The 61,007-nt window shown below is 31.5% G+C and overlaps 2 protein-coding genes across 2 annotated transcripts; both read left to right on the top strand.

The window, feature by feature from the left end:
* Positions 1 to 29,367: 29,367 nt before the first annotated feature.
* LOC111619324 (V-type proton ATPase 16 kDa proteolipid subunit-like) lies at positions 29,368 to 45,708 on the top strand. The gene is made up of 2 exons (XM_023361028.1): positions 29,368 to 29,597; positions 44,500 to 45,708. Exons 1-2 carry the CDS (start codon positions 29,516 to 29,518, stop codon positions 44,718 to 44,720), a joined length of 303 nt encoding a protein of 100 aa, XP_023216796.1. The 5' UTR covers positions 29,368 to 29,515; the 3' UTR covers positions 44,721 to 45,708.
* On the top strand, positions 44,834 to 50,259 carry LOC111619323. Its single transcript, XM_023361027.1, has 2 exons — positions 44,834 to 44,897; positions 49,820 to 50,259. Exons 1-2 carry the CDS (start codon positions 44,834 to 44,836, stop codon positions 50,257 to 50,259), a joined length of 504 nt encoding a protein of 167 aa, XP_023216795.1.
* The last annotated feature ends 10,748 nt before the right edge of the window (positions 50,260 to 61,007 follow it).

Below are 61,007 nucleotides of genomic sequence, written 5' to 3'. Positions count from 1 at the left end.
TATATATATATATATAAAACTCGTCCTACACTCAAAATTAAGCATTTTTGTGATTTTATAATAGTTAAAAATATAAAAGGTTTTTTAAAACAAATTATAATAACAGATGGCGCGAGCAAAATTTTAAATGTTGCCGAGAAAGTTGAGCAACTCGTTGCTGGTTTTTTAAAATTATAAATTATTTTATCGTTAAGAAATATTTAAATAATTTTCTGTAAAGGAATTTTAGGTAATTTGTTTCCAATTTATGTTTTTAAATATTTAAATTTTCGAACTGTAAAACATTTTTCTGCTTGAGAAAAACTTGAATTTATCATTTATTTTCATCCGCATCTTTCTTTTCATTGTAGGATAAAGGATTTTTTTTCTCTCTTTAGTGAGAATTAACTTGGTAATATCTTACCATAAAACTGAATAAAAGATATTATTTACTTCTATAAAAATAAATATATATATAAAATTAGAATAAACTATTGAATTTCAAAATATCAAGCTGTAAAAAAAAGGTACATAAACACTTTTAACATGCAAAAAATATAGTTAATTCTTTGTTGTTACGGTTCAACTAACTGTAATTATTTTTTTAATTAATTTTTTTCTAGTTTAAACCTATTAAAAACTACACAAAAAGTTCGAAAAATAACAAATTGTTGCTTTAAATTTTAAATTCGCCCCAACAAATTGTTAATTAAATATATGCAAACAAACAATTAAAAGTTTTGTTTGCATATGATTACTATCAGGCTAGAAAGGCCACAAGAGTCACGAATGTAAGTCCATTACAATGGTCATATAAAAAAGTAGCCATTTTTGTCCTCTTCTATTTGCTTCTATACATATTATTAGTGTAATATTTATGTATAGATTTTGGTATACTATAGTGTAGTATTGTTTCTTTATATATTTCTCATACATACATATATATAAGACATGTGTACGTATGTGTATATATAGTTGCACATACACCTACGGTCCATATACCGATCCACTCTGCTATATCTAGATGTGTAGCATACACAAATATGTATATAAAGTCTTTAGTATATAGCATTAAACGATAATGTATAAAGTTTAATACCTTATTTTATTCATACATTTTAATGTTTTACGCTTGTAATTAGTCTGGACCTCATCATTGTTATCCCAATCTCTCTATGTACATTTAGGAAAATATAAATGNCGTGAAGAGGAGGAGGAGGAAAAATAGAATTGTTCCTTGATTTTTTCAGCATCTTCTAAATTTCAGGCCCTATATTTAATTGTGTAATATAAAATAGTAATGAATATTATATTTAGTGTATAAAAATATCAAAAATTAATAATTTTTCATGAAATTCGAAGATATATTTCACCAATCTTTGTACATTTTAAATGTTAGGAAAATGCATTACAAATTTGTTCGCTTACAGTTCGATTATTTTCAGTTCGTTCTGTACTTTTCAAATGAAATTCCTATTCAACACGTCGTCGAAAACAATTTCCCTGACGTCACGATTAACTCCCGAGACAATTTCGAAAGATCAATACTGGTCAGCAACTTGTAGGGGCGATCACATCAAAACATCTGTTACTTTCACCCACGCTCGATTGTACAGTTGTGTCAACACCTTCCATAAAAACAAAGTGTCATAAAAAAGTAATAAGAATCGCACTTAAATATGTTCCTCACGTTTATAATTCCTAGAATTACTAAATTAACCTTTCCGTTAATTCATTATAATTTTCCCAAAAATTTCAAGTGAAATTACACGTATAAATACGCGTAAATTTTTTTTGTTAATTATTAAATTATACATTATTAATTTAATTATTTGAAAAATTTGTAAACCCGCCCTAATATAAAAAATTTTATTAAAATAAATCTTAAAAACTAAACCAAATTAAGCTTTTTTTGTTTACTTTTTTTTTCATATAACAGAGGGAAAGTATGGAGTAAACAGAGGAAAAGTATGAAGAGAACAGAGGAAAAGTATGACTTTCCCCTCAAAATATTACATTTTTGGACTCGGGCATCTTGAAACGTTGAGAAATTCAAAAAATTCGGGGGTAATTTCTGTATGGATGTCAGTGTGTGCGTAAGGGCATATCCCCTTACGCACACACTGACATCCATACAGTTCACCCTGTTTGAAGCTTTTGTTCACCCTGTTTGAAGCTTAATAACTCTTGTGCTTTATGTTAAAATTTCCTGAAATTTAGCAGGGATGTTTGTTTATTAGTGGTATTGATGCTATTAAATTTTGGTGGATAAAGGTTTAGGGGTTGGAGAGATAAAGGGGTTCGTGTGTACCTCCAGTAAGGTGGGATTTAATGACGATTTTACTCGTTATTAGTATTTACAGTATTTTNGATTACGATGGAAAGAGCCAAGAGAGCCATTTTATCATGATATAAATCTCTGAGGGACACAAATTTTATTATTATTCATTGGCATATTTAACAGTAGAACAAAATGAAGATTTTATCTCATTCATTAATCATCTGTATCTTATCTCTATTATAAAAACATATTCAGATATTTCTTAGGGTATATATAGGGTATCAGGCACTCTTAAAGATAATTTTTAGGAGTGCCATTAGTGGCAAGTAAATTAAACTATTCAACACTGGTAGTTGGTACTGGTTTGTATTTACCAAACGTGCTGGCTGAGTGGAATTTTCTGACTGTTCTTCGTGTATCTTATCCAACACCTGAATAGGAACCAATTTCTCGTAAAAAGTCCATTCTCTTGCTAGATCACACATAAATCACATATATGTCGTGGACATTTAAGAAAACTTGACTTAAATGGCCACGAAAGATAATTTATATGTACTAATATTAATTAAATAATTTTTAATTAGTATTAATACATATAAATTATTTTTCGCTTCATCTAACTCGTATGCTGGTATGTATATGAATGTGTATGCAAGGCTGTACTTGTGTGTACCAGTGTGCCTGTGAGTGTTCCATCAACTGCAACCCTCCGTAAAGAGGATGCCATGAGAATGAATGAGAATTGTTATTGTTATATAATTATTTTGAATTTTTCCGTTCCTCGAACTCTTGCGCCTCCAAGCTCGGGCCTAGTGGGCCTAATTTTAAATCCGCACTGTACGCAACACTTGGGATCTGCCAATGGTGGCCACATTTTATGTGAAATTGATTCCTGTTTAAGTATTAGACATCTGAAAATATTAATGATCTGCAAGAGGAGGTACTCCCAACAGAACTTTCTATGGCAAATTGGTCCGTATTTCGGAGTTAGACACGTGTAGATAACCAGAAAAACACGGCCTATCCCTACATCAAGCACGAATTCACTATCAACTACTACTGTTCAATGATTTTTAATCACACAGCCACTAGTAGGAATACTATTATTATTATTTGAAGATTTCTAAAAAGTTGCGCTCTAAATTAATGAATATTTTGCATTATAAAATACTTTTGTTAAATTTATTATTATTATTATTCTAAAACTATTGATATTTACTACTACAATCTTTATTTGTGACCACAAATATATATATATATATATACTGTATATCTGTGGATAAGAATAATTCTAAACTGATTGGTTAACTGACTTTTGGGCCACCACATATTTTGATCACACTTAAAGGGTGCTTTAAGTGGGATCAAAATATTTTTAATCAGTTTAGTAGGTAATTCAGTAACATTTAAATTATGAAACACAACACATGTAATGTTTAACTAAAAAAATAACCAAAGGTCAAGAATGATAAATTGTGTTTACATCCGGCTGTAACGAACTTCATTAGGTGAGAAATGAGATATTTTTCCCATTAGAGAAATATCTCACTCAACAAAGTCTTAACAAAGTGTAAATTTCATTAATTTTTCAGTAGAAGAATAATATAATATATGAGCAACCTGTTGAATATAACTTTTAATAAATCAAGAAAATTCTTGAGTTATAAAAAGTTAATTATTTTCATTTAAAATTTATTTATTAATGACGTTAATTTAATTAAGTTAAATTAAAAATTTTTTTTATTTATTAGTCAACGAAGAAATTTAATTGTTAATAAAGAAATTTATTTATTTATTTATTTATTACAGATCTTATGACTATAACTAATTAGCCTTCTTTATGACTATAAAGTCATAAGAAAGGCTTATTTTTTTCTGTATAAAATTCAAATCTACATTATAACTGTCACTAAAAATTAACTTTATTAATAATCTAGATGAAGTTTACTTTTAAAAAAATTAAATTTTTTCTTTTCATTTTCTGATTTTTCACGTCTTTTATTGAAAATTATCCAACTTTTTCATGTATTTAATGCTCCTATTTGAGATAAAATTGCTTAGAATTGTCGTGTTCAACTAAAAGAACACAATTTGACTTTGTTTACTTAAATATAATTTAGTTATTCCACTATAGAGGGATCTACTGTATTGAAATAAGCTAACACACACCAATAGATACTAATATTAATTGAAATACAGTAGATGCCAACACAAACACGGACGCATACAGACAAATACTCATGCATACGTACAAAAAATTCCCTGATGTGTACTGTATGTGTGCGTATATTACACCGAACATACATACATACTACATATGAAGAAATTTTTTTCTTTTTGTTCGCTTTTTTGGGTGGGTTCAAAAGGTCTCAAAGCGTAGTGATTTGCCAAACACGAGGAGAGTCAAATTTGACACGATTACAATACTTTCCCGTGTTATGTTACAACAGGTGTAAACATAAATTACATCGTTCTCTTTCCTATTTTCTTAACTAATGGTGATTAAGATGATAACACTATCCTTGGCAAAACTTCTTTAATAACTTAATTATAGATTACGATGGAAAGAGCCAAGAGAGCCATTTTATCATGATATAAATCTCTGAGGGACACAAATTTTATTATTATTCATTGGCATATTTAACAGTAGAACAAAATGAAGATTTTATCTCATTCATTAATCATCTGTATCTTATCTCTATTATAAAAACATATTCAGATATTTCTTAGGGTATATATAGGGTATCAGGCACTCTTAAAGATAATTTTTAGGAGTGCCATTAGTGGCAAGTAAATTAAACTATTCAACACTGGTAGTTGGTACTGGTTTGTATTTACCAAACGTGCTGGCTGAGTGGAATTTTCTGACTGTTCTTCGTGTATCTTATCCAACACCTGAATAGGAACCAATTTCTCGTAAAAAGTCCATTCTCTTGCTAGATCACACATAAATCACATATATGTCGTGGACATTTAAGAAAACTTGACTTAAATGGCCACGAAAGATAATTTATATGTACTAATATTAATTAAATAATTTTTAATTAGTATTAATACATATAAATTATTTTTCGCTTCATCTAACTCGTATGCTGGTATGTATATGAATGTGTATGCAAGGCTGTACTTGTGTGTACCAGTGTGCCTGTGAGTGTTCCATCAACTGCAACCCTCCGTAAAGAGGATGCCATGAGAATGAATGAGAATTGTTATTGTTATATAATTATTTTGAATTTTTCCGTTCCTCGAACTCTTGCGCCTCCAAGCTCGGGCCTAGTGGGCCTAATTTTAAATCCGCACTGTACGCAACACTTGGGATCTGCCAATGGTGGCCACATTTTATGTGAAATTGATTCCTGTTTAAGTATTAGACATCTGAAAATATTAATGATCTGCAAGAGGAGGTACTCCCAACAGAACTTTCTATGGCAAATTGGTCCGTATTTCGGAGTTAGACACGTGTAGATAACCAGAAAAACACGGCCTATCCCTACATCAAGCACGAATTCACTATCAACTACTACTGTTCAATGATTTTTAATCACACAGCCACTAGTAGGAATACTATTATTATTATTTGAAGATTTCTAAAAAGTTGCGCTCTAAATTAATGAATATTTTGCATTATAAAATACTTTTGTTAAATTTATTATTATTATTAATTTGTGATAAATACATTTTACATACGCCAAATTTGCCAAGTTACTGTTGCTCTTGGATTTTTCCAATTGATCTTGAGTTAACTTTTTTTGGATTTAAATTATACTTGTTTTTAAATTTAACTGTATTTTATAACTGTAATTATATTAATTTTTGGCATAGTTTATCATTTCGACCTTGCAAAATCTTAAGATATAATTGAATTTATGATTATTTTCGTGTCGCTTCTATTGAACTTATGAGAGTCGTCTCCTTTCTAAAGACCAACATGGCAAATGAGCATACCCGGGTTATCTAGCGCCTTAGTACTTACGAGTTAAACGTGTGTGCCGCGAAATTTTTAAATTATTAAAAGTGTATCGTAAAGAAAACAAAATTGAGAATCACTGGTGTAGACATTGTTAATTTTTAATTGAAAACAGAACATCATTAACTTCAAAGTATTACAATGTTCGGTTCGGGTAAAATTCGATGTTAATTTTAGAAAAACTTCTGTTTTTACTCAACACGTGTTTTGCATTTCGTATTTGTCGTTCTTTCTAATTCAATAAGAGAGGATAGAAGTGAGTAGATTGCACTGATTACCTGAAAATAGATAAGAATATATTATAATAAAATTACAACTTGAAATAAAAAATTATGATATTACTTGAAAATACTGAAAGGTTACATTATTTTACTTCCATTTTCTATTTTCTCCATCCTGTAAACACTAAGATAATGTTTGAATCAATCTCATCGTGGTTTAGCCCTGTTCACAATAAGAAACAAAGAGAAAGAAGAATTCCTAGAAATTTTTGATCCGGAGTTTTGCAGCGGCCGTCATATAAGTCTTTAAGATTAATAACACTAAGAATTTTATGAGTTATGAAGTAGATAAAAAGTAAATGTTCTTTATTATCTCATAAGCCAATGAAACATACAGGAGTACGCCATGATAGATGCGCAAAATGTTGCGCACTAAACCTATATACAATCGTTTCCATTTCTTTCTTCCATTCTGATGCGTATGAATTTGACGTAAGTATGAAATTCAATATTCATAAGATGAAAACATTTTGTTACAAATTAAAATAACGTGCTTAAATATAAACATGCATAAATTAACAATTACTTGCTTTACCCAAAATTACTGAGTAATATGGATTTAAACTTGTGTAGATGAATCTTATCTTTAATTTGAATCGCTGCACTTCAATAATGTATTATCAAGACTCTCAGTACTCATTTTAACACTGCAAAAAATAAATNGTGCGTGCTACGTAACGTTCGAGGGCCTGCACGTGCTGTCTAGGTGAGAGGTCTGTTCTTGCCCAATATATGGGTGTTAAAGTCTGGATGATTGCGAGAAGACGAGTCAGAGTACGGCCAAGTTCTTGTCTTATTGCAAAGGGTCTTCAGTTGAAAATTTTAAAAAAAAATGTCTCAAGATCCTTTTATAATAGAATATATCGATTGTTTATGGAAGAGCATTATTTGCTTTTACACTGACTCGTTCAATTTCAGTTCACTCCAGTCAACTCTAGTTAAGTCAACTCATTAACTGTTTCGCCCACGAGTGGATAAAACTACTGAAAACTGGTTGCCTCACTAACAAGCTGTTTATTGGAGTTTTCCAGGTGTTTCTCACGTGTCTAATACCTAATTAGGGAACAGTTTCTCATAGAAAGTCATCCCAAAATGCTTCATTTTTCGGCAGATCGTTCAAGGAATGATGCCTCTAGCAAAGCATCACTCTATTGGGAAGCATCGTTTCTTGGCAACACAATGTAAAAATTAATCGTTAATCGTTTCTGATAAATTTTTAGTTGAATCCATAAAGATCATTCCTTTGATCTTTGTTTAATTTCATTATTTCACAATTATATTTTTGTGATAAACAGATAAAACTCCTTCATTTTTATAAAGTATTCTTCACTAGCGGATCAATGCACAGGCACAAGAAGAGCGCGCTTGAGACCTCCAATTGTCAGGGAATTCTTAAATATGGACCTGGCCAAACCCGTAATTGACTTGATAAAATACTTTTTTGTGCTCCTAGGGCAAAAAGAATATTTTAAAAAACCTCGAATTATTAATAAGAATATGTGACAGCTGAATGGCTGAAGCGTTTAAGGCATCAGACTAATTTCATTGAATCAGGGTAGGAGAAAAACCACTGAGATTTTCACAAGCAATCTATCCCAAATGCGATGGACCTCGTCTCTCCACTTCACCATTCAGCTGCTTACGTTGTGAATCTGGCTGAACCAGGATGAGCAGGATTAAAAAGCCCTTTTTGTGCTCACAGAGCAAAAAATTTCAATAATAACAATATACAAATATATAAAATAACTTGTTTAAATTTAGTTATTGTAATTTTTAATATTTTTTATTGAGAGTTGTTTTAAGTTTTGCAATTTTTTTCATAATCTAATCTTTTTTTTTTAATAGTTGTCACAAATTACAGGCCCTTTTAAGAATCCAAAGATATCCTACCTTGCCTTCTTAAGAAATTGTTAACATTTAACATTTTCTTTTAAGCTCACTAATGAAAATTTATGAAACCAGACACAGAGCCTTTCGTCTGTCTAAATTTATATAAAGCAGTAATTTCAGTAATTTTGAAAATGTTTATTGTAAAAAACATTTCCTAACTACTCCTTTTCTGTGAAATAGAATTAAAAGTAAACCTAGCGGCGTTCTAAACGAAAGTATACACGGTTAATTATAGAATTCACTTTAATTCCTCTGTCTGTCTATATATCGTAAGGTTATGCTATTCAAAAAGCTATTTTCTGGATAGTCTAATCACAGCTATTTTAATCACATAATGAATTTTTGTAGCGCTACCTAGATTTTTATCTAAAGATAAAAATTTAGGTGGCGCTGCAAAAATTCATTATGTAATCAAAAACAATATCAGGTGGCGCTACAAATTCTCTGCGATTACAGAGACATCTACGAAACATTTTGATGTTAGCTTTTAATATTTTCCATCTTATTCTTGAAAACACTGTTTTATTTTCTGAAAATTAATTAACTTAATTAATTAAATTAATTAAATGATTCAAAAGTTTTAGCAGTATTGTTAGTTCAAACATTTTTTTATTTTATTTTTTATTATGAATTAATCTTAAATTGAACTATTTTCCTAAATTTTCGTATTTCAAAATTGCTATTTTTTACTAATTTATTTATACATTTTAAATTGAAATAACCGTTGATAATATTTTTCGGTTTTTAATAATTTTCTACAATGCCTAATTTACTTATTATTTCTCTCAAAAGATGGCAGCACAATGTAAGCGTATTTTCAGTCGTATGTTTAAAATACAATTTTACATTCTTTCTTTCTTTCTTTCTTCTCTAATATGGAGATTCTGGCTGGTCACCTTTTCTCCGATGAACTCTTGTCCGCAATTAGTCAAATCGATGTGTGCGTGCTACATAACGTTCGAGGGCCTGCACGTGCTGTCTAGGTGAGAGGTCTGTTCTTGCCCAATATATGGGTGTTAAAGTCTGGATGATTGCGAGATCGATCTTCAGAGTACGGCCAAGTTCTTGTCGGGCTTCCGTATATCTTGGACACGTCAGCCAAAAATGTCTGGATGTCTCCTGAGCACCACAATGTGGACAGTCTGGTGAAGCACGTAGGTTTCTAGAACAGAGGAACCTATTAAGAGGGGCAGTGTCAGTTCTTAGGCGGGCCAAAAGGGTCTCCGCATTCCGAAAAGTAGCATGCCTGTAAGGTCAGGGGGCGAAGGGTCTGAGGTGGTCTCGACCTTTATTACGCAAGTGTTCTGACCATGAATCTGTGATCTCTATTTTTTGTTGTTCTCTATACTCCCGGATTAAGTCACGGGCCATAAGTGACCCACGCCAAGAGCCAGAAGGGGTATCTGTTCTTGCGGCTCTGTCCGCCGCCTCGTTGATATCAATTCCCACGTGGCCAGGGGTCCACCCGATTTCTATGGGTTTGGGATGTTGAGTAATATTTTCCGCGATGTCAATAAGAAGTGCCGGGGACGAGAAGGAGATATTGCCTATCTCCTGTATGGCGGACTTACTGTCAGAGCATATGACTGACGGATCGTCTAGGCTTGAGCTTAGATGTAACGCCCGTTTTATACCCAGGGCTTCTGCCCCGTATACACTGCAATAGTTATGTAACAGCCAGGTCTCCCTGATGTTGTGGTCCGGGAGGACAATCCCTATCGACGTGCGGATCCTTGACTTGGAGGCATCTGCCCCTATGAGGATCCTTCCCTGCCAGATTGACATTTGCATCTCTCGGAATCGTGCGCATGCGATTTCCGGGGGTTCCGAAGGAGATCGAGTAAGCTCTTCTAGGAGTAAGTGAGGATAAACCTGGGCCACGTTTGGCGGGGTATGTTTCTGCCGGTATAGGTGGGATATCGGGAGCCCCTCCTGACTTATAAGGGATATCATTCTGTGTATGTACGGTTTCTGATACTGGCGCCAGCGATAGTGATCGAAGCCATGTGCCATTTGGAAAAGCGAGTGCATTGGGCTATGCGAGCCCCTGGAGATGTGGGTGATGGCGCTTGCCAACGCTTTTTGGCGGAGCCTGATATGCAATGGTATATAAGACGTTTCAGTGTATAGTGAGATGATAGGGGTGGTTTTTGGGACGCCCAATGCAATACGGAGGGCAGTGTGGAGTGGTTTTTCAATACGTTGAATTGTAGTGGGTGGCGCGCCTTCCAGCAGGTTAGCACCGAAGGTCGCCATTGGGCACATCACGGTATACATCATCCGAAGTAGGTTGTCTGTTCTAGCACCATTCCGGCGAGTAGCGAAATACTTAAGGAAATTGCCGGCACGAGTCAGTTTTGTGCGCAAATAAGTTTCGTGAGCTCTCCAAGTGAGAGTCTGAGTGAAAAAGATGCCCAAGATCCGTATTGATGTGTGCTGGGGGATGGGACCAGATCCGAGAATCAAGGATAGCGGGGGGCACAATTTTACATTTTATTTTCAGATATAAATTTTAATTTATTTTTAAAATTTAAATTATAAAATTATACATATAGGTTAAGTATATATTTTTTAATGTAATTATTATTATAAAATGACAAAATGCTTAATTTTTAGGGTAGAGATGAGTTTTATAAAAAAAAAAATTGTAAAGTCATTAAGTCCGACCCAGCTCGAGAAACGGCCGGATGGCCGAGCGGTCAAGGTGGCAACCCACCGCCCTGGAAGACCCGGGCTCGAATCCGAACGGGTCAAAAAATCCCCAGGAATTTTTCGGGGGTGGTCTGTTCGGATATGTCGGGCCACGTCTTTCACCACCGGGTTGCCCCGTTGTGGGCCTGGCCGAACCCATAATGGGCTTGCATAAAGAGGCTCTTTTAGTGCCCACAGGGTGGAAAGAGTTAAAAAAAACCACTCGAGATATAACGTATGATGCCCCTCTATCTCGCCATCTTTTTGACTTCTAAGCACTAAAATTTAATAGCATTAATGCCACTAACACACAAACCTGCATGCAAAATTTCAGAAATTTTCTACAAAAGATACAGGAGTTAATTAATAAGCTTCAAATTGGACGAACAAAATAGACAATCCATGCTTCGTACATTTAAGGCCTATTACAATAATGACGCTGACAATAAAACCAACAACGAGATGCTCAACTTTTTATGTATTTTTAATTAATATAAAATGGCAAAAAGCTTAATTTTGAGGGAAGAATATACTGAAGTGCCGCGAGATTTTTGAAATGTGCCGCATTGCAAATACCCATACATAAGCAAAGTCAGACAAGTGGTTCAATTGGTTCTACCTTCCTAGGGCCCGATTGGAAATTCTAATCGGTGTTACCGGTAACTACCAATAGTTACCAAGGCGTTTAGAAAATGTGACTTCAATAACCAACCGCATTTAAAAATCAGTTATGACGTCACCAATTGCTCTGCGATACTTACTAAGGCTCTAGATTACCCAGTTATGCTCATACGCTTCTGCCGTATTGTGTGCAGCCATATTGGTCCTTTTGACGTCGTAACCCAAGATGGCAGCTTGGTTAAGTGGTAACCAACATCGTCTTCTCCTTTGTGTGAGGTAAGCACTTAAATTTAACGTTTTAACAGATTTGGTTTTTCTAATTGGATCCCAGTTTTTCAGATGGTATTAAAATAGATATAGATGAATAATAAGTTGTTTATTTGTTAATACAGTAGAACCTCGATTATCCGCCCTAATTGGAGACTGGGGTTGGTCGGATAATTGAAAAGTCGGATAACCGAAAAGTATGAAAAAATCCATTATTAGTGTAGTATATTATTATATCCCATGTAATTAGTATATTAGTATATTAGTATATCGCTATTAACCTATTTTGCGTTGAATTTTCATCGATGTTAAGCCTAACAAAAATTTTTTAAAATAATAATCGTCGCTATTGTATCGTTAAAAATTAGAAAATTAAGCTTCGTTTAAATACTGGCTCCCTTTCATGGTCGAATGAGTGTTGCCAGCTAAAACACGTAAAAATAATATTAAAGTAGCCAAGACATAGCCAAATATTGTAGCGCCACATCACTAGCGGACATTTGAAATTTGCCGACTAGGACGGTCGGTTAACTGAGGGGTCGGTTGATCGGGGGGCGGATAATCGAGGTTATACTGTACACACTTACTAGTATCTGCAAGTATTAATTTGTAACCAAAGATTTGTCAGCTCATGTTTACTCTAAAGATGTTTCATAAAGCTGGAGAATTTTTATCTATGAAAAGTTTCATATTTTTAATGTTTTGAGAAAAATGATATTTTAGTTAAGGCAAGGCATTCCTTGCTTTATTATCAATTTAATATAGATCCATTTTACCGAGTAGCAATAGGAAAATAATAGAATGGATGGGAAGAGAAAGTTATGATCCGATGCTGTCTCAACACTATTTGGAAATACCAATCAAAATCAGGTGTTAAACGTTTAAAGATGTGTGTTTCTGTTCTTAGCAATGAAACTTAAAAACAGGTTTCTGTTAATCTTTTCAAACATAACTTTTAAATAATCTTGGGTCTGCTGCATGATTTATGCAATGTCCTCGTACCAATATACGACTTTTAAATACAATTTATGCTTGTTTATCAATCCAGGTCTTTGATGAAAACAGAATTACAGTAGGAGTGGAAGAAATTAAAACAAAGAAGAGTCATGTACAGTCAAAAAACCATTTACACCACGGCCATCAGAACTAACAGTTCTAACTTTTAAGAGCAATACTGTAGATAATAGGCTTCATATATATTAAGAAAATTTTCCTGTGATGATGTACAGTACTGTATATCCACCAACCGACCAAACGGGTATGCACTGTAGCATGTAACTAAACACTTAAATTGCAACTTAATAACTAATATATTTTTGTTTTCTTTAGATAATATTATCGATACAGTAAAAAAGAGTTTTACAACTGATGCACATAAAAAGTTACAGTAAAGTGCATACGGAGGCTAGAGAAAAAACTGCAAACGTTGAAACAAAAAACTTGAATTTTCAACTTAATCTATAAAAACTGTTTAATGACGATTAGTTGAAACATTTAGAACATGGCAAAAATGGTAAAACTATTTGGAGTACAGACACTTTACTGTCTGCTTTTAGAGCTCGTTTTGCCCTTTGAGTACGTGGATACTTCTATCTAAAAAGCACTGGATATCCACAACAAGTATTTCAACTTTAAATAAGAAACTACATGGTCTAAACTTTTGTCCTGGAATTTTGACTTGTTTGTGGCCGTATTTACAACAAAAAGTGTCACTGATGAAATCAATTGAAAAAATCTGTACAATAACTTTTGATGAAATGGAAGTTCAGGTGTCACTAGCTTATAGTAAACAGTATAAGTCTTTTTTTTTTAGGCTAGTAACTCTTGAAAACACTTCTGTGAAAGCAAATCATATATCAGTGTTTTTCATCAGAGGCCTCTCAACATCTTGGAAACAAATTATTGCCTACCATGCAACTGCATCTTCAACAAAAGGTAACGGTGAAGATATTAAGAATTTTTTGTTTCATGTAATTGGACACTTGAAAGCTATTGGCTTAAATGTGGTAGCCGTTGTGTCAGACATGAATTCTTGCAATGTGTCCTTTTGGAACGCTGTCAATGTGAAAGTATGTGGAATGATGGAAGTGTAATAAACGTGCTTGCTGATCCTCCATTACAAGTTTGTGTTGGGCAGTAGACTGACCCAACATGCTCTTGAGAATGTTTTCTAAACGATAAGAAGCAAATCTAAGGCAATGCCCACTATATTAGATGGTGTAACTGCCATTAAATTGGTGTCTGTTACACAGTTTCTTGAAAAAGAACCAAACTTGAAGTCAGTATATGCACAAGATAATGATCATAGTTTATTGAACATTTTGGATCCAAAAGAAAGACAAGCTGAACCTCAACACACACATTTTAATGACAATGTGACAAAAAGGCTAAAAAGTGTCATTGAAATGAATGATAACACAAATGTTGTTCACAAGAATTCACTTTCTTATATTGCAGATAGTTGTATCCACTCTTTGATAAAATCAGTTTGTAATGAGTGCCAAGCAGAAATGACAGGAAATGTAGATGATATAACTAAAGCAGGACAAGATAGCCTTCTTTTGGAATATACATCATATGAAGGTTACTATATCCCAGCATGAAAGTATATAATATTGTGAAGGCAGCAGATGCTGCCTATGCAGAGATTCAAATTGAATTACTCCAAGGAAAATATCATCCAGATGATGAATTTGTAAATATTGTCTGAAATATTGCAAGACAACATTACCTTCATGTTGTTAGGTGATGAAAAAAATAATACAGCATTTTGTTACTGTAAGATCATATGAAATAGCAAAGAACACTATTATAAAATCCAAAAATAAAATTTACTACACAAAAAGTGCATCAAAATAAATGTTTTCTTTGCATTTGATTTTGTTGAGTCTTGACTCTTGAGACTCTAATTAGAATATATCCTTGATTCAAATTAATTAATTAATATTTATTATTATTATTATTATTATTAATTTGTGATAAATACATTTTACATACGCCAAATTTGCCAAGTTACTGTTGCTCTTGGATTTTTCCAATTGATCTTGAGTTAACTTTTTTTGGATTTAAATTATACTTGTTTTTAAATTTAACTGTATTTTATAACTGTAATTATATTAATTTTTGGCATAGTTTATCATTTCGACCTTGCAAAATCTTAAGATATAATTGAATTTATGATTATTTTCGTGTCGCTTCTATTGAACTTATGAGAGTCGTCTCCTTTCTAAAGACCAACATGGCAAATGAGCATACCCGGGTTATCTAGCGCCTTAGTACTTACGAGTTAAACGTGTGTGCCGCGAAATTTTTAAATTATTAAAAGTGTATCGTAAAGAAAACAAAATTGAGAATCACTGGTGTAGACATTGTTAATTTTTAATTGAAAACAGAACATCATTAACTTCAAAGTATTACAATGTTCGGTTCGGGTAAAATTCGATGTTAATTTTAGAAAAACTTCTGTTTTTACTCAACACGTGTTTTGCATTTCGTATTTGTCGTTCTTTCTAATTCAATAAGAGAGGATAGAAGTGAGTAGATTGCACTGATTACCTGAAAATAGATAAGAATATATTATAATAAAATTACAACTTGAAATAAAAAATTATGATATTACTTGAAAATACTGAAAGGTTACATTATTTTACTTCCATTTTCTATTTTCTCCATCCTGTAAACACTAAGATAATGTTTGAATCAATCTCATCGTGGTTTAGCCCTGTTCACAATAAGAAACAAAGAGAAAGAAGAATTCCTAGAAATTTTTGATCCGGAGTTTTGCAGCGGCCGTCATATAAGTCTTTAAGATTAATAACACTAAGAATTTTATGAGTTATGAAGTAGATAAAAAGTAAATGTTCTTTATTATCTCATAAGCCAATGAAACATACAGGAGTACGCCATGATAGATGCGCAAAATGTTGCGCACTAAACCTATATACAATCGTTTCCATTTCTTTCTTCCATTCTGATGCGTATGAATTTGACGTAAGTATGAAATTCAATATTCATAAGATGAAAACATTTTGTTACAAATTAAAATAACGTGCTTAAATATAAACATGCATAAATTAACAATTACTTGCTTTACCCAAAATTACTGAGTAATATGGATTTAAACTTGTGTAGATGAATCTTATCTTTAATTTGAATCGCTGCACTTCAATAATGTATTATCAAGACTCTCAGTACTCATTTTAACACTGCAAAAAATAAATTTTGATTTCTATAAGATATATCAAGAGAAAACAACGATACAAGAATACTGCGAAATGTATTCGTTTGAAGGTGTAAAATCTGAAGGCGGTGGCAAGGATACATCACATTTATTATCTTGGCTGTTCTATATAAGAAAGAAAAAGTACAGCCATCGATTAAAAGTTTTTCTACATTTTTGGACTAATCGGTCCTTGAATTATCCAAAAATTCGAAAGAAAATCGTCATTGTATAAACGTTAGTGTGGGGTGTGAGTATGTACTGTACATAAAGATAACCTGAAATCGCCGAACACCTGAAAAACAGTGTTAACAACAAATAAATTTAATCAGAAGAGTTTTTATTTAACTCTTCAAGCAACTGAGAGTCTGCCAGTTATTTTGATGTCAGCTACAAGAGTACAATACATCTAAAATACTTTCATATATGATACAATTCTAAATTCGTGTTAATAAACGGTTAAGTAAAATGAATTAACATGCAAAACATCGACGAATTTAATATTGGTATTTTAAAAATCGAATTTGTAAATTTAATGGGTAAGTTGCTTTAAGAAACTGATTTAATATTTTAAAACAAACCACTTACTCTTAAAAGGAATGTCTTCTTTTGATGTAAAAATATCCTACGATATTCATACCAATTGGAAATCTTCCAAATCTCTTCATTAAGTTCAGGATCTAGAATAGAAAGACACTTGAACCTGGAGTATATTGTTACAGGAAATAAAATAAATTTACCTTTAATTTGTATATAACAGGAAAGTTAACAGTGGAAAGAATATTACAATCACAGTAATTACCATAAATCTGCAACAAGAATAAACCATTTTTTACTGACTAATATTAATTAATTTACAATATTAAATAAAACAATGAATATATAGATTGCATACAATTTAAATTCTAATTTTGTTTTCTCTAAATTCTTCTCTTCAATGTAACTAATCCCGGATATAAGAGAAATATTCTGGATAAAGTATAAATTCTCCATGGACCTAGGCATGTGTCTCACGTGCCTAGTCCGGCAGTGTTAGAGAAATCAGGCTACAACCTGATTTTTATCCGAAAAAGATTCGGCTGTAGCCGTGAGATATAGCCTTATAGAAGTGCTGGGTGGAATCTGTATAATTAAAATTATAATTATAAACTATAGAAAATCAATTCATGTAAATAATAGTGCATAAAGGCAACAAAAGAGATGTAATAAGCCGAAAACCATGCTTGAAAAAGAAATAGAGAGGCTTGGGAAGAGAGAATCCCTAGCACTAGGGCCTGATCATTCTCTCTAGCTTCAGGGGGCCCAAGCAAATTAGAATTAGAGGCCCCATGTGAAGCGTTGACTTCAAACATTTTTATTCGAGAGAAATTTTTAATGCGAGCTTTGATTGGTTTTAATCCTCTATTGGATACGGAATTTACATTGCATAAACATATATAAAAGGACCTTGCAAGTCACACTTTTCGAGGACTCCACACATCCTAAAATCGCCTTAAATATATTGTATGTAAACTAAATAGTAAATTATTTCACAGAATTTTTTTAGATAAAATAAATAAATTATTGATGATTTTTATCGATATTTTTTACAGTTTTTAAATATTTAAGAATGGAAGTTTACAATAATCTTTATCGATCGGGTTGAATGAATGTTATCAACATTCGATCGATAGAGATTATTAAGTATTTTATATGGTAAATGAATAAATGTTATCATCCTTCATTTACTATATAAAATACTTAGAAAGAATCTGGCAGTATTGTTGCTGGACTTTCTGTGTTTTCATCCCTAATAATTGCTACTATTACAGTCTTCAGATTAATTAGGGAGATTTTACGGAAATGGGGCCATATCTCCCGAACCAACTGTCCGATTTTCCTGAAATTTTCTAGAAATATTTCGTCCTAATAAATAAAGCTCACTATAAAATTTCAGAAATTTCTAACAAAACGCACAGGAGTTATTAAGATTCAAAGTAAATGAAAAAATCGTGCCTAAACACACGTTAACATCCATACAATATGAGAAAAAATCCAGCAACGAGTTGCGTTACTTTTCCGGCAAAAGAATTTACAATTATATTAGCGCCATCTGTTATGATATTTTATTTTAAATATGTTTAATATTATTAATTGCTAGTAAATGGTAAAAAGACTCAATTTGAGGGTAGAGATGAGTTTTATAAAAACTAAAAACTTGTAGAAGTAAAAAATTTACATCACCAAAAAATTTTGAGACATGATCTAACTCCTTTATATCTTTTAAACCCATGGTCTAATTTTTATGAAAATTTCTAGAAAATATTCTCCCTAATACACAATCCTCCATGCAAAATTTCAGAAATTTTAGACAAAAGGCACAAGAGTTATTAAGCTTTAAAGTGGGCGAACATACAGGAAAAAGAAACTAATTTATATATAGTAAAACCTGCTTAAACCGGAAATATTTTGTCCCGTTTAAACAGGTTTCTGTTTAAACGGGTGTTTATCACAAAAAAAAATCACTTCTGTTTACGCAGGTTTTCGTTTTATACAGGTTTTACTGTATATTATAGCTAAAAATTGTAATACTGATTACTTTAATATTCTTTAAAAATAGATAAATATTTATCTTAAAATATATTTTTCAAATTTTTTTAAGAATAAAATGAGAAAAAAATAAATAAATAAATATTTAACGCAAAATAAATTTATAATTTATTTTATTTTATTGATTAATTTTGAAAGAAATTACACGCTTAGTAATTTCTAGTTAATAACGTTCAATACCATAAAATAAGGTCGAGTTCCTTAATATTTCATTAACCAAAAAATANATGAATTCCATGTTGTACGAGTCACTTAGATTTTACAAATACGTGTGCCGGGCTGTGAACGGCTCACGCATTTGTAAAATCTAAGTGACTCGTACAACATGGAATTCATATAAAACGGAAAAATCAACAGTGTTATAGGGGGTCGACTGTGATACAGATAAATTGTTATAAACATGAAATTTTTAATGGTTAACTGACTTTTGGTACCCTTGTAAGTCTATGTACACGAGCACGCTTGCACCACCTGCACTCAGGGTGGCCTAAAAGTCAGTTAACAGAAAGAATTCGCCAATTATTTGTAAGTTATCTTGTTATTCAATTGAAATCTTTTTTATATTATTAATTATTTAAAACGGAAAAAAAAACTTAATTTTGAGGGTAGGGATGAGTTTTATAATAAAAAAACACACAGAAAAGGAAATCGTAAATGATAATAAGGAGTAAAATCATTAAATCCGACACTATCCGACACCACTAGAGATATGACACGTGACACTCTCTATCTCCTTACCTCCTTGACCTTTAACCACCAAATTTAATAGCATCAATGACCTCAAACGCACAAACTTCTTTGCAAAATTTCATAAATTTTCGATAAAAGACACAGGAATTATTAAGCTTCAAAGTGGATAAATAAAATCGTGCTCTGTGGAACACGCTAATATCCTTGTATATAGAAAAAACCCACGAACCGTTTTGCATTTCTCGACGTTTCAAGGTCTCGAGTTTAAAAATTAAAAATCTTGAAAGGTCACTTTCTTGACCGATCGCCATATTTTCCCTCTGTTACATATAACAGCCTGGAAAGTAAAAACTGAAATATTTCATATTGTTTTCTTAATATTTCATCTGTAACTAATGATTTTCATTAATTATTGTGCAGATTATCTGTAAAAAAAAATAATTTATTATTAATAAACAATAAATATATACGATTATAAACGTATTGTGTAAGTTAATTAAGCGTCGTTTATAGGTCATACGTGTGATTAGCGCAATTAATTATTGTATAAAAATGATTTTTAATTTAAAATAAAATAAAATATCTTTTAAATTTCATACAACTGTATAATACCAGCAATAAACTTCAATGTTAATCTGTTATATAAAGGCCTTAGTCTAACTAGGACCGATGCAAAGGGCTCTAATCAGCACGTGCAAATCTATGTACTAGTGTGATGAAGCGTAAACTCTTAGATATTATATGTCCTGTACATGTATACTAGTGCGTTTGTCACATTCAAATCTTCTTCCTGTAGGCTACTTACTTTATTTATTTACAAAGGTAATAGGGCCTTGGCTCATTTGGCTTCTCCCTGTTTAAATTACTATATATTATATCTTCGTGGAACCCAGGCAAATTTGAATTAGAAGGTCACATATACAGTGTTTACTTCAGACATTTTTCTTCGAAAGAACGTTTTGAGGGAGTATTTTCATATTGTATGGGCCCCTGTTGGTGGGGGGCCTAGACAATTGCCCGTTTTCCCACAGGATAGAGCTCTACTGCGCCTCTCCCTGTTTGAGCTTCTAATTACTATGGTTTCCTTATGGTTAGGTTACTATAAGCCTCACTGTGTTTAGCTTGTATATACTAGGGCCCCTTCCTGGTTAGTCTGTTGATTTGATGACTATCATTTTACGCTTATTTGCATTAATATTTTTATCTTTTCTTTACGAATTTAGATGCTTATAATCAGATCCATAGAGGAATGGATTCAACAGAATTATTTATTTTTATTCCCCAGACACACAGAGAAGACTCAAAATTTAATTTTTTATGTTAAAAAAATTATTAAAATATTAAAGCCTTTGTGTATATAAAAAACAGTATTTATTAAGTGTAAAGCTAATATACAGTGTAATTATTCATTTTATAATTTAAATATTAGCATTAATTATTAAACATTTAATATTATAAGAAAAAATTAATGATAAAGTAAAATTTTAGAAAATTAAGATTTATTTTTTAGAATTATTGTTGAATATTCAGCTATGAAAATGCAAAATTAAAGACAAGTACAGTACATTTATAAATTCTCATGAAGCTATGTGATAGGAATTTTAATGAATAGTCTTTACAGATGCCTTGATCAATGATATAAAATAATATAATAATATATACTGTATATTTACACTAATATAATACACACTGTATAACATACAGTATATATGTGTGTGTGTGTATACAGGGTGATTGAAAGGTCAGCTAATTTAAGAGCTTGATTATTCAAATAATCCAATAATAAAATATCACTTTTTATGATGTAAATTAAAATATTTAAAGCTCAACCCAATATAAAAGGAAGTAGAACTTGTATCAAGAAGTGAGTAAGAAAAAATAGTTGTAATCCTATACATTCCTTTTTTCATAAAGGGAGTTCTTATAAACTATAGAAATGAATATTTACAGTGTTAGATTAATCTTAAAGGGTCATAACGATGAATTAAATTTTTATTTTATTTATTTTTTTGATAGGCACTCAGTGTGTAATGGACACCACTAACTCATTAAGTATGGAGTGGTATTTTTGAATATGTGACAATTGATATTAGGGTGTGAAAATTTCTTAACTCTACCTCTGAACAGCTGAAAATTTAAACACCTCATGTACTGATTTAATAATTATAAATCTAATGGGAAAGAATAGACTTATATCCAGAAAAATAAAAGAAAAAATTAAAGTTTGTGAGGTGAATAGAGACTTCATAATATAGTAGAATGGAAGGGAATGTATGGAGTTTCTATATCCTCCCCTCCATTCTAGTATACAGAAAACCTTTTTGGCTGTTTTTTAAGTTTCTTCTGCAATAAACAATGTAATTTAATGCTTTTTTTAAACACATAAGCTTCTTAATTTTTAAATTTAATTTGTACAAAATAATGAATTTTTAAAAGTTGATAATTCGTGTATTTGCTTATTATATAAAATAGCAAAAAAAAAATTTAATTTATATCTTTTAATATTAAATTAAATAATAGCTGAAGAGAAAAATAATAAAGTATCTTCGTAATTTAATTTAATGCGACGTGACACGTAAAAGTATTGTTTTAAATATTAGATTATTTAAAAAATCAATACGCATTATGGCATATATATATATATATATATATCAATACTAGACCTTCAGATGGAACGTCGTCTAATGTATTTAGAGCTACAGTTGCAACATCTCTGAGTAAATCTGTTACTNACACGTAAAAGTATTGTTTTAAATATTAGATTATTTAAAGAATCAATACGCATTATGGCATATATATATATATATATATATCAATACTAGACCTTCAGATGGAACGTCGTCTAATGTATTTAGAGCTACAGTTGCAACATCTCTGAGTAAATCTGTTACTAAACCCCTGGCCAGCCCATTGGTCGCAGGTTCTCATCTCATTAACCTGGTCAGCCAAATATTTGTCACATGTTTAACGCCTATATAGAGGCCAGTTTTCCTGTAGAAAATCATCTAGGAGGCACTCCATTGGCAGAGTTTGCCTTATTCCATTAATCTTATCCTTTAAATTGTACCGTTGTTCCACAGGAAAATATCTCTCTGCTATTATATTTTAATCACTTATTACCATGGTTTATTCGTACACTGCAACGTGACACATGAGCGATCTGCGGAGGGAATGCCTCCAGGAAGGTCTTTTATGGGAAACTGATTCTTATTTAGGTGTTATTAAAACACGCACACGTGCAGCCACAGGACATATATGTGTGTGTTTTGAAAAACTGATTTCGTCACGACTTCGTGCATGTTAAATGCTCGTCGTAAAGATCAAAATAAAAAAATTGTCATGGAGATCAATGTAAATTGACAGCAATCGGAAACTCGATTGACATGTAGCACGCGACCGGCTTACAAATGTTGGTCATTGCGCCTACCAATGTTCCGTAATGCTACGTACAGAACATTAGTAGGTGGTCTGTGAATAACACTACAGAACACTGCACCACAAGATACTAGTATGTGCTCTAGTTTTGCTTATGCATGGTAGCAACGTACCAAGAGGTATCATCGGTGTTCTGTAGTGTTGGTACCTCGTGGTATGTTGGTGTCTCGAATAAGCAAAACCCGAATTTTGACAGTCATATTTAATAATTTCAATGTTTTTAATGTGTTCTTATAACTGTGTTTTTTTTCGAATTTATATAACTTAATTCTTCTGAAAATAACAGAATTGTGTTACACTCTGTATCCATTACACAGACATTCTCTTCTAATAAGTGGCATCGGTCTACGAGTTATAATATCAGATGAATGACAGGATATAATTAATAAAATATTTTTACTACACACATCCTGTCCCGCGGTTAAATTGACTTCTCGATGCTAGTGTTTCCCAAACAGTATAATGCAGCTCTTCTCGTATTTATAAACTAGTTTTTTATGCGTACATTATTACACAATCATTATTTTCTCATTATTACCATGAATTTTCGCTCCTCACTAAACTTTTTCGCCCTTGTAATTGGGCTTAATGGAAATCCACCATTGTGTTAGACACGTGAAGAAAACCACGTATGGCTCTAACATTGGTTCGAACCCACGATCAGTATTCAGTAGTTTTTATCCACTGGCGAGCACCCTACTGTTGTAGGACCTCCGAGATTGAATCCGGATGAGGAATTTTTCATTCCCTTCTGTAATCCCATTGTGCCCCTGGCTGAAGCTGCATTGGGTATTAAAAAAAGGCTCTCTTAGAACCTACAGTTGTATCTTGATTAACTGATTATTGGGCCACCTCTTATATTTTATTAAAATTTTCTGTAATAAGATTAAAGGCAGTAACTGAAATTTATACAAATACTAAGAAATATTTTCGATTTTATATTTGTAAAGTTTAATCTGGAGATTAAATTACATAAATTTAACATTTCACAAGGATAAACACTTCATTCTCTTGCGTTTTATTAGTAAATGTAAGTGTTACAGGTGCTCTTTTGATGCGTTCAACAGATGTTAAATGAGAAAATACCTTTAATAACAGAGCCATTTAGAGAAAGACATGTTTCACTTTATAGTCTTTTGTATAAAAGATATGAGTGTTATAAATTAAAATTTCTTTTTGATAAAATGATTTATAAAAATCTATCTTTATTTGTTTTATTTATTTTATTAAGGAGTGGGGAATTGTATTTTTAACTTCTTACTCCCTTCCAAATATATACATTATTAGGGCCTGCCTGTAAGAAATGCCTATTAAGAGCCTGAGCCTAATTAGACACTGCTTAAATTAATATATTTTGTTATATATTAAATATTTTTTAATAATAATAATTTATAATTTAGGAAGAAATTATGGATTTTATAGCTAATTATTTAATATATCACTCATTAATAACCTAAAATTTCATTTGAAAATATAATAAAATTATATAGTAATTTAAGACAAGGATTTAAAGATTTAAAGAGTGGAAAATTTTGAATTTTTTAGTGAGTAATAAGTTAATGCAAAATTAAAGAGGAACTTACAATTGTTATCACTTCCCCTTTACTGGGAGGGAAAGGTTACAACAAAGGAAACTTTTAAGAAAAGGAGGTGCTTTAGGGTGAATTGGATAGTAAATTGAAACAAATTGAGTAACAGATTACAAGAAAAATGATGTAAATGTTGTTATTTCTCAACATAAAATTAATTTTAAAAAAATATATTTTTAATGTATAAAAATATTAAGGTTGTTTGTCAAATTAAAATGTATTAAAATATTCCAAAATAAATAATATGGTTAATTTTACAGTGTACATTGTATATTAATTAATTAAAATATTATGTTTAATTAATTATTAAATTTAATTACATTGAAAATATTTATTAAAAATTAAATAATTTATTGATTAAATAAATTATACAACTAGTTATAATTCAAATTTTAGTTTAAAAAAACAAATACAACAATGGTTAGATATGTGAGGATGTAACGAAGTTTGCTGATATGGAATGATTTGGGTTCGAATCTCAAAAGCCTGCCATTCTAAGGACCTGAGTTCGAGTCCAGATTAGCAACCTTATTCATTTTTCATGGGTAGTTTGCCCAACATATGTCGGGTTCCATCGTTTATCATCGGATGTCCCCATTGCGGGAGTGTCCAAATCCGTGTACAGTTAGAAAAAGAGCTTATTAATGCTTTCAAGATGGAGTCTTAAGAAAAGATACTCGTCAAACTGTATCGCTGATATTCAATTTCCCAGTATATAAAGTGACCATTCATTCATCTAGTAAGGTACTGTACATTTGTACAGTACATACTTGGCCCCGCTTATGGCATTACCAAGTTAAAGCAAACACATTAGAGTTACAGGAATAGGCCTACTAACATTGTAGATTATAAATAAAAGTAAATATTACTATATTATAATCTTATTGTATATTATTGGTGCAGAGTTGTTACTGGTGGTTGGTTTTGCCAGATGGTCAGGCCGCTCATTACCGACAGTTCTTTGGTGAGCCCGAATCCAGGCAATAGTGATGGTATTGCCAGAATTATTAATTAACTGCCTAATTCCAAAGGCAAGTGGATGTAAGCTAGAACTTTTAATTATATTATGTGCAGAAAGATGACAGTCAGTATAGATATGTATTGTGGTTGAGGTTTAATTAGCAAGAGTCCAAGTAAGGGCCATCCTGACAGCCATTAATTCAGCTTGAAAAACGGAACAGAAGTTTCTTAGACTGTAATAGTTGTGATGTATTTCCTTCGTGTCAACGTAAACGACAAAGTGCATCCAACGGACTCGTCAATTTTTGAACCATCAGTAAACATCTCAATTTCAGCAGGATTAGAGTTAGCGTGGCTCATTTTGTTGTAACTGCCAGGAAAGGGCGTAGAGTAAAAAGGGCAGGGTTTCTCCAGTTTGTCCTGCTCAAAAGTGGCATTAATCAGATTAATGTCGTTTCCGCACATTGCTAGACGAAGCGTTTCATTGAGTGTGATTATTAAATCGGCAGGAGATTTTCTAGCGATGACCTGTAAGCTCTGGTCATGAGTATGAGAGATCAATATGAGATCAACTTTCGTTTTATATAGACTTTACTTGTGGCCTGACCCCAGGTACCACAAACGTAGGTAACCACAGGTAAGTATAATGATCATAAATGACGCTCATGGCGCCAGCTGAGAGGCCTCAGCTTTTTCTTGCCACTTGCACGAAGACTTGCGTAATCAGCCCGGTGCGCGTAGATATATACTCAATGTGGAGGATTCCACAGGAGGTGAAAATCAAGGATAATCACCAGGTATTTAAGGCTTTTTTTCGATTTTAATGGTCTTTCCGTTCATCTTTATATGGGGTACACTTAAGAAAAAATTTGATTGGCCAGGTTTGTTAAATACTGTCCCCTTCGTTTTCTGAGGGTTGAATTGTAATTTGTGTCATGTGTCCCAACTGAAGATTTCGCTGAGCATTGCATTTCCTTTGTGCTCGAGGTCAGCTCTTGAGCGACCCCCCCTGTAACATCAAAACGTCATCGGCATAAGAGTCAGAGTAGGATTGGCCGAAATCTTGATTTTAAAAAGCATTAAAGATAATATTCCACAGAAGTGGTTCACAGACCGTTCCCCTGTGGGTAGCACCTGGTAATTAGTTTAGAATAATGGGGCTGGCTGCAGTGTAAAATGGCCTTTCTATTTCTTAAGTAATCCTATAACAAGTTGAAAATGTTGGAGGGGCAGTTGATTTCTCTCAATTGATCTATGATGAGCGGCCACTAGGCGCTGTCAAAGGCCTTTGATATGTTAAGAACGACCCCGAGTATATGCGGTATTCTAGTAAATTTTTAACTGCTAGGTGAATGGCATTCTCGGCCTATCGCTGACCAATCAGCATTCTCTTATTTCACTGCAAGGTAAGATCCGTAAAAACGCGTCCTGGATATCTTGAGTTTGATTCCTCACCAAACTGTCGTCGTTATTATGGGCTTGCCCCGTCTCTATGGCCAGAACATAGGAAGAATTATTAACTCAAGGAAACCCGTGAGGATTTCTAAGGATCTGACCTCGAATTGGGTTGTTTAACTGTTCCTGCTGCCGGCACTAAAAGATATATTCCGATATCCATCATGAGTGAAAGCTCTTGATAAATATGGAAAAAAACCCACAATGGAGTCAGCTAGATAATAAGTTAGGGCCTGATATATCGGTCAACCATTTATGACATTTCTGAACCTGTACGGACTCGAATCCGGGATTTTACGGGAGGTCAGANTAAATATTCAGAGTTGTGGCTATCTGCATATGTTTTATTTTTATGATTTACTAATTTTTTAATCCCTGATAATTACACCCATATTTTTATATTTAATAAAGACAAAATGACAATCTTTAAACTAATTATGTGAATGACCAGTGCTATACAGATTGCATATATTTTGGCATATGTGCAACTTAGCAACATTTGATAAGATCACATGCTTCTTTTTTCTTTTTATTTAAGAACTGATTTGTAACTACTTCCTGCATCAATCATCCAGTCATCAACTCGAATCTGAGAACTCAAAACTCGTGGACTAATAATTTAACACATCAAAACCGAATGATTAGGAATGTTTTCTGCGTGCGAACGTATAACAAAGCATTACTAAAATAATCTGAATGCTTAGACAATGTAAGGACACACACAGGCTTTGGACCACCCGATAAAGACTATCGGATGGTCAAGTTGTTAAAAGCGTAAAGGATATGATTTTATCCCTCTGTGGAGTCACTTCCCTTTCAAGATGAGAGAGATATCGAATGTGTCACCAGGGACTTGGCGACGAAAAACTGTTATTGGACATAGCGCTGCAACATTGCCAAAAAAGGGGCCAGAGTGATAAGAGGGAGGACCCCCAATAAAAGACAAGGACTGATGACGACAAGAGTTCGTTCGTTCGTCGTTCGCGAGAGAAATCCTTGCACTAGAAGTTCGTCCTCACCGAGTTGCCCCTCGCTCGGATACTTCCAGGATCCTTCTCCATCTACAGTGAACTCCTTTAAATTGATTCCTTCGAAAGTAAACTCCTTCCATCCAAGAGAACTCCATTTAAGTGACACCAACAGTCCTTCGATTCGTCTCAGATTCCTTACAAAGTATCTATAGAATCTTATCTTACAAAGTATCTATAGAATCTTATATGTAAGCCATCTCTCTCAACATATAACGCAAATTTGTTAAAACAGTTAAATCTTAAACGCAATCTTTACTTTAAATATTAATCTTTTTGTGTAATTAGCTTAATAAACGGAAATTGTTATTGTTTAATTTGCATTGGGTGCACTTCCTCAATCCGTGCCATCTCTCGTGTCGGATCTAAGTGCCTACAAACGCGACCGCTCGCGCGAACAAGACGGAAATTGCGGCCATTTAGGTTTCTGTGTCTACCTTAAAGACGCAGTGGTGTGTCAGTCCTGATAAACTGGTCATCGCAATGCGGTGTCGACCCTTTGGTCCCGTGGTGCCGAAGCATAGGGGCGTTGCTTCGCGCATTGTCACAATAGCTAGGGGCGCCCCTAGTGGCCATTTTTGGCATACAGTGACAGAAAGAAACAAAATGCCCAGTTTTTCAGATTTATATAGTAGATATTTATTTAAATATTCTCTAATTCTTCTATATTTTTCCCTCTGATAGTCAGGTTTAACGACTGACGTAATACATTTCTTAATATGTGGCTCATTTTGTTGTAACTGCCAAGAAAGGGCGTAGAGTAAAAAGGGCAGGGTTTCTCCAGTTTGTCCTGCTCAAAAGTGGCATTAATCAGATTANTTTAACTTCTTACTCCCTTCCAAATATATACATTATTAGGGCCTGCCTGTAAGAAATGCCTATTAAGAGCCTGAGCCTAATTAGACACTGCTTAAATTAATATATTTTGTTATATATTAAATATTTTTTAATAATAATAATTTATAATTTAGGAAGAAATTATGGATTTTATAGCTAATTATTTAATATATCACTCATTAATAACCTAAAATTTCATTTGAAAATATAATAAAATTATATAGTAATTTAAGACAAGGATTTAAAGATTTAAAGAGTGGAAAATTTTGAATTTTTTAGTGAGTAATAAGTTAATGCAAAATTAAAGAGGAACTTACAATTGTTATCACTTCCCCTTTACTGGGAGGGAAAGGTTACAACAAAGGAAACTTTTAAGAAAAGGAGGTGCTTTAGGGTGAATTGGATAGTAAATTGAAACAAATTGAGTAACAGATTACAAGAAAAATGATGTAAATGTTGTTATTTCTCAACATAAAATTAATTTTAAAAAAATATATTAATAATTGTAAATAGTTAAACGTTTAAAATGAAAAATGCTACAAGAAAATATTTTATTATTATTATTATTATTATTATTTTTCGTAAAAAACGAAAGTCGCGGCGTAGTCGTCGCTTTCGGATCGATAAAGTCACGTGACTCTCCAATCATTCGCCATCTTATTCTGCATTTGAAGTTAACTATCATTCCGGGGTTCATCATTAACTCTTAGACGTTTTAGATCATATAAAGCAGAAGATGTCCGCATCATACGAAACTTCACCTGTATACGGACCATTTTTCGGTGTGATGGGAGCATCCGCAGCCATGATATTTAGCGGTGAGACATAAACTTTTCTCCTATTGCCGGCTTCCGAATGAAAGACAATTGCCATTTTCTTAACGTTGTGTCGATTTAAAAAAATTCTTATACGTCATTATCTTATAATACTAATCGATAATAGAAGTAACAGTTAGTTTATTAATTAAATATACATTATTTTAAAAAATTTATTATTTAAAATTGAATGAAAATAAAGTATTAAATCAATTGGAATTCAATTCTAGGTTATGGATTTAGTTACAGACCTAAATACATGAATATTAATGAATGAAGGAGTAAAACCAGGTTTAAACACTGAAAATTATACATATACAGTGCTAAAACTATGCATTAAGAATGATAATTATGTATAGTTCTAGTATATATACATAAAGACTGAAAATTATGTGTGTGTATAAACTAAAACAAAGCTTAAAACCTATTAAAAATACATAAATATTTAGTATTAACCTTCAAAGTTTTGACTTTATAAATTTTATTTATTGAATTGGCATGATTCATGTGTTTTCAGGTATTGCATTATGAGTAATTGTGTGAAAATTAACTCATACTGGTTATTACAAAATATAAGTAACTTTGCTTTCACTTTTAGATTTATATTTGAAGATAATTTCGTGTTAAAAATTAAAATAAATGTTAAAAATGTGTTTAGGTGTCTTGTTTTATTGATACGTATTTGGATTTACGATAAAGTTAGTGTTTGTTTTCTTTATGTTATTCTACGTAATGATGCAAATCATTGCGTAGAATTTTTTACGAAATATTTGTAAATAGAATAATAAAAATTATGCAAGTTTCATTCTACCGTTTTCGTACGAAACTCGAATGAAATACTCGAGAAAATTTCGAATGGGATTAATGTTACTCGTGACTTATTATTACAATTTGGTTAATTCGATATATTAAAAAATTGTTTGTTATTATAAATCTTGTATGAAATAGTATTTAATTTGGCTTACAGATGATAGTGAATAAATTTTACTATGCCTCTTAGAAGTAAATTGTCATTGTTTATATAATTTCATACAATGTTTTTTGAGTTTTTTCATTTACAATTTTGTAGTTTTCATAATGAAATAAGTGAAAATGTTAACCATAGACACTGAAATAAATACATAAATATTCAGAGTTGTGGCTATCTGCATATGTTTTATTTTTATGATTTACTAATTTTTTAATCCCTGATAATTACACCCATATTTTTATATTTAATAAAGACAAAATGACAATCTTTAAACTAATTATGTGAATGACCAGTGCTATACAGATTGCATATGTTTTGGCATATGTGCAACTTAGCAACATTTGATAAGATCACATGCTTCTTTTTTCTTTTTATTTAAGAACTGATTTGTAACTACTTCCTGCATCCTCATTTTATTTTACCCTACTTTTAATTTTAGTGAGTAACCTGAAATATTTATTAATTAAACACCTGCTGTATTGAATGTAAAAAAAATTAATATTTGTATTTACTAAGTATTGAGTGTTACATTCAGTATAATTATTTAAATGTAATGCCAATGCTTGTGTTGCAATGGAAATATTGAATAGCTCTAACATAAAGTTGTCCTTATTTTTGCATCATTCAATGATACTGAAATATTAGTCATGTTTAATTAAAATTTGAAAAAATACTTTACATATTTTGAATTTAAATATGAAAAATGTATAAATGTTGTAAATTTAATTTCATTATAAATATAAAATATTTAATTCTTGTTGGTTTACATTTAAAAAATAATGATACAACAAATTTTATACATTTACTCTAGTTCTGTTGACTAATGATAATACTTAAGGGCTTTTGTTAGAGTAGAAAGCATTTATTAAAATTTTTTCTACTGGAGTAACATGATTAACATAATATTTTATACATTATCTTTTTGTTTTAATATGTAATCTTTATTATAAACAGATTGTTTATATAATATTTTACTTCTTGAATTTTATATAACTCTGTTTTAAATTTGAAAGCTTACAGTATAAAGATTATAATATTCACATCAGAGAGAACAATAGCCACAATACAACAAAATAGCATTTATTTTATTGAGGTTAAACTTGCATAAAACACGCATCATCATTTAATAGTTGCTTTCTCATTTTATCAGACTTTTTATAATTTAATGTTAAAATTTAAAAAAAAAATAAATATTTTATATCAAATTATTAAATATAATTTTTCTTTTTCGCTCGACCTAATTTTTGACACGATTTTATTAAATTTTTTTTAATATATTTTGCCTGAAATCTGTTAATATTTTTGTTTTATATTCTTTCAATAATTTTGTTTTTACTTTGAAAGATTGTAAGAGAATTGCAAATTTCTTCATATATTGAGTGTTAAAAGGTTTTATATGAAAAACTAATTTTAATGTAGGATTTTTTTATAGTATTAAATTGATTTTGTTTTTGCACAGATGTTTATCAATGAGTAAAATAACATTTTTAAATATTGCTTGGAGGTCTTAATCTCCTTCACTAATCAAGCATCTGATAAATTTCCTTTTAATTTGTTTTATGGAATAAAGTTCTTACTTGAACCCACACATCTAATACCGTTTTTGGTTATTGATTTGTTGACTGCATTTGTAATAATTTATATTTTTATAAATGTCTTCAACATATAATTCCTTTTTAGATATTACTTATTTAATGAACATTCCTTTGAAAATATTTATAATAATAATAATTTTTAAGATATAAAATTAACTTTCCATGTCTTGGCCAATGTTGCAATATTTCATAACCACAAAACCAGTTAGTGATTGTTATTTTTAACCAGTACTCATATTTATAATTAATTCTTACTGATCATTTAATTTAAATGAAGATAGTTACATCAAATTTATGAGTGACAGTTAACTTTAACTGCTCATCTTGTATTATTTTTTTAATGTACAAGGTGATCATAATTAAAGTAGCCCTGTTTAGCTGCATGTAGAGAGACATCTACTGGGCATGATTGGGCCAAACTTGATGATAATATTATTTGATACGTGCACAAACAATCTTTGTGAAAAAAATTTAGTTTCAAATCTCACCATCGGAATTGATGTGATGCTTTTAACTTAAAATTCTTATTCCCTAAAACATTGAAAACTTGGTAAAATTTAGTGAGACATTCTTTATTCCATCTGTATTTTAATATGACTAACTTATATATTATAGAACAAATAGAAGTTTCTGTTTACATTAAAATACATTTACTTTCTCAGCTCTTATATATAACAGAGGGAAAGTATGGTGATTGATCAAAAACTGATTCCCCAAGATTTTTACATTTTCTTAAGATACCTTGAAATGTAGAGAAATGCAAACAAATTTGGGAATAATTTCTGTATGTATTAATGTGTTTGTGTGTGTGCGGCGGGCGTGATTTTGTTTACTGTCTTTGAAGCTTAATAACACCTGTGCTTTATGTCGAAAATTTCTGAAATTTTGCAGGTAGGTTTCTGTATTAGGGAGATTGATGCTATTAAATTTTGAATGATAAAGGTTGAGGGGGGGAGATAATGGGGGTCGTGTATCTCAAGTAGGGTTGCACTTAATGACAATTTTACACATTATTAGCATTTGCAATTTTTTTTATAAAACTTGTAAAGCCTAATTTTGAGAATAGTTATATATTTTTAACTATTATAAAATGGAATAAAGTTTTTAAAAATAAAATATAACAGATGGCCCCACTAAAATTTTAAATGTTGCTGGAAAAGTAGAGCAACTCGTTGCTGGTTTTTTTTTTCAATTAAATAAGATTTGATTTTAGAGAAATCTTTTGTGTTTGTTGAATATCAATAAAGTGAAATGATATAAGGATTAATATTAAATATTTAGGAACGGAAATGAATATATTCTTTTAAATTTTCTGTTCTTTGTTGTTAATTTTTCTTGTTTAATTTCATAGATTATAAATCCTATAAAAACATTCATTTTCATTGAAGTGTTTTACTTGTTAAGAAAGTTGTGATACCTTCTAAACAGAATGTTTAAATGCTTAAATTAATATTGTGATAAAATTTGCATTTCATTAGAGGTGGAAAGCAAAAAGCTTTTTAAGATGATTTTAGCAAAGAAGATAGAAGTAGACTATAAGAGATTCCATTTTATATTAAAAGTAGTTGAGTAATGCATACCCCAGGATTTCTAAAGTATCAAGGTATGCAAGGAGGAACAATGGTAGTGTTATTATATTTTTTTGATTCACAAACTGAATTACTTAAGATGATTATATAGTTAAAACATCTTAAATGCTGTACCAATACAGACATCCCTTTATTTTTGGTATAAAATGTTTTGAGTCTACCTGACTCATCTCCAGATACAAGCCCAAACTCAATTGGACATAACTGACATTTTAAATTTTGGACATTAATAAAACTTCAAACTAGTATATGTGACACTTACTTCCTTAAACCTGTTACTAGCACACAACACATATAAGATAGATTGAAAACGTTTGTCACCTGCTGTATATATCTTATACATGTTGCGTGCCAGTAACAGGTTTAGGGAAGTCAGGCTTTTACTCCAGTGCTGAAATTAGAGTGAACTTTGTATAGTATATGTGATTTTACACATTGAAAAAATGAATCAACGTGTAAGCTCATGTTATTAAGGTTCCACTAATATTTGAAGTGTATTGGTTATGCTTGATTTTGGAATTGTATCTGAAGATGAAACAGATAGACTTGTCACTATTCTTGATATAAAACATTTTCATCTTCATATCTCAAATGCTATTCTAATAATGTAACATGGAGTTAGAACTGGAAAATAATACAGCAATTAAGGACAGTTATACAAGTTTGGAAATTTATGACATTCCTTGTAATGAGCATACAATTCTGAATAGCTGTCTCATAATTTATGTAAAACTAGTGTCCCTGTTTTTATATGGAAAAACTTTCAACAATTACCATGTAGAATTTGTATGCTGTACAAGCCAGGATATCCGAACATATTTGGCAACCCATTGATGATATTAGTCTGTCAAAGAGTTGTCCGAGTGTGCCATCATACTCGGAATGTGGATAGTTCCTAACATAGAATCAGACACCCTGACAGCCACCCTTAACATAGGGAACTGATGCTATTTTGTCGTTTTCCTGATAGCATTTAGCTGGATATATTGGGAAGGCTTTCATGCATTGAGAGGCCCTACCAGGAATATAATACTTTTTCCTGCTGTCCTGCCCAGGAACACCTCCCCACCACGATGAGGCAGCTAGCAGGGCTTTGGGGAGGTTTTTAGCAATTTAATCTATCATATAGTATTTGACTTAAAACTACTTAAAAACTGAAAAAAATATTTAAGTAGATATAAAGACAACTACAATAAATTCCATCTAATATTTAATGAAATTGATCAATGTTTTCAATCTCAGGTTGCAGTTTGAAAAAATCGTAGACCTATAAATTCCCACTATCATCTGTCTTTCCTTGATTTCAAGAACAGAATTAGATAGATGGAAGATGAAACCGGATATGGAAACCCTAGGGGCAGGAGGTCCCAATTAACTATATATGAACTTCCAGTGGAAACCGTAACTTACGTTATTTCAATTCCAAACTTTCCCTGAAAGGAGTTAGATAAATGACCAGCACAACTCTTTTGTTAAAGGAAAAGTATGATGTACAAGGGCAAGCCACTACTAATAAGTAAATAAGTTTAAAAATATGATTAAAAATGCAATCCAGCATTGTGACAATGTCACAATAAATAATTGCCTGTTTGACTTGTTTGTTCATTTTTTAGATTTAGAAATTGCATCTTTTTCATAAGAGGTGATTTTTTTAAAGAAATCTTAGTGATGATATGAGAATTTTTAAAAATTATTTTAACAATATTTTATTTTTCAAAAATGAAGTGATATTTCTGTCAAATATTTTGTCATTAATATATAAAAAATCCAGCTACGAGTTGCTTAAGTTTCCTGGAAACATTTGGTGGCATCATCTGTTATCATATTTTATTAAAAAAAAAGTTTTTGCTATTTTATAATAGTTGAAAAATATAAAAGGTTTAATTTTGAGGGTAGGGATGGGTTTTATGATAAATTGTAAATGCTAGTAATGAGTAAAATGGTCATTAAGTCTGATGCTACTTGAGATATGACACACAACCCACTTTATCTCCCTATCCTGTCGACCTTTAATTACCAAAATTTAATAGCATTGATCACCTAATACAGAAACCTCCCTACAAAATTTCAGAAGTTTTGACAAAAAGCCACAGGAATTACTAAGCTTAAAACAGCGTGAACAAAATCGTGCTAAAACATATTATATGTACAGGATAACAATATGTGGTGACTCACGTACTAGATTGGTTTCTGGGAACTATTAAACTTTGGAGAGGCTCAGTCAGCTTGTGGAGTTGGCTCAACTGCACGGTCAGCCCAGTCTCTGCTCTAACCCGTCCCTGAGATATTTACCAGAGGAGAACACTCTCTCTATGCTCAGCGGGCCTTCCAGGTGCCTGAGACTATTGTGTACCAGTCTCTTGCCCTTCTCTCCTCCTCTCTCGTTCGCCCCACAATTTAAGTGTTTTTTGGATGGGGACCTCCGACCAACCACAACCCTTTCTTGCCCGAACAGCTTACACTCGGGTCCACTGTCATCCAACGAGAGTGGCGCTTACATAAATGTCCGCCACCTGTTTACATTCAATTGTTTACCATATGGCAAATGGTCTAATGTCTGACTGCAGGTGGGTCCAATTGACAAAGTTGGTGCTCCCTTTGTTTTCCCTCTGTTTCAAGTCAACACCTTACAAGTGGTATATTGCTCGACTGCAGATATGTCCAATTGACAAGGTCGCACCTCTTTTGTTCCCCGCTCTGCTAAAAGGTCAATACTTTACAAATTTAAAATGCAATAGAGCGAAATATCTTTTATTTATCTACTCAGTTAACTTAATATGCATATCAAAAATAAATACATAATTATGTAAGTAAATTCTAATTTTATTTCTGTATACATTAAAAACTTCAATAAAGAAACATAAAACAAACCAAAACTTTTATATAATGACCTTACTATAATTTATGATCATCAATCATAAATTATTGATATTAATTTTAAAAGTATAGTATTTTTCCCATTTTCAAATTATAAGAAATAAATAAGAGAAAATGCAATAGCAAATTCTTCAAAAAACTTATTTAATAATAAAAAATTAAAACCATTAGAATTAATAGAATTTCTATATTTTCATTTACGGTAGAGAATTTCTTTTTAAAGAAATATGATAAATTTTTCCAAAATGTATAATCTGGCAATTGGTATCAAAACTGAAGCATTATTGAGAGATGAGTGGCATTAAATATATGCCACTCATCTCTCAATAATGAATAATAGAAGATAGACATCCACGATTGCCATAAATAATTTGGCTATAATTTGGAAATATTAATTATGAATTACAAATAAATTTGGCACTAGAGGGAGGCGGAAGGTTCGGGTAGCATAACTGGCAATGCATCTGCATGGTAAGCGGGTGTTGCGGGTTCAAGTCCCGCTTCGGACCGATTCTTTTCTTCCAGTTTATTCTAAATTAATTAAATACAGTATTATAATTATTAAATTTAATACGGGATGGTGCCTAACGCCTCCCTCTCATACCAAANCCTGCTTCGGGCTGATTCTTTTCTTCCAGTTTATTCTAAATTAATTAAAGTTATGGAAGCAAAGATTTGATGGAGGTCTAGGTAACATAACTGGCAATGCATCTGCATGGTAAGCGGGTGTTGCGGGTTCAAGTCCCGCTTCGGACCGATTCTTTTCTTCCAGTTTATTCTAAATTAATTAAATACAGTATTATAATTATTAAATTTAATACGGGATGGTGCCTAACGCCTCCCTCTCATACCAAATTTATTTGTAATTTATAATTAATATTTCCAGATTATAGCCCGATTATTTACGGCAATCATGGATGTATATTTGCTAAGCATCGTGTTTCGGTTTTGGTAGATATTTATATCTGAATAATAGAAGATAAATAATAATCAGCTTGTAGAAACTGATAAGAGGAGATAAATGTGGGGGACAGTTTTTTTCAAGAGAGGAGGATTAACTGATGTTGATAAACTTTTTTAAAAAAAAAAAAAATGAAAATTTCAGAAATACCAAATAACTTTCAACGAGTCTAAGTTGACTCATTGAATTATATAGTATTAGATTTAAAAAATTTTGTCCTGGCAATTTTTTAAGTTTACAAAATTTAAGAATTTTCTTAAGTTTTCACTTGGTCTTTTCACACATTGTGCCATTACCAAAGGGATCTTTTAATGTTTTGTATGTTTGAGGTAGACGAGTAGCTTCAAATGAAAAGTCAACTCTACCATGGAACTGTTATTTTTTCATGTGCATGTGAAAGGACAGTCAGAAGGCACATTTTTTTGCATTGTCTATTTAAGAATTTTCTTAAATTTTGTAAATGTAAAATTATGTTACATTACTTTGAATTGGGTGTGATGGATCAATTTCAAGAAATACCAAATAACTTAAAAACAGTATTTAAAGATGCAGGCTAATGATGATAAAACAACTTACTGAATTGAAATTGGATGTTGACAGTTCTGAGTTTCTACTCCTTATTCGGATATAATGTTAATCGTCCTTAAGTATTAAAATTGGAGTGAACTTGAGTTTGTCAATATTCTATTATGTTGACTCAGTTAAACAGTAAGTTTTAATATATTTTTTGATACACCATGAAGTGTTGACACTAGACACTGGACTTTTTCACACTCACTTTATTTTCTTATGTACTTTACAGACTTTAAACTAATTGTTCCAATTACCAATATGCATTTTGGGCTGGGGCCCCTTATCTGTTGGCTAACAATATTTATCAATACATAATATTTAGCAAAATATTGCTTTACAAAAACTTAATTTTAGACATAACTGATACACATTCTCTACAGTGGTTTTTATTCTATTGTTGATGTACATAAAACCAAATGACACATTGTAGCTTAAAGCAGTTAAAAATTCATAAAATTATACAACACTAAATTTTAAAACCCTACAATGCCAAACTTTTCAATAAAAATTTTACATACCTCATTGTAATTTTCATTTAAAGAATTACTTGCAGAGTTGTATTTTCTACATTGGCTACAGTACCAATAATACTGCACATATACCATCGGACAGCAGCCATATACTGCCATATACTTAACGCAAGTTTAGCACTTTGCAAATCATCCCACAAATGGCACTTCCACATTAATTAATTTGCATATGTGAGGGATGAAGGGACCCTCAATAAAGTGCTGTTTTAAACATTAATAATTTTAAAATTCAATCATCTAACTTCAATCATTTTATCAAAAGCTAGGTTAAAATCCATAAAAATTATTTCCCATGGACTTGGTTCCTTGTTGAGGATGATCCATCTAGTCATTCGTGCGTCACCCAGAACTTTCAATAAATTTCAAGTATTGGATGCCAGACCCATAACAATAAACTCATGAGGAACCCAAATAACAAGGGAGAGTGATGACAAATCCAGTCAGTTGTCCTCCAACGTTTGCCTTCTCTGGAGTTTATAAGTTTGCTAAAATACTGTGCATTTGTCAACATCACCATATGGATATCTTAAATGCCTGAGTTCTTCGGTTTATTCTCCACAAGTCAGATACCTCCCTCTGAAGACGCTCCTGTTATCCGAATAATTTGCATAAAAAGACACTTCGAACACTTGGAAAATCCATCAGACACCCAAAGAATCCTGTGTTTGAGTCATCAAGCCTTGACTTCTCTAAGGTATTTATCCACATGCAAATAACCTGTAAACTCTCTCTCTCTCTCTCTTGCGACAGTTAGATTAGATAACCTAAGTAATATATATCAATCTGAGATATCTATGATCATATATCTTGTATGCCTGCCCATTGAAATTAAATTGTTTATTAATCTGGAATCGAAGTGAGTCACTTCCTCATTTCTCTCTCCTCACCTCTACTCCAAATTTAATTGCTTACACACGACTGCTCACATGATGTAAGAACTATCCATCACGATTTCCTGAGAGACTCGATGGTGTCACATCCTGACACGGTGTCAGAGACACCGACCCTATGGTCACATATATGCATTTACAGATTTATAATTTGCATAATTATTAATTTGATTTCACAATAATTTTACCCGAGTATTCATGTTATGTCAAAAACATTGCGTTTGACACTTCATGATGTCTCAAAAAATATAATATAAAGGAGGGTACTGTTTCAACACAGAGGAAAAAAAAGTTTTAATTTTAAAAAATATTTCATATCATATCTCTGAAAACATGAGATCATCATCTCCAGTATACTCGTAACTTGATACAATTCAAGCATCTGTATTCAATATAACACACAGGCTATGGACTCAATTTATTATTGTCTAGCCTCTTCAGATACTGCTGCTTTTATTACATCTTACTATAGTCTGATTAGTTCAATTAGCAGTTAACATCACATTTCAAAATCAATTTGTTTAAAGTAAATATAAAAATAAACACAATACTTCATTTTCCTTATTTATACACATAATGTCTACACTCTTTACTTATCAGAGTAGCTCTTTCATTATCAAAATAATATTTACAAAATTTCTAATTTTATGAATTTTAACTATATTCTAATTTGTGTGAAGAAAAATAAGCAGGAAAATTTACTGAAATTAAAGATTTAATTGCTCCTTTAATTAAGAGTTTGTATTATCACTTCTGTTAAGGATGATTTGGTCCTCCCAATTTTTCTCAAATATTCTCTAGCTAAACTAGTAAGATTTTGGGTAGAAATTATTTTTTATTGTTTGAATCTTTCCCTTTTCCATTCTTCAGCATAGTTTCAGCATACCTCCTGATATCTGAATTTCCAGAATTTTAATCATTTTCAGGTACATATTATATTCAGATAATGATATTTGACTAACTATTTCTATATAAACATAACATTTAATGTTACATATTAGTGTAGTCTATTCTGCTGAAATTTAGAATCAAGCTTAGGCTGTCTTGCCAGCTTGATTTCAGCAAACTCAAACCACTAACTTTTTCTTCTATTAAAATACTAAAACATTACAGTATTGGCATTAAAACACTTTTTAATACAAACAAAATGTTTATCATTTTGTTTGTATTAATAAGTGTTTTAGTATTTTAGGATTAAAGGAAGATAAAATAAGTGTTAAATGCTGAATTTGGGTATTGCTTTTTAAAAACTTGAGCATTTAACACTTATGTTATCTCCCTTCATTTTGTTTTATGTAATATTTATTATTTTCCATGTTGATTTATCTCTATGCACACGTTATTATTGTAGTATGTTAGTTTAAATTTATTTAGCGTTGTGTTCTAAAATCCATTCTTCATTTTAAATATGTAGTGTTTCTTTTTTAAAAAATTGAATTGTTCTAAAGCTATATTCTTTTTCCTGAGGATAGCATTAGTGGAAATGTCAAAAATGCTTGTATTAATAAGTGTTTTAATGCCTATAGACAGTAATGTTTAGTAGATATTATCTTTGCATGTTCATCTAATTGTTTCTATAGTTTTTCTTCTTTTATCTGTAAAGTTATCTGCAGTAATTGAATTCCTTTCAAATTTTTTTATTTGATTTCTTATTTATCTATTTTGGTTTTTTAGCCAATTTCAATGATGATTTGTCAGTTTGGACATTCTGGAACCAATCAAATTCAGGATATCAATTGCATGGTCCAACTGAATAAAACTGGGAGAGAAAATCTATTTATAAAAATAAAATTTATCATCATGGGCCAGATTGTTGTGTGTAACCAAATTATGTAATATTGTATTAACTAATATTTCTTGAAATACGAAGTGGTTTTTTCCTTAGAGCTTTCAGTAATGATGTAAGTATGCTGAGGATTTATAGTTTGAGAGTATATTAAGTAAAAAAAATATTGACAGTAGGCACTTTAAAATTTTCATAAACTTTCATATATTGGATGAGCAGAAGGTATTCAAATAAAATTCCAACTTAAAATTTATGACCAAATTATTAATAATGGAAGCTGAAACATTCATTTCTGTCTTTCTAAGAGAGGGAAATTTACATTATTAAAATAATTTGCAAATTGATTGCTATTATGATATTAAACTTTTCTTAAACATTTAGTCATTAAGGCAATGTACAAAAATGACAAAGTTAAGACAACAATCATTATTATTGTTTTGTCAGTTCTTTTTTCATTTTAACGAGTGTTAAAGCTGGTTTATTGAGCCATCCATTTATATTAATTTTTCTGTTTATAAGCAGCATCCTTTGATATATCAGTTTTCAAGAGTAATAACTTATGGGTTTATTTCTAGAATCTTAGCATTTTTGCTATCAGAGGCAAAATCTCGATACTAAAATGATTATTCATAACATTAATAACAATTTTTAATACTTTAAGCATTTTCAGAAGAAACTTTTAGTGATTTCAAGAAATACTCGTAAAAATGCCATTTGATTTATTCTTTTGTTACTTTTTATTTTTAAAACTTTTAATATCCAAGCATCCTGGTTACACCGATAGCCTGTCCTGTCTGCCACGTCAGTGGGGACAGAGCAAGAGCATATGTGTTGGGACCATAAGATTTTTAATACAGTTGCATAATAAAATGTGAGATCATTATGTAAATAACATAAGTGTCTAATAGCTAGAATGTAGATAAATTATAAAAACAATATACCATGCATACACATTTTCAGCAAATGAAATGNGAATAGACTAGTGACTAGTATAATGTTATTTGTTTGGGTAATTTGAAAGATTATTGCACTGAAAAACAAAATGATCAAATTCGGTCAAATGCTAAAAACAATAAACTTGTATTAAAAATTACTTAAATCAATACTTTGTTATTTTCTTCATTTTTCTTGTATTTGCATTTTGATCTTTTGAACCTCGTCACTACATTCACAGGACTAAGTTTATCCTATAAACAATATCTCAAGGAAGAGCAAAAAATTACAAAATGTAATACAATATTTTTTTAAAAAACAAATACAGTATTATTATTTTAATATTATCTTGGTCTATTATACATTTACATTTTTGTTGATGTTCTATCCAAGGTGACCAATGATGATATAGTTTTAGCATTCTAAATGCTACTGAATTATTGTTACTAAAGTTTTTTATGTCCTGTTTATAAAATACATTTATCCTGAAGATGACTGTTGAATATGGTAGAAAATGTTAGTTTATGGATTATTTTTCCTTGCTGAATTCTTTTCTCTCCCCCAAATTAAAATGACATTCGGCTAATACAAGATAGTTTTGTAGCTGAATAACAAATAATGACAAATATTCAGTCCAAAACTAATTTATGGTTATCATAAACAGATTACTGAATAGTTCAACATTGATTTTATCATATTAGAAAGAATTTTATTAAAAATTAAATATATATTTTTTATTCTTTGTTGAAGTAGACTTTTAATATCCAAGCATCCTGGTTACACCGATAGCCTGTCCTGGCTGCCACGTCAGTGGGGACAGAGCAAGAGCGTATGTGTTGGGACCATAAGATTTTTAATACAGTTGCATAATAAAATGTGAGATCATTATGTAAATAACATAAGTGTCTAATAGCTGGAATGTAGATAAATTATAAAAAACAATATACCATGCATATACATTTCCAGCAAATGATATGTTTTTGAATTAAATACATATTTGCTGGAAGTGTGTATGCATGGGTATATTGTTTCTAATTNTAGTTTTGTAGCTGAATAACAAATAATGACAAATATTCAGTCCAAAACTAATTTATGGTTATCATAAACAGATTACTGAATAGTTCAACATTGATTTTATCATATTAGAAAGAATTTTATTAAAAATTAAATATATATTTTTTATTCTTTGTTGAAGTAGTTTGTGCCAGAAATAACATACATACACTAGCTTCATCTGTTTGTTTCTAATACATTTTCTTGTTTTGCACTTGATGTGTTTTTTTTTTTTTTAAATCGGGTACTTGTAGTAAGAATATATATAGCATATTTTATGCTATAAAACTTTCTAGAAATATATTGAAATTGTGGGACATGTAGAAACAATAAATTAAAAAATGTATTCATATTTTATCCTTCACACCTTCAGGATTCAACAATAGCCTGATGAGTCTTTAGTGGATTGTCTTTTCTTTGAGTATCTGTCTTCTTTGATATACAACATTTTTAATATACTTTTTGTATCTTTAATTTGTGAAAGACAAAATATGAAGACAATTCTTACTTTTTAATTTGTTTCTCCTACATAGTTTTATATTACATTGTAAAAGACTGTTTTAAAACAAAAGAACATAGGTTTCTAAATAAAATGTGCATTATTATTTTATTTAAAAAAAAAAAAACAAAACAAATTTCTCAACCCTGCCAACAATTATGAAATTTACATCCTTAATCAACTTCTTAATTGTGCTTAACAATAATACACAGCAGGGAGTACTAACTGTTACAACATGACACTCTATTATTATATCACTTTGTCTCTAAATGTGCAGTATAACAAGGGGCTATTGTATTTACATGTATAACATACAAAACACTGACATAAACAGTATGATTTGCTAAGCAACACTTCAGAAACAAAAATGAATCATGCACCCCTTGTAACACATTGTAATGATTACCTATATACCCACCCACCCACACGTTATTTTATGAACAGCCCTATTCTCCTTCTTACAGAAGACTGAAAGCTAATACTTTGTATAATTTTTATTGTCTAAGATATTAAATTTAGATTGAAATTTTCAATTATATATTTATATTTTAATAAATGAGTCTGAATGATTTTAATAATTATAGAAAAAAGGTATAATTTATCTTAGTTTTCATATGTATAAAAAATTAGTGATTCTCTATTATTTAAATTTCTATTTATAGAGGTTTTCTCCAACTTGGTGCAGGACTCAGTGTAGGATTAAGTGGATTAGCTGCCGGATTTGCCATTGGAATTGTCGGCGATGCCGGTGTTCGCGGCACTGCACAGCAACCTCGGTTGTTCGTCGGAATGATTCTAATCCTGATCTTTGCTGAAGTATTGGGTCTGTATGGGTTGATCGTTGCCCTAATCCTCACTACCAGAGGCTGAACATTAAGCAAGCTGATAGATGTTAATAATTTTGTTGAGGCTATTTTGTGCACATTTTCCTGTTTTATTCATTGTTGTAATAAACTTAACACTCGAAAAAAGGTTGGTTCAATATGTATTTCGGGCATAGAAAGGTGCAGATTACAACAGTACCATTATCTGCAATTTATACGTCAGGTAAAACTGTTTTAATTTTTTTTTTTTTTTTTTTTTTTTTTATTTTGCAGAATTTGATGTACAGGAGATTTTATTTTTCAAGCAATATGTATATTCACATATAATCATCATTTTTAATCATTTTTTGAAGTGTTTCAAATTCAAATATAAAGGAAAAAAAAATATATGGATGGAAACCCAGAATCTCAGATTTGTATCGAGTAGTATATATATATAAAAAATGAAAAAAAAAGAAAAAATTTCCAATACTTAAAAGGATTTTTGGTATGTCCGTGGCTTTAGGTCATTCTAATCGGATAGGATATACCACATTCCATGATTATATCCAAAGTTGTGAAACTTTCACATGCACTTGTCTTTCCAGATACTTTTCTTACAATTTTCCTGATTGATTTTTCTTTTTAATTTCATGTAAGAATGTGTTTCTGGCAATGTGCAATAGATAAAAAGAATACATGTAGATAACATTTAGTGAACTATTTGTACAGTATTCTGTGAATTTGAAGCATGTGTAGTTTGTAATATTTCATATTTAGGTCGTCATCACCCGTACCGGAATCTGGTCGGCGGTCTTTAAATGTGCAGATTAGTTTTATGGTCTCAATCAGATTCATTAACATGAAAAATTCTGTAATTGGTATATGTATTTCTGCAAGAAAACAGGCATATTTAATCTGTAAGCTATTACTTTTTTGTCTGTGCAGAAGGGAGGGAAAAAAAATCCAGATTAACTATACCTGTATCTCATATCAGCTATAGTTGCAAATTAATGTACTTGAAACAATTAAGTTATTAAATGTTTAAAATTTCATTGAATGTGTGGATTTAAAAACTATATATATGTTATGATTTCATTTTTCAATGTATTTTATGTAAATAATTACAAAATATTAGAACAACAGGTTTCATGACTCATTTATTACACAAATATCTGATTTTATAGTTATTATTTATAAATGTTTAGTTTCATCAAACATATTCTTCAATTTTTCATCCATTTTTATTATAAATAAAATTCCCAAGAGAAATGAGAAATTAGTCTTGGTTTTCAGAAGTTAAAATTTTGAATTCTACAAATTATCCAATGTCAGAATGCAATAATTTGAAATTTCTCTCTTAAATCTTTTCAAAACTAAATTTACATGTATTGAATATTTTATGTAAAGTACAAAAAATTTTCTTATGCTTTAATGCAGCATAAAAATTACAAGTTTAAGCACTTTTGGGTTTGCATTCATCATTAAAAAACATTGTTAATCTTGTAATGATCTATAATCTTCTAATCGCCATATTCACGAAGTTAGAAATTAACCAATTACCATTCACTTTACTTTCATACCTGAACACTTATTACTCTAACATCTAACTCAGTGTTTCTCAACCTCTAGCGAATCATTGCCCCCTTCAATAAAACCATTAAGTAATATCACCCCTTCACTTCAAAATTCCGATGCCGAGGGCCAAGGCTAACGCCAAATTCGTACTGCATTGAATAGACTAGTGACTAGTATAATGTTATTTGTTTAATTATTGTACGATATAATGAATAAATATCTAATTATTCTTAATTAATTAATATAATGTTTTACTATATTGCCTAGAAAATTGTTTTTCACCCCCAAAATATAAATTGTTACTAATTGCCCCCTCAACATGGAAAAACGCCCACATGGGGGCAATATCACCTCTGTTGAGAAACACTGATCTAACTCTTCTCTTCATCTGTGGTTGTGAATATGGATGTAGGTGTTTATGTAAGTGAATATTCAAATTTAAATGTTTTAAGCTGTGTTCAGATTGGCATACAAATTGCTATGAAGTAGATATGAACTGTCAGCTTGGTATCTTTTGACAAACTTTGGTTCATTTGACTAATCATCTTTTCATAATGTGTTTGAAACCTTTTCATCCAATTGCATTCTAATTTGTCGAATTCTGGACTGCAGCTTTTGTAAGTAATCCTGAGGCACAGTTACACATTCAGTTTCATGTACTGTGTGTAATTAAGAGTGGATGTCCCATATGTAGATTGTAATAACAAGACAATATCCCTTGATTTATTGACCCTGATAGCTACGTCATCATTATCCCATAACTACCTTGTTGCATTTAAGGTATTCAGTGATGTCTAGCTATCAAGACCAATAAATCAAAGGATATTGTCTTGTTAATATAATATACATATAGGATAGCATCCTTAATTACATGCATGAGACTGAATGTGTAAGTGTCTTAGGATCACATTCTAATTCAGTATATCTTGTGTACTACGATGCAAACGCTATTTCTTTGGTGGTAGTTTGTATGACAGTGTGAACCTAACTTTAATAGACCAAATACAGTTCTTTTCATATGCTTCTTTCATATGCTTTTCATTATCAATCTATTTTATTGGTTGGATCATAATATTTAGGAAACTTTCAAGATATTTTGTTTATATCATTGTTACTGCAACAAGTCAAAATGAAGCAAAAATGAGATATAATCTGAAATTGTTCTATAAAAAAATAGATTTGTCAACATATGTCGTCATTTGACTGTTTATAACAACAGTGTTATGAATTAGAGTACACACAAATACAAGACGTAATCAAAAAGAAAATGGATTTTACTAAAAAATATTAATAATTTAAATCTGGTCACCATTCCCTTAAAAGTAGTCCTTTTGCATCTGTACAACAATTCCACTGTTGCTTCTAAGCTGTTGCCCCTTGGACATTATTGTTTTGAAAATTATGAAGTAACTCTTGTGATTTGGACTAGATTTTCTCAATTGTATTGAAACACTTGCTCTTTTTTTTTTTCTTTCTTCAAAATGAAGTCACAAGGGGCTAAATCTAGGAAATAATGGGGCGGAGGAAGACACGTATTTTTCACCAAAAATACTTGTTTTAAAGGCTGTGCCTGTGGAAATATTGTCATAATGGTATCGAGTTCAGTTGCAGTACAGTTCTGGGTCTTTTGCAGCAAACATCCTCTGCAGTAGTTTCAAAATATTGCAATAAAAGTCTGAACTAACTTTCTGATTGGGAGAAACACATTAAACAGTACACAATCCATTCGTGCTCAAAACAATCAACATATTGTTTGTTGCACTTTTGACTTGTCTTGCCTTTTTGGATGAGACCACAATCTCTAACTCAAGTCTTAGAGATTGTGGTCTCACCCACGGCTTAATTGCTACAGGCTTCTTAAAGCATATTAAGGGTATTTTTGTCAGATATTCAAAGTTAAAAACAAAATTTAACTTTGCACAGTTTTCAAATCATAGCAGGACATTAACATATGATTACAAAATTGCACATAGCATTTTGGTTTGAAAACAACTTTCTCAACAGACTGACATGCAGATGTCTAAGGCATCAATTTGTGGTGGCAAGAAAATTGTACAATGTACTATTGATAATGTAACTTGTATGTAGCTATTGTTAAAGCTGTAACTTTGCAATTTAAGCACAAAAAAGGGTTAAACATAGTTTGCAAATTACTTGATAGAATACTCCTGGCTTCAAGTAGTTTTAAATGATCTATTTAACTGTTAATTAGCCGCTGAGGACATTGTTATTGTTGAATTCAAGTTTTATTTTTTTCATGTTGTGATATCAGTTTATCAACAAATAACTGCATTTGTAGTTTGTTCTTATATCTGATTGCAATTAAATTATTGCAAATTTAGTTTTACGTTGCAATATTATGTAATCCAAAGTGTAATAAATTATTATACTTCTTACACAATCTATTATTGCAAAATTTAAATTACATAATTCATCTGAAAGTTAATTATTAATGTTGGCTTCAAAAATAATTTATAAAGGAAGCACTTATCTGGCTGCAATTTGAAAAAAATTGTAGATTATTACAAGCAACATAGCAATTATTAACATAAGCGATTATTTATTATGACAATGTCACAATAAATAATAGCTTGTTAGAACTAGTTTGGTTTATTTGGTTTTGGCAATGCAACACATGAGCAATCAGCCAAGGGGAATACATCCCAGAATGACTTTCATGGAAAGCCGTACCCCATTTAGGTGTTACTAACATGAAGAAAACTTGGAAAACTCCATGTGGTCAGACTGTTGACAATGCCCAAACCCACTACTAACTACCAGTGTTCAGTGGTTTTATCTACTTGGCTACTGGAGGACACTTATTAGAATTAAGAAAGTACTGTTCAGAAATGAAAAAAATTCAAGTTTTTGGATGTGGAGAATTAAATACTTAGACTTTTCACACAGTAACAGTTTTGATTCCACACAGGCAAGTGCTTTATGCTACCTGTCACAGTAATGATATAAAACAAAACAATGCACTGCAGCACTACATTGTTGTCACAGTAATTAAGTGAATATAATATATTATATATATTTTTTAAAATTATGTAAGGTTTCTGATAATGGAAATGTCAAGAGGGTTGAGGGGTTGCGGAGGGTGTGGGTAATTGGTACTGACAGTGAGACAGACTCTGCGATTACAAGAAACCGTTTATTTGACACATAAGGAGTTTACAAGATTTCCGCGATCTTGGAAATTCAAAGTCGGCAGTGACCTGTGGGTCTTCCTCTCCTTTCCAAGATAGTCCCAAGTGTCTCAGTTCACAAATGACATATCAGAGAGTAGGGCAAAGTGTACATTACTATTTCAAACTTCGTATTGTAATTTCAGATGAAGAATTCAAGTACATAGAAGAACATTTGCAATACACTAAACCTATTGCCGAAGCATTGGATATTCTGCAGGGAGAAGAATATTCAATAGAATTGTTGTACTTACATTAGTAGCTGTAAGATGTAAATTAGAAAAACTAAATACGCTCGAGTTCCATTACTGTAAGTCCATTGTACGCTGTCTTTTGGAATGCATTAATAAACGATTTTCACATATTTTTACTTTCTCATCTGAGGAATCCATAAATGCAGCAATAGCAGCATTTACGCATCCGGAATTCAAGAATAGATGGTTATCGTGTATACCACGGGAATATCATGATAAATTATTAAATGTCCTGAAAGACATTGTTACCGCCGAAATAACACGAAGGTCTATAGAAAAAATGAGAATTCCGAAAGCCATTTGGGTAAAGAAAACGCTTCCTAATTCCAGCTACAGTTCCGAAGCCGAAGTAGAAATAGCAAATTTTTTCAATGTCCGGCGAAATACTTTACAAATGCTGAATAATTACGAACCAATAAAAGGTATTTTCATAAAATTTAACACGTCACTACCATCCTCGGCCCCAGAAGAAAGATTATTCAACCATGCCACCACTATGATGAATTTGCCAAAAAGTAACAGATTATCCGATCAAAAATTCGAGCAATGGATTATTCTGCGAGCAAATGTGCATTTACTCTCATAAATTAGAAGAAATGATTAATGGGAGATGATGATAATGTGAACGTAAATCCGTAAAAGCACGTGTTTCTCTCTTCACGTGTCTCATGACGACATAATCATTTTCTATGACGTCTAAAGAATCAACACTACTACAAAATATTAAACTTTTTTCATTATATTAAAGTGTTGTTTTATTAAATAAATTGATTTTTTGTTGTCGATATCGCTTAATTATTTATTATAAATAAAATTTGAATATACTAAATTAATACATGGTAAATTTAATAATAATAATGATTTGGGTAAATCAATTAGATATTACTTCTTCGGGAGAAATGAACAACAAATGGAGTGCTACCAACTAAAATAATTACAACAATTAACAAAAAAGACAGGGTAGAAAAATAAATAGCCATAAATATTAACTACATAATATGAATAAACATACGTTATATATTCCATTCAATTTAAATTTTTTATATAAAGATATGGCATGGCATTTGTTATAATGTATAAGTTATTTACTTTGAGAATTATAACGATGAAGGAAATCACTCGAAAGTAGAAGACTTGAATCCCCATTAAATGCAGCGGCGTGTGATGACATTTGACGATAGGGAAGCTTTGTTTTTATAAAAATTATAAACAAATACTGGAAATGACAAAAATATAGTTTATTTTAATTCTAAAATAGATACATCGACATAGAACAAAAATATAAGATCTCGTTTATGAAAATAATCGCACAATATGTATTTATATTTTTGAAAATACAAGAGAAGCAGCGCTTCCACAGCTTCCATTGACTGCACACGCCATTGATTAAATGAATTACGACTTTAATTTTTCCATCAGGACACATAGATCCCATCGATCAAATATTTTGTGAGGGAGGCTTGGCATTTTTTCCACATCCAATTCAATTTCTCTGCCCAATACGAATTGAAAAAGAAAACCTTTTATCATCATTTCCTTTGTTACGTTCAGATAGATGTTCGTTCACTTTTCCTCTCCAGTTCTTTTTATTACCAAGGCTCCTCTGTCATCCAGTCGGGTTTTTTTTACTACAATGTCCCCAGAACCGCAGATAATTCTGGGAAGCAGAGATTCTATCTTTTCTTTAATAAATTTCGTACAAGGATTGCACGCAATGTTGTTTTTATGATTTCCAAGAATTGATTCGAAGTCATAAACTGATGCAATTTCTTATAAATGCAACTTTCTTTCATGCATTTTCAGTTGCTCTCTGTAAATTAAAACGTATTAACTTCCGGTCTGCACTTGAAGACAGTACAAGAAATCCTCGTTAGTTCGAAATGCAAAGGACAAAATAATCGCGACTTCGAATTAACGAGTAGTCATTAATGTCATGACATAATTTATTAAGTAAATGGAATAAGGCTACGTATACAGAACACTATTTTTGTTAGTTAATAATTAATAATAATAATATAAATAAACTGCAGGTAAACTTCCCGTGTCTGCTGAGAACCTCAGGTTGCCAAATAGGTTTAAAAAAAAGCACAATTCCTGGAAATGTAGCCCAAAATAATTAAATTTTTCTAGAATATGGACAAAACATGTCATGTGCGAATCCTGTAATTTTCCCTTGCTTGTAATAGTTGTTTTATCACTAATAGAGAAATGGGTTAATAAACAATCCATTATTTTATAAGACTAGAATAATAAAAGCAAAAAAAATTCACCAAAAATTTTCCAAACTTCAAATTCGTATTCGACGAAATTGTACATTTAATTTCGAACGTTTTAAATTTGGAACGTTCCAGTGTTTGAGCGTAAATTAATATAGATCAATAGAACATAAATAAGTTTAATGTACAGTAGAGCATCGTTTATCCGAAAACATTCCAGTCGGCAAAATGAAATTTCACTAGTGCTGTGGCGCTGCAATCTTTGGCTATATCTTGGGCTACTCCAATATTTTTTTTGTTGGTGTGTGTGTTTTAGCTGGCAGCACTGGCACTTTTAACTGGCGTCTAATTACAGAACGATTCCATAACCGTAGTTCTGTTTTTTACCACGAGATGTCGCTACTTCGTGACGTCAAGAAGCTGGACAAGCATAATTCTGACTGTGGTGTAAATACACCACAGTCAGAATTAATTTATTACGAACAAAATTTGCTACTGTTCGTTTGTTGAACGTCAAATTTGTCTTTTGTCTAATGTTCAATGTTTATATTATAGCTTTAAAAGATGATTATTGTTCATTATTTTTATCAAAATATTTAAAATTATACAGTATATTATAAAAGTTATTCTACAGAATATGTAGACTTTCGTTCTTAAATTCTTTTAATCTCAAGATTTTCCTGCTGAATTTTCAATCTCTTACTCGAATTTTTTTTTTTGTATTATTTAATAAAATTATTCATTGCTTTTTAGAAATAATTTAAACGTTTTATATTAGAAAATTTGCAATATTTTATTTCACAATTAACGTTTATCTTTGAAATGTTCCACAAAACCAAACTCAATTTTCTGCATAGGCATCCTTATTTGGTTTTCACGAAATTTTAAACAACCTAACCCTAGCGAATACCAAGAGTTAAGTGTATCTTGTGTAATTTGAGTAAAGTCTTTTGAATTGGTAGTTTAAATCCATCAACAAATTATCATCGTCACTAAAATATTAGTGAACTTTTTGTAGCCTGATTTAACAGATCTGCAATGATTCATTTGAACGTTAGCTAAGAAAAAATGCCACAGTATTCATAAGAAAGATGTTTTCTTTATGAAAAAGATTTATTGAAAATTATACATTTGCAACATTTTCATATGCACAATCTGTTATTGAATGTTTTCCTTTTGTAAGTACAGTACATTTCTGAACTGAGCGTAGTCATGATCCCATGTGCCAGAGCCGCACGAGTAGAATTTATAAATTCCATGAATTTTTAGACAGTACGACACAATTAACTTTAGTTGGTTCTCAACTTATCTGTGACTTTCCATTCGTAGAAATCTGTCAAATACAGTACATAATATTTTTAATTACAGTACTACTGAATGAGCTGTTAATATTCATGAAAACAATTATTTTAAGATATATTAATTAAATACAGCATTTTTAAATTTCAGAACAGAATTTACTTACCCTTCATAGTTTTGAATTCCAGCTTCTCAATTTCACAGGCAAATTTATGTACTATACAGGTACAGTACTTTCTCCAGATGTTCACGTAATTGAAGGAAAGTAGAAAATCCTTCAGAACATGAAGTCTTCCGACAGAATATAGACTTTTCCTCCACCAGGATTTGCTTATCTTCTAAATCTACATGCTTGTTAGTAAGATTTCCTTTTGAGGAGAAGTGCTTATCGCAATAACAATAAGTATTTTCTAATATATCCAACGCAATATTTTCCATAACGATTTCTTAGCAACGTAGCGGGAATACTTCAAAGCCAATTATCGATAATAAAGTATGGTTTTAAAGCTAAAATATCGACAAAAAATTTCAAGCACACCGTACAGTATGAGGTATACGCTATCTGAACGTCACGAGACTAGCGGCATCTCTTGGTAAAAACCAGAACTACGGCTACGGAATCGTTCTGTAATTAGACGCCAGTCACTTTTGTGAGGTGTTTTCTGAGAACTGTGTCACGCTGAATCGAACGTTTTTGATACTAGATTAACTTCTAAAGTATAATTATTTTGTTTTTATATTTCTCAATACATTTATTTTGTTTGTAAAAAATAAAAAAATAATTTTTAACGATATAATAGCCACGACGATTATTTTAAAAAGTTTACATTAGGCTTAACATCGATGAAAATTCAACGCGAAGCGACACGCAACGGAAAAAAATTTCAACACGGGATAGGTTAATATATTTTTTCGTACATAATCGGTTATCCGAACAACTCGATTCCCCAATTGATTCGGATAAACGACACTCTACTGTAATTTAAAAATTTAAATCTGAATTTTTTTGACAAAAATTCAGATTCAACTAAAAAGAGGCCTTCTTACTGCCCACAGGGCTCAAAGTGTTAGTATATATTAAGGTTCGTTTTTTCTCTCGTTTACTTGACGACTTGCCTCTACCGAGCCTTATCATCCATGTTAGTGTTACAACCCGTCCGGTTTTCACCCGACAGTTCGGGAATTGACTCACTGTCCGGGTGAACTATTAATTTTGTCCGGGAATTTCGAAGAAATTGTGAAATTACGATGAAACAAAGTTCTTGCAAATATTTTTACAAATTTACTATTTTAACAGCGAAAAATGTCGCACTCACTGAAACTCATCTGCAATTCTGCAATTCATGCTTACGTTACTCCCACGCAAGTCCCTAGTCCCTAACTGTAACTGATTTAGAACCGGCATGCACGATTTGCAAGATGGCTGCTCGTGTTGGACTAAACGTATTTTATTATGACAATCACAAAGTTATTCTCTCATTCTAAAATGACTTCGAAATGTAAAATTATCATACGTCGATCTAACAGATTCCGAATACATTTTAACAGAAGATAGCGGTCCATTTCGTTGATTACAATTAATAATTGCTTTATTAATTTCATCACGATCTGACACATCTTCCATTTGAATAATTTATAGGTTACTTCATACTTTTCGACCAGTTCGTTTGCCACAATTGTTGCGATCATAATTTTAACTTCGTCCACTATTTTGCCCAGTTGTATAGCTAAGAATAATCGTTCAATGATGCACGGAACATTCTTAGCTCCGCCAACTAAGCCATTCAGAATTCTAACCTAAGTGTTCTGCGTTACTGAACACGGCCCTGACCTGCCGTCCGAGTTAGCGATTTTGAAAAGGTGGCAACACTAATCCATATATTTTATTTTTAATTTATCTTATTTAAAATATAGGCTCTCGAACTTTGTAGTGTCTCCTCTTGTATTGTATATCGTACTTTTCCTGATGAACAACAGTTCATGCCGGTTACCTATTAAACTCCATCGTGGAAAAAATATTTGAATTGAAATAACATGACTTCATGTCTAAACCAGAAGGTTCGTGTATAGTTAGTCGGGGATACCTGTTCCTAAGCCTTTCATATCTGCTTTCGACTTTCATCTATCTAGCTCTGTTCTCGAGTTTAAGGAAAGACGGACGGACGAGAATTTATAGGTCTACAATTTTTTCAAATTGCACCCAATAACGTTTTTTTTTTTACTCTTTCCACCTTGTGGGCACTAAGAAGGCCTTCTTTAGCAAGCCCTCATAGATTCGACCAGGCTCACAATCGTATGTCCGGGTGAGGAACGAGGCCCGACATATCTAGACAAAACCCCGAATAATTCCTGGGATTTTCGACCCGTCCAGATGTAATCTCGGGTTCCAGACAAATAGGTTGCCACCTTAAACCGCCCGACCATACGGCCATCCACATATATAATAATAGCTATAATATATTGTAAATAGGATCTTACACGACTTTCTTAAGGATAGTTTCAGAAACGGAACCTTTTAATTTTGGTAAGTTTTCAAAAACTAATTTTGTAAAAAGAAAAAATCATTTTTTATTAACAAAATCGGAAAGCAGACTGTACAAACAGATTATAAAATGTAATTTAGAGGTTGTCCATAAATAAAGTCCACACTGGAAGTGAGTGAGAAAGGGGGTTATGACAAGTCGGACAAAATCGGACAAGGTGGAAGGGAGGGGTTGAACTTCAATGGACGTCCGTTTTATTTCATTAACTTTTACATAGTTTATACATTTTATTATGTATAAAGCGATAAAGAAGGTGATTGAGTTTTGCTGGATGTCGGAAACTGAAAATTGTAAGTAATTTTTATGTAACTATATATTTGTAAAACTTAAATAGTTAAATATTACTAGTTTAATTATAATAATAGACAGACATGTCTACAAATGTATACTGTTAAAATGAAGAACATACCATCTAATGCTAGAAAATACCTTTTAAAATTACATACCAATGTCATATTTTATAATTTAAAAATTTAACTAAGAAATGACGTAAAATAAATTCCTAATTATGTAAAATTTATTAGATCAAATTGTAAAACTCCAACTGAAGAAGAGTAGAAAAAAACCCAAAATGCACATATTTGAGATCAAAAGTCTAATAAAAAATAAAAAAAACCAGTAAAAATTCCTCAGAAAATTGTGATGTGATAAGTCTCCCCAAACAGCCAAAAAGTAGCTATAAAATAATAAAACAACAAGGGAAAAAAGGGCAAGATTTATGAATGAGGAATAAAAGTAATTAACATTCACCTGTCAAATAAACTAATCAGAAACTTTCTATAAAGTGCAAGAACCATATACAACTAAAAATAAATATTGTGTCATGTAATGGTGGGTGAGGGTAGTGGCTTCCAGACAGTGTGTATATGACTATAAACCATAACTGCCATTCAAACTACCTTTTTTCAAACATGCTTTTTTGTTTTATTTGATTGCTGATGAATTTCTCTGACTAGATGATATAATAAATAAATGGATTTTTGATAAATTAATTTTAAAAAATTATTAGAATATAATTCTATGTAAAGATTTCAACCTTTATGACAAAATTTTAAAAATATAACAATCGTAAAGAGTGTTTGTGATAAAAAGTAAAGAAACAGAATGATTCTATGCACAAAATATCACAATTTAAAAAATTTCTTATTAAACACTTAAAAGTGTACAGATCAACTAGTTGGGAAAGCATTTCTTAGTAGCTTATTTAATAATTGTTAAGTGTTTTTTTTGTGTTTCTGGACAACACTGAGAGGTTCACATTGACACAATGATTCTATATGATAAGACCCATGGAAATACTGTGTGAATACTGNAACTAAATCTAGACTAATTTCACTCGAATATTTCCAAAACACGTATAATTTGTTGGAAATGATCGATATAAAATATGATATGAACAAAAAATTGTCGGAATACTTTTCGAGTGTACCCGTTCGAATACACCATTGCTTAAGCTTGTTTTCGTCGCGGAGCGTCACATCGGATGGCGGACGCGTACGAAGCTGTCACGTGACATTTGCCGGTGCTATTTCGGTCACGTGACTACTCATCTCTGACGTGTTCCTGATAACTTATTCTTTTTGCGAAGAATTCGCTGAACTTTAGAGACATCATTAACAGAAATATTAAAACTTCATTCCATTCTAAATATGGATTAAAATCAACATATAATAACGTATGATAATGCGATAAGTAACTAATAATTCTGTTCTACTTTTAAATGGCCTAATCTCTCATGTCGTAAACAAAATTGTATAAAATATTTATTTACATCAAGACATTAGACATCTTATGTTGCATCTGATTAATATTTATCATCATCATAATATATATCATGATAGAATTATGGCCGTTAGCGAGTGGTTTTCTTTTGTTGCTTCATATAGTCAATAATAATAATAAGTCGTTTCTAATTACAATAAAAATCTATAGTATATTATGATCTATCACGTGATGTCTCTAAAGTTCACCGAATTCTTCGCAAAAAGAGTAAGTTATCAGGAACACGTCGGAGATGAGTAGTCACGTGACCGAAATAGCACCGTCAAATGTCACGTGACACGCTTCGTACGCGTCCGCCGTCCGATGTGACGCTCCGCGACGAAAACAAGCTTAAGCAATGGCGTCTTCGAACGGGTACACTCGAAAAGTATTCCGACAATGTTTTGTTCATAGCATATTTTATATCGATCATTTCCAACAAATTATACGTGTTTTGGAAATATTCGAGTGAAATTAGACTAGATTTGATTAACTTTATGGAAGAAAACCTCTCAAATAGCCGTACCCCCTAATTAGCACAAGTGCCTAATTAACTTCGATTTCGGCACTTATACAGCAGTTTAAAAGCTTTTCATCCATAAAAGTAATCGATTCTAGACTAATTTGACTCGAACATTTCCAAAACACAGAATTTTTTAGGGATGATTCATGTAAAATATGATAGAAACAAACAATTGTAGGAATACGTACGGAGTATTTACTGTTCGATACGCCATTTGTTAAGCTTGTTTTCGTTGCGGATCGTCACATTGAACGGCGGACGCGTACCAAGCGTGTCATGTGACATTTCTGGGCGTGCCATTCCGTTACGTAACTACTCACTCGTCTCGGCCACGCCTCGCATCTCTGACGCGTTTCCTGACAACTTATTCTTTCGGAAGAATTCCGTTATGTTTAGAGAAGTCACGTCGTAGATCAGTGACGTCATATTTCCTATTACATAATTTAAGTTCGACTCCGAAGAGTTCCCGGACTACAGGTTAATAAACTTTGCATTAGTTACGTTTCCGGTAAGACCGGAAACGTAACTAATGCAAACACATCAAAAAACAAACAATTTTTTAAAATAAAATAATAAATCATCGGATTACTATCCACCGCTTTTTCAGCAAATAACACTGATTACATCAAGACACCTAATGTTTTGCTGAGCGTAAAATCTTTTATTTTTCTAACGTTTTCAACCTATTTAATATATTAAATAGGTTTAAAAGGCCATCCTCAGACTTAAGATTATAACTGTTTCAAAATGGAACGCACAATTTTCGAATACAGTATGTTTAATTTTTAAATTTAGAATCATTTGCGATTCCCAACTGCTGGTTTTCAAATGGTATTTTATATACTCCAGATTTCTCTTCCTTTTCTTACGCTGTTTTTATCGTTCCGTAGTAAGCTATAGATATTGGATGCTCTTTTATAAACCATTCTCGAGGTTTTTTAAGCAACTAACTTATTCATCACCCCCTCGGCCTACCAATGCCCGAGCGGTCTTCATACCTAGTAGCACTACTTCGTATAGGAGTCCTGGGACCTTAGTCTCGAGTTTTTCGTGTTACAACTCCCGACGTGTTGAATGTGTCACGTGGTACCATCTCACACACTGACTTCAAATTGGTAGTCTCGAGTTATAACTCACATGCTTTCCCATCTCACCATGTGAGTTCCTCCTACTCACTTTGAGTCGAGCATGTGAGATCGCTAAACGAAATTGAAAACGGCTGACTGATATGTTATTCTAAGCGCAATTGAAACATTTGAAAGAGCGTTGTTTAAGAAGGCAACGAATTTTTCGACCAATTATATAATATAATTTATATTATACTCACTATAAATTAAAATACATACTTTTTTTCCATTCTACAACGGATTTTTTAGCTCCAACACACGCATTTAATTTTTGAACTAATTCTTTCCACATAACGAAATGTTTTTTCTAATAAATTCGTTGTCAAAATTTCCACTGTTCATTTTCTTATTATTTTCTATATGTGTGAGTAATATATCTCACTGTTCTTCGTTTATTTTTTTTAGATAAAACATTGGAGGCTTCCATTTTGTTCCTGGGTCCTATATTGCTATAACACAAAAGTAACTGTAACACGTGCAAACTAATTAAGAAGTGATGGAATGGGTTGTTCATTAAGAAGTTAGTCACCAGATATTGCCTGTACCACACCTCCTTCCTAATGCTGCACATTGTAGTAATGCCATCTTCAAACTCCATCTTCCTACTGTTATGTAACCCTTAAGTCAAGCTACCTTGTAGCCTTACGAAGCTGCCTTATGCCTGTCTCCTCTGCACCCATTTAATGTTCATTGATCATAAATTTTAGCAGTTTGTTTGCCTTGTATAATTTTAAATATATTAATACCAACTGAATAGGGACTATTCCGACAGTCCGAAATGCATATTGGTTATTTCATGTTAATTACTCATCTAATCGAGTTTTAATGCACACCTCTTTTGTTTTATTAAATGTACTACATTGATACCTGAGTATTTGTGCTTATTACAACTTGTGTGATAAGTCTTTATTATCTACACCACATTAGTAGATATTTAATTAAACCCAGGGCTAAAAGTAATTTGTAATAATTGAGCCGTTCACAGGCCAAATCGACTAACTCCATTTGTAAATCCTTAATATAATCGTCATTATTTTCAAATTATTCGCCTAACTAATTTTATATATCGTTATATTAAAGCTTTAATATAACGATATATTAAAATATATTTTGTAAATGTATTTTTATGATACATAAAAGTACAGTACATTCTGCAATGTTTATTTAAATTTAAAGGAAATTTTTAAAAATAATTTATATTATCAATTTTTATTTTGTGGAATTAATCGATTTGGCAAGTGAGCCGCTCGATCCACGTTGATTTGTTTACAATTTGTTACAGTTAAGTTGATTGGTCGAATCATTATACAAACAACAATGCTAGACCCGATATATAATATAGGTAGACACCAACCAAATGCCTAAATTCTATCGGGCTAGTTTAAGGCTAATTACTAAATGAATTACGTAACCAATTTGGCTCTAGAGGTAAGCGTTAGGCGCAATCTCGTATTAACATTAATAATTATAAATTAATTAATTTAGAAACGCTGGGAGAAAAAAACGGTCCGGAGCGGGACCCGAACCCACAACTCCTAGCTTACCGTGCTGATACGTTGCCAATTAGGCTATCCGGTCCTCTGTTTCTACTTCCTCTTCCAGCGTACATAAGCTAACGTTATAACCATCGATGGTTATGGAGGTTCGGATAGCGTAACTGGCAACGCATCTGTACGGTAAGCAGGAGTTGCGGGTTCGAATACCGCTCCAGACCGATTTTTTCGCCCAGCGGTTCTAAATTATTTAAATTAATTAATTTATAATTATTAATGTTAATACGAGATGGCGCCTAACGCTTACCTCTAGAGCCAAATTGGTTACGTAATTCATTTAGTAATTAGCCTTAAACTAGCCCGATAGAATTT

This window comes from Centruroides sculpturatus, unplaced genomic scaffold (genome assembly GCF_000671375.1).
Source record: "Centruroides sculpturatus isolate CEXI.00-Female unplaced genomic scaffold, Cexi_2.0 scaffold224, whole genome shotgun sequence".
Classification (NCBI taxonomy): Eukaryota; Metazoa; Arthropoda; class Arachnida; order Scorpiones; family Buthidae; genus Centruroides; species Centruroides sculpturatus.
Note: the sequence above shows the minus strand (reverse complement) of the source record. Positions and strands in the feature narration are given on the sequence as shown.

Bases quoted from the DNA above. Each gene is read 5' to 3' on its own strand.
- LOC111619324 (XM_023361028.1), top strand. From the start codon at position 29,516: ATGTCCGCATCATACGAAACTTCACCTGTATACGGACCATTTTTCGGT. The intron at 29,598-44,499 runs GTGAGACATAAA...CTATTATTTAAA, and splicing joins CGCAGCCATGATATTTAGCG to TTTCTATTTATAGAGGTTTT.
- LOC111619323 (XM_023361027.1), top strand. From the start codon at position 44,834: ATGTATTTCGGGCATAGAAAGGTGCAGATTACAACAGTACCATTATCT. The intron at 44,898-49,819 runs GTAAAACTGTTT...CCATAAATGCAG, and splicing joins ATCTGCAATTTATACGTCAG to CAATAGCAGCATTTACGCAT.